The 60948-nt window shown below is 38.9% G+C and overlaps 1 protein-coding gene across 1 annotated transcript; it reads left to right on the forward strand.

Annotated features, from left to right (window-relative positions):
* The first annotated feature begins 5915 nt into the window (after nucleotides 1-5915).
* On the forward strand, nucleotides 5916-60599 carry LOC121372393 (transmembrane protein 151B-like). The gene is made up of 2 exons (XM_041498696.1): nucleotides 5916-6195; nucleotides 57825-60599. Exons 1-2 carry the CDS (start codon nucleotides 6163-6165, stop codon nucleotides 59565-59567), a joined length of 1776 nt encoding a protein of 591 aa, XP_041354630.1. The 5' UTR covers nucleotides 5916-6162; the 3' UTR covers nucleotides 59568-60599.
* The last annotated feature ends 349 nt before the right edge of the window (nucleotides 60600-60948 follow it).

Below are 60948 nucleotides of genomic sequence, written 5' to 3' on the forward strand. Positions count from 1 at the left end.
TGGCTGAACTGCACCGGTCGGCGTAACTTCGATTGCTCCATGTGTATGTAAACTAGAGGGACTTCTGCTACTGATAGTCTGGCTCGACTCGACGTTTATCTTCATTGCATTCCCACTGTGATAGTTGAATACATAATTAAAGCACGCTTTCACAAACTCGCTAGCTTTATTGCGTCTCGTGGGAGATAGTGCACTGCATTACTGCACATAGGTATTGACGATTCCTCAATACAAGACTTTCAAATTGGCGTCTGCAAATAAAGAGTTTGCCTACCTAAGGGACAATAAATACGTACGAGTAAATGCTGATGATATATGAGCAGTCGATATGTGCATCTATTCATTTTAATTTATTTTCATGTTTATATGAAATTAATGTTCAAGCACGATGTCATGGGCACACACCTGTGGTAGTTGGTTTATCCGTTCGTGACAGACGTTATGGTCAGTAGTAGTAGAAAGAGAGGAAGAGAAGAGAGAGGGAAGATAGAAATGTTTTATTTAACGACGTACTCAATTTTTTTTTTTCTACGGTTATATGTTGTCAGAAGAGAGAGATATATAGAAAACGAAGAGAGAGAGGAGAGAGAGAGAGAGAGAGAGAGGAGAGAGAGAGAGAAGAGAGAGAGAGAGAGAGAGAGAGAGAGGGAGAGAGAGGGAGGGAGAGGAGAGAGGAGAGAGAGGGAGACGGAGAGAGGGAGAGAGAGAGAGAGAGAGAGAGAGAGAGAGAGATCTGAGAGAGAGAGAGGGAGAGCGAGAGAGAGAGGGAGAGAGGGAGAAGGAGAGAGATAGAGACGAGAGAGAGAGAGAGAGAGAGAGAGAGAGAGAGAGGAGGAGAGGGAGAGAGAGAGAGGAGAGAGAGAGAGGAGAGGAGAGAGAGAGTGGGATTGGAGAGAGAGAGAGGATATATATATATATATATTATATATATATGAGGACGAGGGATAGAGAGGAGAGAGAGAGAGAGAGAGAGAGAGAGAAGAGAGAGAGAGAGAGAGAGAGAGATAGAGAGATAGAGAGAGAGAGAGAGAGAGAATGTATACATATACATATACATACATACCTATAAAAGGGAGTGATAGAGAGAGGCGAGAAAGAGGGATAGACGATTAAGAGGGGGAGAAATAGGAGTGAGTGAGGAAGACGGACAGACAGACGAGATTGTAATGACCTTAGATTCCATCACTCTCGCCGCCTGATGCCGGAAACAGGATACGAATCAGTCTTAACTCGATGGAATAACCAGCAAGACCGACAACATTGATACATCTAATAATTAACACCTATATACGTGTGTTCAGTTAATGCCAATATTATTATACAAGAAATATCTGATTGATTACAAGAGAGCAATATTATTCATGGCATAGTCTAAGTTTAGTTATGCAACATTACAACAATCAGAATCTGTATCTTGGGATGACCTCATCTTTCCCCAACGCTTGACATATGAGTGAGACTAGATATCGAGAAATGCACGTTAAGTACATCATAAATATTCCGAAAGCTGTTTTTGAATATTCCAGAAGCTGCGATTTATAACCTTTTGGAAGGATAAAATCGTCCAATTTACCATAACCAGGATTCCGACCAAAATCGACATCTGCTTCTATTAAGAGGAATACAATCTCATTGCTGCCGGTGTAACATGATTTCGACTAATACAGCTTTTACATACAAATACACATAGGCGTATAAGCGTGTTGGCTCCCATTTTTGTAGGGGGCAGACTGATGTTTGCCCGAATTAAACGGAAATGCCTGAATTTGATTCATATTGTCATTACTGCCAAACAGCTACATAGGCTTGCAAACGAAACACTATGCATTTTATCATGGATTACAATTAATATTGTGTGTAGAATGATAAAAATACACTGTGAAAAGGTTTCAGGCAAGCTCATTTTGCCCGAATATCGCTATCGCTTTTGTCAGAATGTGAGGATTTGTTCCAGCCCTGTTTTGTTGTTTTGAATATCAATTTCCGCATATCCACTGTGTTTCTGGTCGTCTTAATGTTTGTAGTAGCTGAAACTGGAATTTACCTCCCAATAACATCGTGCGTATTGTATACTGAACTTCACTGAAAACGCATTAGTCAGATTTGTTTTTCAAAAAAGAATATCAGAACATTTTTACTTTTAACTGATTTAGGATAACTGGATGTATTCTAATAGACAATAAATAATCCAAATATTGTATACAAGAGTTAGGATTATTGTGTGTTTTATATAGCACATGCGGTAGCAATAACAACTGAAAATTGGGTGGTGCGTTTTCGATGGAATTCAGTATATATTAAGAAGTAAACTGTAGTTTAGGCTACTACAACACACTGAATACATTTCACAATGATATTGATATGTAATTTTAATCATTAAAAAAACCTCTGCCAGCCGGAAACACGTGACAAGGGCAACAGAGTCAAGTTAAAGTTTGTTTTGTCTAACGGCACCACTAGATCACATTGATGTATTAATCATCGGCTTTTAGATGTCAAACATTTTTACCATTAGTAGCATCAGATTTTTTATATGCATCATCCCACAGACAGGATAGCACATACCACAGTCTTTGATATACCAGTTGTTGTGCACTGGCTGGAACGAGAAATAACCCAATGGGCCCAACGACGGGGATCGATCCCAAACCGACCGCCAGTCAAGATACTCTCTTTCAAATAATTGATTTAATGTCATCGTTTTCTACACAATCGACAGACAACCATTATATTATGCAGTCACTATTATACAAACTGTCGAAAACTATGCACAATGTCTAGACGTTTTGCTAACATATTAATAAAGGAAAGGAATGTAGAGTTTGGTTTGCAACACCTCAACATATTATTTATTCGACGGCTATTGGGTACTGATATAGCATGTCAGAGAAGATGCTCTAGCTGTCTTCTAATTAGTAGCAAGGGCTCTTTTATATGCACTTTCACAGTAGAGCAAAAACCTTGGTATTTGATTTACCAATGGTAGATCACTGGGAGTAACAAGAAACTATTTCTGGGCCACACGCTGCTTTCCGTTAATGGCAGAGCACTCACTTGAGGTGTGATGGTTCGGCACTCACTTGAGGCATGACGGTTCCAAGGATCGATCGTCCTGTGTGGACATTTTGTTTATACATTTTGTACTTATTGTTGTGCTTATATCCAATTAAGGTTTAAGCATTCTGTCCTGGGCACGTACCTCACCTAGATAGGTTGTCTGTCCATGACAGTGGGTTAATGGTTAGTTATTATTAGTGGTTACCGGCCTCGGTGGGGTCGTGGTTAAGCCATCGGACATAAGGCTGGTAGGTACAGGGTTCGCAGCCCGGTATCGGCTCCCACCCAGAGCGAGTTTTAACAATTCAATGGGTAGATGTAAGACCACTACACCCTCTTCACTCTCATTAACCACTAACAACTAATAACTAACCCACTGTCCTAGACAGACAGCCCAAATAGCGGAGGTGTGTGCCTAGGAGAGCATGCTTGAACTGGCTAGTGACAGAGAAGTCGGTGAGGTGGTCTTACACCTATCCATTGTATCGTTAAACTCGCTCTGCGTGGGAGCCGGTACCTATCAGCTTTATGTCCGATGGCTTAACCACGACACCGCTGAGTCCTGCCTCTACACTGGTATATTGGACACCAAACATCTGTAGTTAACGATGTGCTACTTTACATTGAACATTGAAATCAAGTTAACACGTTTTTATTGGCTTACGCTTTACAACTCATCAGCATATATGCAATATGTACAGAGTAATAGGGGAAATGCTTTTTTTACACATAACATTAAAAATGACAGCTAAATTAACTCACATTAAAGGTGCTATGTCAAAGTTGTAAAAATGGCGTTTCCCGCTAAAAAAATATTTATTACTATTTCTTTGAAATATAAAGTTTATACCTTCAGCTATATGCCTATAAAAATACAACCAAATAATACAATTTACTAGTACAAAAACAATTATTTTAGAGGGGAATCTTGAGTGTGTCACACGCATTAACTAGTGACGTCACTGTTTTATGCGTAGACATTCAACACACTAAGTTTACCCTTAATTCTTTGCGGTCAATTGACAAAGAAACAAAGATGGTGGTCATGCTATTTTTAGCCACAAATTATTCGGGAATCCCCTCTTGTCGTTCAGTACAAGACTTAAAAATTATTATTCTAGAGTTGATTATGGAAAGATTATGCGTGGGATTGATTAATTTGTAAAAAATATCGAAATAAGGTAGTTTCAACTTTGACATAGGACCTTTAAGTCAGAATCATCTATTGGTTAATCTCACCTTTTTTGCATGTTACATGAAATCAAATATATGTGTTTTATAGCCATTCCAAAACAGCGTTCGGCGATCGAAATCCAATTTTTATGGTCCTAACACTGTGTTTGTTTAACCATAAAACATTCACTTCAAACGGAATGTTCATGTCGGTTGGGACGAAAATAACACATCTTTTTATGGGATGGTAACCAGTTGATCTGGTTTTCTAAATAATGGAACTTGTAACGGTAAAGATATTAACTAACAAATGCTGATCAATACATGTTTATTTTTACTGGTCCATCATCCATGTTACTGTTTGGTTACATAATCAGTTATCGGATCTCTTCGCCTGTGCGTCATATGTTTGGTAGCGTGAACATCCGGAGACAGTTGGAAAGAATAGCTATGGTAATGCATGAGTTGGACGTCAAAACATATTCCAAATAATAATTAACTGGAAGAAAATGTTGCTGCTGAATATACAGACTGCAACATAAATGATGACAAAGTGCAAAAAAATTAAATTAAAATATAATTTTCATGGTATTGAGTACCTATGACGACTAAATAATTCCTTGTGGCATTTTAATTAAACATTCCTTATATTTCCTCAAATACTGAATTCAACCAGACTGAGCGAAAAAACAACGTTTTCTAGACTGATCTGTGCGTTTTATGTTAAAGCAACTTACCATTTCGGGGACCAGTCAAACAGTTTGCGAACGTTAGCGTCGTTTACACTCGGTGAACACAAGACTGAATTTTAACTACATGTGTACAAAGAAATTGGTGATATAAATGTTAGGGATTACTTAGCACTAGGTATTACTTAGCATTACTTTGATATTCAAAAGTTGTATTTGTTCTGGTCGTATTACTTAATATATGTCTCTCTTTTTTTAAATCTCGAACATAAGCAATATACTGACGTGATAAATACATGTCATACAGGAACTACAACGTTTCTGTCTGCAAGAATTTAATTAGCCATCTTAGCCTCAATGGCTTATTCAATGTAGACTGGTATCTGACACTGAGTACCGTTATTGGCTACAGTCTACGACACGCGACGCGGTCACTGGCTAGACTAACGCGCGGACGTCGCGAGAAAACAGTTGGCTTAGTGAATCCTTAAATGGCACCGACGTCCCTGATTAAGTAATTTAGACAAATCCCATTCTGATGCTATGAGTATCTCCGGAGTCGCCTATGGTTCAATCTAATAAGACAGGTTCTTAGTTACTTCTCACCTCTATTACGGGCCGGTCTAAAAGTCGCCCAGCAAGATTTGTTCCGTACAAGGCAAACACGCTTTTTACGGCCGGCAGACCTTTGTGTGTTTGGTCGCGTTACGGTTTGAAATCTTTTTTAAAACTGCTTACGCGACTGGAAACCTCCTTCAAGCTCAATCAAGTGACGGCGCCGTGTCAATGACTAACACAGCAATACGTCAATCGATATGATCGATTTTTATCGTTTATATTACTAACATAAATAATCTTGTCAACATGAGTTCCGTGCCACTGCCAGAATTGGGAGAACATTGGCCAATGAAAAGTCTGCTTAATGGTGGCTTCACTGGCGCGGTAATTAATGATCAAAAATGATTCGGCGTCCTCGTCTGTGCAAGAAAGGGTAAATTATGGCATAATCAAAATAACGTGTCCGCTCACTTGATGGGTGAATTACAAAATTACTATGGGATGCTGATGTCAAAGTTGCTGACCTTTCACCAGGATCAAACTAGTTCCGGTGCAATCACCAGTGTTAGCAGACGACGATTGGGTTTTGCCCGCGCGACGTAGCAGTCTGACTGTGGTATTGATCGAGAACATCACATTCAAAATGCGGGAAACCGTTATCATGGCTTGACAATAATGGAGCAGCATGTATATGGAGGAGGGAGAGCAAGAAGAAGAGGTAAGCCATACATTTATATTAGTCATTAGTAGAACACACCATTTGCACGCACCTCGCCGTCACTTCCAACAAATAACTGGTTTCTTTGATGCTGAAAATCCCTTCCACGACTCTGGGTACCTTCTTAGTAAGTAATAAGAGGGTATACCTCTTCCGGTCGAGTACATGTCCCAGCTTTATAGAAACATACATATTCTAGCCTTCTGTCTCTCTGCAAGTGTATTTTAGTGTTAATAATAACTTAAGAATATTTAGTAAACCAATATTTGTAAATCACTAATGTCACAGAAAATGTTTTGCATTTTAGTATTTTGACTCATTCCAACTACATTGTACCGATAGTTGTTTAATATTTAAACGCTAACGGTCTTGGAGATTCGCTGTTGTTGTTGTCAAGGTTGTTGGCTGATATACTGGGTTTTTTATGATTACGAAATGGATGAGGGTTTTTTTTACATGAATTATTAAAGTGATTCGGTTTCGCACTAGTGTTTCCTTTTAAAGAATTAAATCAGATGTAAAACACAAAGTTAAAGGGACTGTTTGTTGCCATTGTAAGATGTTTCCGACTAATAACGATTACAGTAACACTTTCTATGAGTTTAATTTTGATTAGAACGTTAGTTTAACTATATATGATCGGCCGAATCTTTGTAGTAGCTTAAAAAACATTTATTTCATAATATATACTAGTATTTTTCGTATGTATGAAATTATTGGACGATAAAATCTAGTTTGAATTACTACAAAAATTAAAATGAACATGTTGAATATACAGACACTGATATTGTAAACATGAAAATACACTGCATGTGTGTAAAAGAAGATGTTTAAAAGGCTCTACTATTCGGAAATATGTTACAATAGTAGACATCGATATTCTGAATAAGAAAATGCATTGCATGTGTAACAGAAGTCGTTAAAAAGGCTCTACTAGTCGGAAACATATTTTAATAGCAGACACCGAAATTCCAAATAAGAAAATACACTGCATGTGTAAAAAAAAAAAAAAAGTCGTTAAAAAGGCTCTATTAGTCGAGAACATGTTACAATAGCAGCAAACTCGGTACAGTGTTTTTAAAGTAACAGCATTCTTCATTAAGCTGCATGTCTGTGTGATTGCACGTATTGATTATATAAGAAAAAAAGATAAAAGCCAATTCTTAAATAAAGATACTCGATATGACGCATCACTGGAAAAAAATGGCACGATCAATATCCCATTTAGAACTCATTCATGCGTTTTCATCGTTACGATAAAACCTTCTAATCTGATACACTGCATGCACCAAATTGGACATATTTCAGTTCTTCAAACTTACTTAGCAGCCATATATTGCAAATATACCATGTAAAGACAGCATTTGCGAAAATTACATGTTACGGTACAGTACAATGAAGTTGTTTTTTTTACAATGTCTATTATATGACAGATTTCTATTAATTTTAACATGTGAGATGTAGCTAGCTTCGAATTTGAATTTGAACTTTATAAAACGAAAGGCAACAACCAATATCAACTACTGACTAGTCTTGTACAACACATATAGACTACCAAATGTGCAATATTCGCGAAATACCTGATAGCATCTGAAATATTTCACTGACAAACAGCTACAGTTTTACTATTTCTTCTACATAGTCTGTGGTCCAAACTGTAAATCTGTTTTTATTCCTAATCCGATTTCGTTGTAAGAGCCATGTTCGTGACAATCATTACATTACATAAATTGATACAAAAATAGAATGTTAAAAGATTTTGTCGTTTGAAAACATGGCAGCTATTTTCTTTAATCTAATAGAAGTCGAAAAAAGGCAGAATTTCTCAACTCGGAACGAAATCAGTTAAATAAGTTACAGACGCAGTTAAGAGCAATTTGTGGGCGACCAAATTATTTTATTTTGCATGTAACACATAACAATAAGATCAAAAGGAAAAGCTCGTTATGGAAAAAAAACCTAAAGTTGAAGATGATTTATTTTGTATGCTTAAATGTTAAAAATGTACAATAGACTTAATAATAAAAATGGAGAACCTATTATCGTAACCCTATCCTCAAAATATCCAGGCAAGTCCACTCTTAGGCCTAACATCTGGATATCCAGTGACCTATCTAGGGATAACTTTAAAGATGTGTATATGCTTGTAATAAAGGTACTTTGACATGTCGTAATAAGAACTATCGACGTCTGTCACTATTTGAGAGAAGGCGAAACCCGCGACCCGTTTTTCTCACGTCACTGTATCGACGGACCGTCCTAATGGACGGAAATCTGGGAGTAATTGCTGTTGTAATTTTCCTCCAGCGCCTTCTTAATGACCGTGCAGCCCAGAGCATATCTGAAAATTACCTTGGATCCTGACAGCACCACGTACAACAATCTTTACGGTGTTTGAAATCGCGTGTATTTTTCTCAAATAATTACTGTATTTTACTGACGGCTGCAAGCACATGTTCCTCTGTTTATTTCTTGGATTTAGTTTGTGAGATCTGTTACTTTTTAGCACTGGAGAAATACCTTACAAGGGTTTTTAATTCGTGGCATTGGTGTCTATAGGACTAAAGAAAGACATATAAGGAATCTAGTAATCCTTTTAATTAAAGTGTCGTTACAAATAATTAGAAGCTTGTTTTTCAAATGGCTGTCGTGGGCTTTCTTTTATGCCATAGGTTGGCGTTCGTTTTGGAGTGTGAATATTCATAAGCGATAACATTCAAACTGACCAATCACTTGTTATTCAGAATTTTATTCGCTAAACTTTTCACTGCCGTAATAATATATTTAATACCCTGAGTGTGTTATTACCATATTCACCATTTATCATGCCAATTGCCATAATTCAGTATTTATCACACCAATAGCCAATAATTCAGTATTTTTCAAGTTAAATTGTCCCGCTGTAGTAATTCAGTATCTTTCATGCTAAACTGACAAATTGCCGCAATTCGGTATTTGGCTTAACTAAATCAGTATTTATCGTGACAAATACTGTAGCTGTCGTAATTTATTATAAGCCTTATGCATCAGTGTTAGCCACTAAGCAATATGCAACATTAATAACGTGACAAAAATACACATGAATATATTTACCACAGAAATTTGCTAAAACCGTATCCGTTTTTGCACGTTTATTAATTGTTTATCTAAAAGTTAAAACTGTTTTATTGTCACATGACGTAGTTGTTTAAATACCTCCTGCACTGATTTGTTGTTTTCATTGCTGATAATAATCATTCAACAGTAAAAGAATTACAAGTTACCGCCCATTAACCTGTGTTACTAACGGAGAAACAATTGATAATGATACTTTCGTTCTCTGATCTACGAACGTGACATCGACCCTCTGAGACCGGCCTCGGTGGCGTCGTGGCAGGCCATCGGTCTACAGGCTGGTAGGTACTGGGTTCGGATCCCAGTCGAGGCATGGGATTTTTAATCCAGATACCGACTCCAAACCCTGAGTGAGTGCTCCGCAAGGCTCAATGGGTAGGTGTAAACCACTTGCACCGACCAGTGATCCATAACTGGTTCAACAAAGGCCATGGTTTGTGCTATCCTGCCTGTGGGGAGCGCAAATAAAAGATCCCTTGCTGCCTGTCGTAAAAAAGAGTAGCCTATGTGGCGACAGCGGGTTTCCTCTAAAAAAAATGTGTGTGGTCCTTAACCATATGTCTGACGCCATATAACCGTAAATAAAATGTGTTGAGTGCGTCGTTAAATAAAACACTTCTTTCTTTCGACCCTCTGAGGTGCGGGACATCGCACAGTGATAACGGTCTGTCTAGGATTTATCCTCGTCAGTGGGCCCATTTGCCTTTTTTCTTGTTCCAACCATGACCACGTCTGGTATATCAATGGCCATGGTATATCCCGTCCTGCTTATGGGATAGTTCATATAAAAGACCCCTTGCTACTAATGGAAAAATGTAGCGGGTTTTCTCTCCAAGACTATACATGTATGTCGAATTACCAAATGTTTGACATCCAATAGCCGTTGATTAATAAATCAATGTGCTCTAGTGGTGTCGTTAAAAAAACCTTTACGTTTTAGAGCAATAAGCAAATATATGTGGTAAATGATTATTTTATGTCATGTTTAGTATTTCATCTTCAATTTGATCCCTATGTATTTAAAAAAAAACCATGCACATAATTATATTATTGGTGACCACATAATTATATTATTGATGACCACATAAGTATATTATTGGTGACCACATAATTATATTATTGGTGACCTAAAACGTATCATTCATATTTGGTTATTCCTTTTTAAAACTATTGATGACACTATTATCCATTAACACACTAAACATCAAATGTAGTACGATACTGTGATGACAATTATATACAAGTGAATAGTAATAACGAAAGTGGTTTAGTTTTCCAGGAATTGCCACATGGGCTTAACATTAATTCCCTGACACACTTCAGTTCATGATAATGCTGCAAGCTATCTTCGTGCTTGCATTTAATTAAGGTTCTAGTATGCTGTACGTGACAAATGAGTAGCAAGAACTCTTTTAAATGCATCTTTAAAACTAAGGTTGTCGGTCTAATGCGAAGAAAACAAATCCGCTTCCACTATATAGTTCACTCGTACCAACTGACACCAACAGGTCTTTCATAAGCACGTACCCCTAAGAGGAGATCACATACAGCCTAAGAGGATATTACGTACCCCCTAAGAGGATATCACGTACCCCCTAAGAGGATAGCACGTACACCCTAAGAGGATAACACGTACACCCTAAGAGGATAACACGTACACCCTAAGAGGATAGCACGTACCCCCTAAGATGATATCACGTACCACCTAAGAGGATAGCACGTACACCCTAAGATGATATCACGTACCCCTAAGATGATATCACGTACCACCTAAGAGGATAGCACGCGCCTCCTAAGAGGATAGCACGTACACCCTAAGAGGATATCACGAACACCCTAAGAGGATATCACGAACACCCTAAGAGGATAGCACGTACACCCTAAGAGGATATCACGAACACCCTAAGAGGATATCACGTACATCCTCAGAGGATAGCACGTACCCCCTAAGAGGATAACACGTACATCCTAAGAGGATATCACGTACACCCTAAGACGATATCACGTACATCCTAAGACGATATCACGAACACCCTAAGAGGATATCACGAACACCCTAAGAGGATAGCACGTACACCCTAAGAGGATATCACGAACACCCTAAGAGGATATCACGTACATACTAAGAGGATAGCACGTACCCCCTAAGAGGATAACACGTACCCCCTAAGAGGATAACACGTACACCCTAAGAGGATAGCACGTACCACCTAAGAGGATAGCACGTACACCCTAAGAGGATATCACGAACACCCTAAGAGGATATCACGTACATCCTAAGACGATATCACGTACATCCTAAGAGGATAGCACGTACACCCTAAGAGGATATCACGAACACCCTAAGAGGATATCACGTACACCCTAAGACGATATCACGTACATCCTAAGACGATATCACGAACACCCTAAGAGGATAGCACGTACACCCTAAGAGGATATCACGAACACCCTAAGAGGATAGCACGTACACCCTAAGAGGATATCACGTACATCCTAAGACGATATCACGAACACCCTAAGAGGATATCACGTACACGATATCACGAACACCCTAAGAGGATATCACGTACACCCTAAGACGATATCACGTACACCCTAAGACGATATCACGAACACCCTAAGAGGATAGCACGTACACCCTAAGACGATATCACGTACTCCGCCAGAGAATAGCACGTACACCTAAGAGAATATTGTGTACCCCCTAAGAGGATAGCACGTACACTCTAAGAGGATAGCACGTACCCCTAAGAGGACAGCACGTACACCCTAAGAGGATAGCACGTATCCCCTAAGATGATATCACGTACCACCTAAGAGGATAGCACGTACACCCTAAGAGGATAACACGTACACGCTAAGAGGATAGCACGTGCCACCTAAGAGGATAGCATGTACACCCTAAAAGGATAACACGTACATCCTAAGAGGATAGCACGTACACCCTAAGAGGATATCACGTACATCCTAAGATGATAGCACGTACTCCGCCAGAGGATAGCACGTACACCTAAGAGAATATTGTGTACCCCCTAAGAGGATAGCACGTACACTCTAAGAGGATAGCACGTACCCCTAAGAGGATAGCACGTACACCCTAAGAGGATAGCACGTATCCCCTAAGATGATATCACGTACTACCTAAGAGGATAGCACGTACACCCTAAGAGGATAGCACGTACACCCTAAGAGGATATCACGAACACCCTAAGAGGATATCACGTACATACTAAGAGGATAGCACGTACCCCCTAAGAGGATAACACGTACCCCCTAAGAGGATAACACGTACACCCTAAGAGGATAGCACGTACCACATAAGAGGATAGCACGTACACCCTAAGAGGATATCACGAACACCCTAAGAGGATATCACGTACATCCTAAGACGATATCACGTACATCCTAAGAGGATAGCACGTACACCCTAAGAGGATATCACGAACACCCTAAGAGGATATCACGTACACCCTAAGACGACATCACGTACATTCTAAGACGATATCACGAACACCCTAAGAGGATAGCACGTACACCCTAAGAGGATATCACGAACACCCTAAGAGGATAGCACGCACACCCTAAGACGATATCACGTACATCCTAAGAGGATAGCACGTACACCCTAAGAGGATATCACGAACACCCTAAGAGGATATCACGTACACCCTAAGAGGATATCACGTACACCCTAAGACGATATCACGAACACCCTAAGAGGATAGCACGTACACCCTAAGACGATATCACGAACACCCTAAGAGGATAGCACGTACACCCTAAGACGATATCACGTACTCCGCCAGAGAATAGCACGTACACCTAAGAGAATATTGTGTACCCCCTAAGAGGATAGCACGTACACTCTAAGAGGATAGCACGTACCCCTAAGAGGATAGCACGTACACCCTAAGAGGATAGCACGTATCCCCTAAGATGATATCACGTACCACCTAAGAGGATAGCATGTACACCCTAAAAGGATAACACGTACATCCTAAGAGGATAGCACGTACACCCTAAGAGGATATCACGTACATCCTAAGATGATAGCACGTACTCCGCCAGAGGATAGCACGTACACCTAAGAGAATATTGTGTACCCCCTAAGAGGATAGCACGTACACTCTAAGAGGATAGCACGTACCCCTAAGAGGATAGCACGTACACCCTAAGAGGATAGCACGTATCCCCTAAGATGATATCACGTACTACCTAAGAGGATAGCACGTACACCCTAAGAGGATAGCACGTACACCCTAAGAGGATATCACGAACACCCTAAGAGGATATCACGTACATACTAAGAGGATAGCACGTACATCCTAAGAGGATAGCACGTACACCCTAAGAGGATATCACGTACATCCTAAGATGATAGCACGTACTCCGCCAGAGGATAGCACGTACACCTAAGAGAATATTGTGTACCCCCTAAGAGGATAGCACGTACACTCTAAGAGGATAGCACGTACCCCTAAGAGGATAGCACGTACACCCTAAGAGGATAGCACGTATCCCCTAAGATGATATCACGTACTACCTAAGAGGATAGCACGTACACCCTAAGAGGATAGCACGTACCCCCTAAGAGGATAACACGTACACCCTAAGAGGATAGCACGTACCACCTAAGAGGATAGCACGTACACCCTAAGAGGATATCACGAACACCCTAAGAGGATATCACGTACATCCTAAGACGATATCACGTACATCCTAAGAGGATAGCACGTACACCCTAAGAGGATATCACGAACACCCTAAGAGGATATCACGTACACCCTAAGACGATATCACGTACATCCTAAGACGATATCACGAACACCCTAAGAGGATAGCACGTACACCCTAAGAGGATATCACGAACACCCTAAGAGGATAGCACGCACACCCTAAGACGATATCACGTACATCCTAAGAGGATAGCACGTACACCCTAAGAGGATATCACGAACACCCTAAGAGGATATCACGTACACCCTAAGAGGATATCACGTACACCCTAAGACGATATCACGTACACCCTAAGACGATATCACGAACACCCTAAGAGGATAGCACGTACACCCTAAGACGATATCACGTACATCCTAAGAGGATATCACGTACACCCTAAGACGATATCACGTACTCCGCCAGAGGATAGCACGTACACCTAAGAGAATATTGTGTACCCCCTAAGAGGATAGCACGTACACTCTAAGAGGATAGCACGTACCCCTAAGAGGATAGCACGTACACCCTAAGAGGATAGCACGTATCCCCTAAGATGATATCACGTACCACCTAAGAGGATAGCACGTACACCCTAAGAGGATAACACGTACACCCTAAGAGGATAGCACGTGCCACCTAAGAGGATAGCACGTAGACCCTAAAAGGATAACACGTACATCCTAAGAGGATAGCACGTACACCCTAAGAGGATATCACGTACATCCTAAGAGGATAGCACGTACTCCGCCAGAGGATAGCACGTACACCTAAGAGAATATTGTGTACCCCCTAAGAGGATAGCACGTACACTCTAAGAGGATAGCACGTACACTCTAAGAGGATAGCACGTACCCCTAAGAGGGTAGCACGTACACCCTAAGAGGATAGCACGTATCCCCTAAGATGATATCACGTACCACCTAAGAGGATAGCACGTACACCCTAAGAGGATAGCACGTACACCCTAAGAGGATATCACGAACACCCTAAGAGGATATCACGTACATACTAAGAGGATAGCACGTACCCCCTAAGAGGATAACACGTACCCCCTAAGAGGATAACACGTACACCCTAAGAGGATAGCACGTACCACCTAAGAGGATAGCACGTACACCCTAAGAGGATATCACGAACACCCTAAGAGGATATCACGTACATCCTAAGACGATATCACGTACATCCTAAGAGGATAGCACGTACACCCTAAGAGGATATCACGAACACCCTAAGAGGATATCACGTACACCCTAAGACGATATCACGTACATCCTAAGACGATGTCACGAACACCCTAAGAGGATAGCACGTACACCCTAAGACGATATCACGAACACCCTAAGAGGATAGCACGTACACCCTAAGACGATATCACGTACATCCTAAGAGGATATCACGTACACCCTAAGACGATATCACATACTCCGCCAGAGGATAGCACGTACACCTAAGAGAATATTGTGTACCCCCTAAGAGGATAGCACGTACACTCTAAGAGGATAGCAGGTACCCCTAAGAGGATAGCACGTACACCCTAAGAGGATAGCATGTATCCCCTAAGATGATATCACGTACCACCTAAGAGGATAGCACGTACACCCTAAGAGGATAACACGTACACCCTAAGAGGATAGCACGTGCCACCTAAGAGGATAGCACGTACACCCTAAAAGGATAACACGTACATCCTAAGAGGATAGCACGTACACCCTAAGAGGATATCACGTACATCCTAAGAGGATAGCACGTACTCCGCCAGAGGATAGCATGTACACCTAAGAGAATATTGTGTACCCCCTAAGAGGATAGCACTTACACTCTAAGAGGATATCACGTACCCCTAAGAGGATAGCACGTACACCCTAAGAGGATAGCACGTATCCCCTAAGATGATATCACGTACCACCTAAGAGGATAGCACGTACACCCTAAGAGGATAACACGTACACCCTAAGAGGATAGCACGTGCCACCTAAGAGGATAGCACGTACACCCTAAGAGGATAACACGTACACCCTAAGAGGATAACACGTACATCCTAAGAGGATAGCACGTACACCCTAAGAGGATAACACGTACACCCTAAGAGGATAGCACGTGCCACCTAAGAGGATAGCACGTACACCCTAAGAGGATAACACGTACCCCTAAGAGAATAGCACGTACACCTTAAGAGGATAGCACGTACACCCTAAGAGGATAACACGTACACCCTAAGAGGATAGCACGTACCCCCTAAGATGATATCACGTACCACCTAAGAGGATAGCACGTACACCCTAAGAGGATAACACGTACACCCTAAGAGGATAACACGTACATCCTAAGAGGATAGCACGTATACCCTAAGAGGATATCACGTACATCCTAAGAGGATAGCACGTACACCCTAAGAGGATATCACGTACTCCGCCAGAGGATAGCACGTACACCTAAGAGAATATTATGTACCCCCTAAGAGGATAGCATGTACACTCTAAGAGGATAGCACGTACCCCTAAGAGGATAGCACGTACACCCTAAGATGATAGCACATACCCCTAAGATGATATCACGTACCCCTAAGATGATATCACGTACCCCTAAGAGGATAGCACGTACCCCCTAAGAGTATATCACATACCCCCTAAGATGATAGCACGTACACCCTAAGAGGATATCACATACCCCCTCAGAGGATAGCGCGTACACCCTAAGAGGATATCACGTACACTCTAAGAGGATATCACGTACCCCTAAGAGGATATCACGTACATTCTAAGAGGATAGCACGTACCCCCTAAGAGGACAGTACACACCCCTAAGAGAATATCACGTACCCCCTAAGAGGACAGTACACACCCCTAAGAGAATATCACGTACCCCCTAAGAGGATAGCACGTACCACTGCATTTGGTATACCAGTCGTTTCCAAAAGTATACCCGTGGATCTAAGTACTAACTGAGTCCAACGTCTGTTAATTTCGATATTAACTACAGCCTGTGTTTTCATGTGGTATAGATGTAGCTATTTCATGTCGCTCTCTTCTAGTTATAATGAAAAACACAAATGGCACGGGGGTGGAGAGGGAGGACATAGCCTAATAGTAAATTGCTCGCCTGATTCGCGATTGATTTGGGACCGTTCCCTGTCTATTTCTCGTTCCAACCAGTGTACCACGACTTTTATATTAATAGCCGTGGGGTATGCTACCATGTCTGTGGGACGGTGCATATAAAAGATCTCTTGCTACTAATGGAAAAAAAAAAGTTCTTTATTACATAATTTTTGTCAGATTTACTAAATGTTTGACATTTAATAGCTGACGATTAATGAATAAATGTGCTCTAGCGATGTCGTTAAACAAAAAACAAACTCTCACTAAGGAGCACGTATATATGATTCTATTTTCTCTTAATGCTGTTATGATCAAGGATATATAACAAAAACTATGCGTGCTTCAGCACACACACATATACACACACATCTTTCATCGGATGTTTCTTTATCTCGTCTAATTCAGTTACTGTCTGTTGTCATGGTTACTTGCGATTCACTTCAAGTTCTGCAACATGTAGATCTATTATACCCGGTACCTGACAACTACTCGGATGTGGTGTCAGTGATTGTTTGGAAAGCATCTCCGTGGTGAAGCCGTGGGATCGCAAATTACAATACACTCTTACGTCCATTATTTATAAGCCACCAACATAGTCTACTGGTAGCCGGGTAATTCACGGGACGTATCACATGCAATCAAATTACCTTTTTAGGGGGAAAAAACCACAGTGGAACTGGAAAACCTCCACAGTGGAACTGGAAAAAAAACTATCTCTGTACATTATACTCCAAGGTGTATTTAGACAAAGGTAAAAACAAATAGGTTGATGAGTTACATTAATGTAAGTACTGCAGTGCTATCTCATTGTTGTTGTTTATATCCGAGGATCGATCGCGCTGTATTTGACACGCATATCATTTCTGCCAGGTCGTTCTGCCCAAAGCAGTAGTTAATATATTCAGGCTGGTGAACATAAAATATGTAGAAGGTCGCAGATCGTAGATTGTCACAGTATTTAACAGAACAATCTATTCAAAACACAGCGGCAACACACTTTCAACATAAACAAGTAATTTCTGGAAAGTATTGACCTTTGACCGGCTCTGTTTCCGTCGTCTATTAGTCAGAAAAAGAGACATCGCCCGTCGGACTGGTAGTTGCATTTTTTAACTCGTCCGTCAGAATTTTACTCACATTTGGCTAGCGGACAGTACTTTCTGCACCTCTGAGACCCCAGTATCTACTATCGTTAATCACTACACCGGCCGGTGTTTGTCTGCGTTTATCTGCAACAGTATGCGTCGGTTGGTGATGTGTCACCGATTTTATGGCAACCAGGCTGTGAGCGAGGGTTTCATTTTCGTTTATTATCGTACTTCTATCCGATTAAGGTTCAAGCACGTCGTTCTGGACACACAACTGAACTATCTGAGCTTTTTGTCCAGGATAATGCCTTAATATTTAGTTGTTATTTTATGAAAACCAGGCTGTGAGAGAGGGTTTCATTTTCGTTTATCATAGCTGGAATATCTTAGCTTTCTATCCAGGATAATGCGTTAATATTTAGTTGTTAGTGATTAGTGAGAGAGAAGTTGGTTTAGTGGTCTTACATCTCCACACTGAGCTGTTAAACTCCACTCTGGGTGTGAGCCAATACTTGGGTGTCAACTCAGTATCTACCAACCTTACACACTACCCGATCGAGACTGGTTTGACAGGGTAAATAGACCGGGAGCCAGGTGAGATTTGTAGAGGGACCCCAACTGACTACAGAAACCCAATTCTTAATTAAATATAGTGCGGGAGTAAATAGGGGGCGCTACTGAAATTACCCCCAAAATGGGATTTAATTGTTGTGAAAGTTCCATCCAAAATTCCTTTGCTACTTATTAGATGACATCTCACTGAGCCCAAATCCACAACTTAAGAACAAATATTTTGCGGGAAAGCCTACTTAAGAAAGCCTCTAATTAGTGCTAATTAGGGATTTAATTGTTGTGAAAGTTCCATCCGAAATTTCTTTGCTATTTGGTAGAGGACATGTCAATGAGCCCAAATTCACTGCTTAAGAAAAAATATTTTGTGGGAAAGGCTACTTAAGAAAGACTCTAATTAGTGCTAATTAGGGATTTAATTGTTGTGAAAGTTCCATCCTTGGAACCAAATGTAAAATGTAGAGTATGCTCACCCAATTCAGAATTATCAATTTAAGAAAAAAAAAAAAGAAATGTTTTATTTAACGACGCATTCAACACATTTTATTTACGGTTATATGGCGTCAGACATATGGTTAAGGACCACATAGATTTTGATAGGAAACCCGCTGTCGCCACTACATGGGCTACTCTTCCGATTAGCAGCAAGGGATCTTTTATTTGCGCTTCCCACAGGCAGGATAGCACAAACCATGGCTTTTGTTGAACCAGTTATGGATCACTGGTCGGTGCAAGTGGTTTACACCTACCCATTGAGTCTTGTAGAGCACTCAATCAGGGTTTGGAGTCGGTATCTGGATTAAAAATCCCATGCCTCGACTGGGATCCGAACCTAGTACCTACCAGCCTGTAGACCGATGTCCTACCACGACGCCACCGAGGCCGGTGCACTTAAGAAGAAGTCAAATGCTAATTAGTGCTAATTAGGGATTTAATTGTTGTAAAAGTTCCATCCTGAATTCCTTTGCTATTTGGTAGAGGACATGTCACTGAGCCCAAATCCACTGCTTAAGAAAAAATATTTTGCGTGAAAGGCTACTTAAGAAAGACTCAAATTAGTGCTAATTAGGGATTTAATTGTTGTGAAAGTTCCATCCTTGAAACCAAATTAAAATGTAGAGTATGCTCACCCGATTCAGAATTACCAATTTAAGACAAATATATTGCGGGAAAGACAAAATAATGACTTATAGCATCAATGTGAAAGGGTTTTTTTTGTTTTCTTTAGAACATGGACATGTAGTATATCAATGGATAGCTTTTGGTGAGTATTGTACAGATAAGTCAATATTATGTATGAATATGGTATACAAAGTCATAAAACATGTTAATAGCCATTTTTACTTAAATATAGTTTTAAAAAGTCTCTATTTTTCCTTCTAAAAAAACTATGCGGATTTAGTTTATATTACCCGGTATACAATTTATATATGCCTAAATTATCTCTATTTCTTAGGTAAATTAATAGAATATACGACATTTTGTATTATAGTGAGCATACTATATTACCTGCCCTTAAATATTATGTGTGCATTTCAATTAAAAGGTTTCACTCAATATTAACATCATCATCCAATTCATCATCATCAAGGACAAACGTGTGTCTTTGATGATAGAAACATACCATTTTGCATTTCAGGACATATCTTCGGAAATATTTTTGAAATAGCAACATTGGAGATTTATTCGGTGATTGTTGTGCAGCCATTTTCAAAATGGTAATTTTGGCTGCCATGGAAGCCAGTGTAGGTGTCAGAATTGAACATACGAGTATTTATTGCTATATACACACTTAATAACACAGATTTACATATGTAAGTCCGTTACACATCTTGTAGTTTACTGCTTAATGACAATTTCATGTTGTTGTTTTTTCGTTAAATAGCTAACATAGTTTATACTAGACTAGTATTTCAAGGGCAACATCAGAATTAATGCCACCAAACACTATTTATTGAAAAACACCTCTTGGTCAATACCGGTGCACTTTAGAAACAATCTATGGGGAACCAAATGTGAACTGATCAACACCACACAATTCATCGGGAACATACAAATCCTGATCTAAATTAAGAGCCGTAACCAACAGTGTTTGAATGCAGAAGAAGAAGAAGAAGAAGAAGAAGAAGAAGAAGAGAAGGGTTATGTCCATCATATCTCTTTGGGGAAAGTGACTTACATATTTAATTATGTTGCGAACATCACATGATTCATATTACACTGGTTAGTACATATGCCCAATGCACATATTGCAGGCATGAACCTCGTAGGTCATATGAGTCAATGTACCAGGAATAATTTTTGAATGGTATGGTTTTGACGAAATGAGATTATTTCGTGGCTATATTCCACGATAACCATCAGCCAGGGAGTACCACCCCTGAGAGGAATGTGCCTATCATTTCTCTTGTATTCCTGTTTTTGTAACGCTGCCTATCATCACTCAATGTGTGTAGTGAAAATGGAAGTTCTCATTCTGAATCCCAACCAAATATTCATAATTATCCTGGACCACCCTTTGTATGCCAATGATAAACTTATTGAATGTATATGTCTATTAAGTCATAGTGAATATCACTTAATTGTGTTTCTCAGATGCCTTTATATGAAGATGGCAGCATTCAAAGTGGTAGCAAATCTATATTCTTGATGGTAGTGAATTAGTGGATGTCCTAGTATATATAGGCTGGAGTTGCCTCTTCAGGATCGACAGATTCCTTTCCCAAAAGTCACTAATGTGACGCATCCCCACCCTCCTACAGTAGAAGACATGTATGATTTATACTTCATCGGTCAAAGACTGCTGCAATCATAGAATCATGAACCCTGTTCCAATTTTGTTTTTCAGTTCTGCAGTTGGAAATAAAAATAATGCTCTTTCTTTAAACATTTGAAAAGCAAATTTCATTTTGCATACAAGTATTTTATTATTATTGGTTTCTTGAAACAACACAAACTAGGTGACTTTCAATGCATTTGCAAGATTTGGCAACACTTAATGAATAAAATGTTGATGTATATGCTGAATTTTGGCAGGGTGCTTCACAATAAAAAAAACACACCATGATAACCATTCTTTGCTGTTGCTATTGACCAGGAACATGAGGAGAATAATGCTTCTATGAAAGGTGGTAGCAGAGCTGGAGTCATCTATGAAGATTGGTCAAAAGTTGAAATATTTCAGACACCATGAATAGACCAAATACACACAGAAGACATTTCTGAGAAATATCAGATTGGGACATATGGAAAATATATTTAAAGAAAGCAGCAAATAGATGAGGCATTGAAGTCTAAGCTTTCAATGCTATGATGAACAGACTTATTAAGATGGGCAATGACAAGTATGGTATATTTATGAAGGAATGGTTTGTTTCTTAGATCGTTTCGAGATGAATAAGTTTTTCTTCAAATGACTTCTAGTTTATAATAAATCCAAAGAACAACAGCATCTGTCTTGAAGGAAGACTGTTCCAGGCTTTATTACATTTCTTGTCAAATACAGACACATTTTGCTTTAAGTAGATGATGTTGTCAGTGAAGGACATTCTAAAATCCAAATACACACAATGGACAGTTTTCTTGGTTCTGCGTTGGAGTAACATAGAGCTAGAAAGTTTGTTTTGTTCAATGACTGGCTAGTGGATGTCAAACATTTGGTCATATAATCTAAGAGGAAACCACTATAAGTTTTCGTTTTGGGTACCAGGCGCGGGGCACTGGCTGAGGCAGGAAAAACCAGTCGGAGCTTGGGTTCACCTAAGGGATTCAATCCTTTGACTCAAGCATGTCAGGCGAACGCTGTACTTACTGAGTTAGATCTTGCCCCCAAGGAGAGGTAGAAGTCAGTGTGGACAATTCTACTGTAGGCCATTAATGCATGTCAAAAATTACATTTATGTCGCTGCAAGAAATGGTGTTGAAATGATTTAAGGCTTTTCTATTATGCAGAGACATGTCAGTATGTTACACAAGCAGATCCTGGTGGTACAGGGGTTGTAACCACATTTATGACATACTAGTATTTGCTGTATTGTGACAGGCTGCATGTTCGAAAACTATGTGTTATTAACTCTTTAAAAAAAATCTTTAATATATTTTGCCTTGCAACAAGGGGTCATCTATAAAGAAGTACATTTGCCCAAAAAGGGGGGGGGGGAGAGGGTCGGGCATTACATGGGGAGGGGTACATACGTCAAAATGTATTATTTTATTGGTGTCAGATGGATGCAGTCCATGCTCTTAATTGTGTCCGATGTACTTTTCAGCGTAGATAATTAATTTACACCTGAACACGCGTAATGATCAAATATACAAAAGGTGTGCATGGAGCAGGGGTGATATAAAAATCCCCGATTTTGAAAACAAAACCCACTTTATAGATGGTCTCCAATTAGCAGTCTGAAAAAAACATTTTACAGTGACAAGATGGCGCACATCGCTCAGCAAACAAAATGGCTATTAACATGTTTTATGACTCTGTATACCATATTGATACATAATATTCACTTATCTGTACAATACTCACCAAAAGCTATCCATTGATATACTACATGTCTATGTTCTAAAGGAAAAAAACCCACCTTTCACATTGATGCTGTAAGTCATTATCTTGTCTTTCCCGCAATATATATATTTTTTAATTGGTAATTCTGAATCGGGTGAGCATACTCTACATTTCACATTTGGTTCCAAGGATGGAACTTTCACAACAATTAAATCCCTAATTAGCACTAATTAGCATTTGACCTCTTCTAAAGTGCATTTTCCCGCATTATTTTTGTTTCTCTTAAATTGGTAATTCTGAATCGGGTGAGCATACTCTACATTTTACATTTGTTTTCAAGGATGGAACTTTCACAACAATTAAATCCCTAATTAGCACTAATTAGCATTTGACCTCTTCTAACGTGCACTTTCCCGCATTATTTTTTCTCTTGAATTGGTAATTCTGAATCGGGTGAGCATACTCTACATTTTACATTTGGTTCCAAGGATGGAACTTTCACAACAATTAAATCCCTAATTAGCACTAATTAGAGTCTTTTGATAAGTAGCCTTTCCCGCAAAATATTTTTCTGAAGCAGTGGATTTGGGCTCAGTGACATGTCCACTACCAAACAGCAAAGGAATTTCGGATGGAACTTACACAACAATTAAATCCCTAATTAGCACTATTTAGCATTTGACTTCTTCTTAAGTACACTTTCCCGCAATATTTTTTTCTTAAATTGGTAATTCTGAATCGGGTGAGCATACTCTACATTTTACATTTGGTTCCAAGGATGGAACTTTCACAACAATTAAATCCCTAATTAGCACTAATTAGAGTCTTTCTTAAGTAGCCTTTCCCGCAAAATATTGGTTCTTAAGTTGTGGATTTGGGCTCAGTGAGATGTCCTCTAATAAGTAGCAAAGGAATTTTGGATGGAACTTTCACAACAATTAAATCCCATTTTGGGGGTAATTTCAGTAGCGCCCCCTATTTACTCCCGCACTATATTTACTTAAGAATTGGGTTTCTGTAGTCAGTTGGGGTCCCTCTACACCTCAACCACCTCAAACCTTTTGGAACTCTCGCAACAATTAAATCTCAACTGGCTCCCGGTCTAAAACCCCATGCCTCCACATATACCGTTCCCGAAAAATCTTGGTTCCGCTCCTCTATATGACCAAAAACTGAAATTTAATTAACTTTAGCACAGCCATTAGCATGATGCAATTTGGGTGTTTTTTTAACGTAGGCCTACTCTAGCTTAATAAAAATGATAACATAATAAGAACCGACATAATGTTATTTGTGTCATTTAAAAAAATCTATAGCTGAACGCCGCTGAGCCAAACAATTTAATTGTGTGTGTTATTCTTTCCAAGCCACTCTTTAACTGCATCAACTCGTCGTCAGGTTCCAGTCAATGTAATCAGCGACCCACCTGGCTGTGACGTTACCGCTAATGTCTTCAACAACATTACATCAAGACGGTACATGACGCGAAACATTCAACAGAGTTTTAATGCGTTGGTGAATGTTGTTGATGCGGTTGTTGTTGATGCGGTTGCTGTTTCTGCTGCTGCTGCTGCTGCTGCTGTTGTTGTTGCTGCTACTTGTGTTGCTGCTGCTGCTGCTGCTGCTGCTGCTGTTGTTGTTGCTGCTACTTGTGTTGCTGCTGCTGCTGCTGCTGCTGCTGCTGCTATTGTTGTTGCTACTGCTGCGTTGTTGCTGTTGCCGTCGTTGTGGTATTTTTATTGGTAGGATGTGTATTTTGTGTGCTGCGGTGTCGTGAAACATTCATTTATTCAATATAATTACGTTACTTCTTGGATCCTTACACAATCCAGACAGTTTTTCTAACTCTTGGTAATTTTTCGTTAAATAACATTTTGTTGGGGCAAACGTTAATGGGGGTTGGATGGCATTGAGTAATTAAAAGCAAAGAACTGGGAGAATGCAGGTTTAACAACGTGTAGCACGTATTTATACTATTAAAAACAACACATCTCGTATTATAACTTTTGAAACTTCCATTGTCAGCATGTTTAAAGTTATTATTATTGTGTATTCAAGCATTACAGGGTCTGTTTAAGATATTGATGTTTTCAACCAACCACTACAACACATCTGGTAAAAAGTTCATCTTCTTGTGAGTTTATTGAAATGAGCTATAGGTTTGCCGGAAGGTTTACCAGGGCAATCTCATGTTATGCAAATAAACTTTGTTATATGCTACGCCATTCACATAATGTGTAAAGCTGTTCTGCGGTTTGGATTTCTGTAAATAACCAAATTTATCAAATTCTTAAATTAACATTAAATTTCATATAATAATTTGTATATCAAATCTTCTGGGATTCTTTGTTTTTGATACCTCAGGAACAGCCAAAATTTGGCGGGGTTTTTTGGTTAATGATTTGTGTTCCTTTGTGAATTTGACTAATCCAAAATCAATGGGGTGGATGGTGAAAGTCACACAAATTGATCTTCTTAACCCAAGTAATTCCAAATTACTTATGGGTGGCAGGTGTTTGATAAAATGACATTTTTCTCATGTAATGATTTCTGAATCAATCAGTCCATCGGGGCGGGACGTAGCCCAGTGGTAAAGCGTTCGCTTGATGCGCGGTCGGTCCAGGATCGATCCCCGTCGGTGGACCCATTGGGCTATTTCTCGTTCCAGCCAGTGCTCCACAACTGGTGTAACAAAGGCCGTGGTATATACTATCCTGTCTGTGGGATGGTGCATATAAAAGATCCCTTGCGACAGCGGGTTTCCTCTCTCAATATCTGTGTGGTCCTTAACCATATGTCTGACGCCATATAACCGTAAATAAAATGCGTTGAGTGCGTCGTTAAATAACTCATTTCTTTCTTTCTTTTAATCAGTCCATCAATCAGCTATTTGATTCGTGCTTATATCCAATGGTTCAAGCACGACAGTTTTGGGCACATCCTCCGAGATTCCTCCGTGGATGTGTCCAAGACAGGAGGAGGGGGCTGATTTCTAAAATAGCTGTAGCTAAAAAATATATAAAGTCATAAAAAACACAACTACGTCTTCGTGTAAAAATACGATCTGTGATGAACTTGCAATGATTTGCATGTTGTTTCCTAACATATGATAGGTTTATTTCGACCGCAGAGCGCTGGTTACAAACATGATGAGGTGTCGTTAAGCAAACTTGCCTTTCTTCCCTGTACTTTAAGTAAAACACTACAGAAACATTAGACAGACTTCAGAAATATAATACAAAGTACTGGCTTTGTTAAAGACTAAAACGGCTTGTTGAGACAGACCAGGTGCCTAATGATACGCTTGTCTTTAAGCTTTATCATCCTGTTCTGGAATCCAAATCCGGTTTCAGTCGCACATGATTTGAACAGTAGTAGCAATTGGTGTAAGTTCAGACAGCCATTTGTCGCTAACGCTTTCCAGATTGGGTTTTTTTATGCTATAAGGTAAACGGGATGACCTCTCCGGGAACCATTCAAAGTAGTTTGAAAACGTGTAGCGAAAAACAGCTGGCTGAACTTAGGGCTGGTTACACAAAGGACAGACTACAATAATTGAAACAATTTTATTTTGAGACAAAGTCGCTGAACTTAGGGCTGGTTACATAAAGGACAGACTGCAATAATTGAAACAATTTTATCTTGAGACAAAGTCGCGTTGTAATTATTATTACGTTTTGAGAAATATTCCTGTGCAGAAATCATAGTTTTCATACTTGATTATCCATAAACATTAATTAATTTTGACAATCATGGACATATATTATCCTATTAATTTCTATAACGCAAACAGTTATCGAATTTCACATTAAATGCTTTCCCGTATAACTTTATTTATCTTGACTGTCACACGATTGTAGGTTGCACTGTACCAACTCAGATAGTTCCGTGTCAAAGTTCAAATATTTACGGAGTAAAAACAGCTGCTGCTCTCATTGGTATTAATATGTAACACTGAACATTGTCCATATTATATGGACAATGTTCAATATATTATACTACCGTATTATTTATTGCCAATAAATTAATACATTTTTATTTAGTGCGACCCCTTATTTTATTGTATATACAGTAGATTAAAGGTGATGTGCTCTATTTTTATTGGTGTACTGCCTGGATGTGTTCGTACGCTGCTTTTAACAATTTTATTAGAAAACTGTTAACATTATCGGAAACGGGAATGCATTTGATCCAAGATAACCCGTAAGGATAATCTTAACGAGTGCATGATTGTGGCGAGAAAATTGCAAATGCTAACGAGTTAAGGATACTTGTTAAGCGTCATGTTCAGCCTCCATAGTAACGAAATAACAGCAGCGTCACGTCGCCGTGTCTGTTTCACGGGAGAGTTTCACGCTTTAACAACCCACGTGTCTCTTGTGTGTGGAGCCGCGTCGCGTGGTCGCGTTAGTTAGGCGCTGACATGTTTGATAAATTGCGAGAAAATTCTTTATCAGACTAAATACCCATAGAGGAATCTGGTTTCATTCAATGCGGTCAATTTCCGATTAATAACGTAACAACCGAGTAGTTTCTTTAAAAAAAAAAAAAAAAACGAACACGCATTCCGTTTTCTTAAAATGTAATTTAGTTGATTGTTGGCAAGTTTACACGTCACTAGTCAGTCTCATTTCCAATCCGAAACGGAACCGGAACTGGAACATAAGCACAAATACTGGAGGAAAAAATCCTTTAGAATCAATGCTTAAAAGTACATATTGATTGTCATGCTTTAGTTCTGTTCGATTATCACATACAAATTTAATGTACCTGATTTATATCGTGTGGTGATGTTTGAAACCAGTCTTAATTTATTGAAGCGTTTACGACTGTGTTATATTAGAAGGTCCACCAATCGATTATATATTAAAATTGCCAGGTTTTCATAGATCTGTAATATAGTATATGATCACAGCTGTGTCATTTACAGCAGTGTAGTTTAGAAATTATCAGAATTAAAAGCATATATCTTGTCAATAAATTGTTTCATAATTTTGTTATCAGATCTGGTCAGTTACACATACTTGGTAGATTTACTCCAAATCCTTTATGAAACCAGGACCGTAGAACACTGTTATAATTGCGGTTGATAAAGGATGGAATGGTTTATTTAATGACGCGTTGATCTCTTTTTAATTACGGTTATATGTCATCAGATATATGGTTAAGGACCTCAGTAATAATGTGAGAGAATACCCGCTGCCGCCAAGAAATAGGCTACTCTTTCCGATTAGCAGCAACGGATCTTTTATATCAGAATCTCTTAGACTGGATCGTATATGCCTTTGTTACACCAGTTGTGACGGGAATCGGTCCAAAACGACAGCGCATCAGGCGAGCGCTTTACCACTGGGCTACGTCCCGCCCCTTTAATTGAGGATTAGGGACAATATTCAAACAGAAACCGTTAGAGACAACATTGTTTTTTTACAGGCATAAAAATTGTGCTTGTTTTTGCTACACGCCTCTTCTAAATGTGTGCATTATTTTTATTTTTTTTGTAAAGATATTTTTATCGGCTTTTTTCATTACAAAAGGGCACGTTGAGAATAATCACTTCTTCCTGTGTAGGACTACGTTTTGTACGCTCGAGAAAATTTCCTTTAAGTGTTATTCATTTTTTTAAAGTTCCATAAAAGTGAATACCATTTAGAAATAACATATCTTTAAAGTAAATATGATGACATTTTTAGCTCCGAGTTAAAATCATTAGTGATCTTCAGCACCAGTTATGTAATATGCTATTATTAATGGCGTTATTCGTGTGGGTTTTTTTTGGCTAAACAAACACACTAGTGACTATATTCACTGCTATTTCTGTTACATAAAAACACTATTCTGCGCGTCCTATAACGCTGAAATCTGATATATGTGATTACCGTGAGCTATCAGCTATGTAATCAAATATGACAAACTGGGGGAAATAATGGAATAATCGAATTGCCTTGTTTTGTTTTGTCCTTCGTGATGCCGCCAGCAAAAACATCAACGTGGACGCCAATACTTAATGATCACACAGATATGGCAGGCATGCCATTTGCATTTAGGCATTAAGAACGGGGTTTAGTTCCATCTGCATGGTCTTGTTTCAGAGTTAACCATTCCCAGTCTGGAGCTCCACGCGGTAAGACGTATTTGTTTCGCTTGTGCACACTCCACGTGCTTTCGTGTGCTCGACTTGGGGGTCCTTCATTTCGTAGTTTTTGTCAGCGAAATAAAGTTTTCTACTGGGATGTATGCGGCCATTGGAACTGATTGAACGCTGGAACGCTTCTCGTTTCGACAGCCTGCACCACCAGGTTGGATTCTTTTTTGGCGAGATTCCTCGCCTCCACGTCATTTCTCCGTCTGACTGTCCACTTGTTTTTTCCGTGACTCGTATGACGGCCATTCTGCAGAACGCCACGGTTGTTCGCGTTTAGTCTCTACATGTCCGAGCCTGTCCTAGCAGCACTGGAAGATTGACCGCCCCACTCTAAGAAGAAATAGGAAGCGGGGTCGGCCCCTACTACTCTTTTTCTAGACTTTATCTTGCTTTATAGTGATACCATCTCGTATCCTCCTGAGTCGGGACCGTCCGCACCACTATACCAACCCATGACGACTGGACTATACCCTAGTCTGATACTCTCTCTCTCTCGTTCAGACGGATCCAGCTTCTCAAGATCTGTATTTCAGCACAGCACTACACCTTCAACGTCTATCGACTGTCAATCTAGGGGTTTTCTTGACGGGATGCAACCCATCTCGTCCCTTTAAGCTGTGCACCCAAACGGCATTAACGAGGCCACTCGCGTGGACATATCGATCGGACTTTAAACTTTTAGATCTGCGTTCAAAATTTTATGTCGAAATTACTTCTTTTTAAAAAAATATTATTAAATAGTCCGATCCTCTCTTCTTTCTCTTATTTAATTTTGGACTGTCCTTCTAAAATGCTCCAAATTATATAAATATTCGGCCGAGCAGTCAATTCTTTTTTAATTTTGGCTTGTAACCTTTTTATTTTTATTTTTTATTTAATCTATTAACTTTTTTACTAATTGCTATTTTCACACAAATTCTGCCCATTTTCACACCCACCCTCCCTCCATCCCGAGTCAGGCCACCGATCTTATCGGAGGTCGGACTTGGGATGGGCGTGTTCGAAACCCTAGTGGTATATGGGCACGTTAAACTAGTTATTATCATTATCATTATCAGAGTTAACTTTTTTTCAGTTCATTTTTTATTTTATTTTGGTGCCTACGTCCAACTAATGCTAGGTTCAGACTGTTAACTGTCACGGCGAAGTTGGCCAAGTCGGAGGTTGCGTTGTAATTTCCCCAACTGTCAAATTACGATGGGTGCGCTGAGATTAACAAGTGATCAGTCTTCGAAGTTATATACGACGAAAATCGAGTTGTAAGAGCGCTCAGACTAGAAATTGGACAGTCGTAGAAGTCGTGAGAGCACAAAGTCGTGGTAGTCGGTAGTCAGAGCCTAACATTAGATTCAAGCGAGCTGTCCAGGACATGCGTCTCAGCTGTTAGGGTTATTTGTCCGGTACGGACGATAATGGTTTGTAACTGATTGTTAATGTCGTGGTTTTACCGCCTTTTTAACAGTTTCCGATCCTTCTGGTCGCTTCTCCTATTTTGATATGCACTGTCAGCAGCCATATTTGTACCTGCCCGATGCTGCATAATGCAAGGATCGTGTTGCACGCATGTTCAGTCGACTACCGGACACACATCGTGCGAAAAATATGGCGTTCAAAGATCAATCCGAAACAAATACACAGACTCGACAATCTTTTGTGATCACACGACTTAACACAGAAGTGGCTATATATACGGCGGACGTGTATATAGCAACGGCTAATGAGGACTGGCTGTATACACTGCTGTCGTATTTTTGGAGAAAAACCCAGTTTAAACATTGTTCGTCATAACAATATACCAACTCTCTTGATAAGATTGTGAGACATATTATTTGCATTAATTCATCTTAATTACAATCCTTCATAGCAATTTACAGTTTTAAATGTTTTCTACAAAAAGCACTTTCTTGTTTTGTCTTTGTAAGAAGAGAAGCAAAATTGAATGATAAGTAAACTAGCTAGGTAACACACGCTCAAGGTTAGTCATAACGAGACAATAAAACATTTTTATAAATATTACATCAAACATCTTCCATAGCAAGATAATAGCATACATTTGACATACCATTTTCATGAAGGCTACACAAAATTTTGTCTTCTATAACAAGATAATACCACCGCCGTGACACATTATTTGCTTAAGTGCATTTCGTTAGTGTGATATAGCGCTTTATCAAAGCGCCTTTGAATTTGCGTCTTTAAATATTCTATGCTATAATCATGTAATAATAGCTTTATGTGACCTGTTGGCTTAAGCGCACTTGCAGACGCATCAACGTACGTTTAAATAAATAACAGAGATGAAAGAATTAACCTCGAGAAAATAACCTGATTGTTATAATAAAGCTGTCATGAGACCAATTTCGCCTGGGCACGTGTTTGGTAAGTTTGGATTTAGCTAACGCGATCGCAAACGTAATCGCATACTGTGCGGAAGTGCATTTGTCGTCCACTTTACGGCACTGTTTGATCGTCCCATCAGTTATTGCTGCCTTCTCGAACTATCGGTATTGTTTGAAAAATCAATGACGAGTCAAAACAATATAATGGAAAAAAAAAAAAGGAATGGCGTGTATCGTATGAACGTTTCAATCACGGTCAATCACGAAACATGTATTACAAAGAGCTGGGTGAATATAAGTGGTTACGGTGTCATCGTGGGAGGTCAAGGGTCATAAGATCGATTTTCCTCAGTAGATCATGGGTCATGTGCCGTTGTAGTCATTGGAATTCAGGGGCGGAACGTAACCTAATGGTAAAGCATTCGCCTGATGCGCGGTCGGTCTAGGATCTATCCCTGTCGGTTATGAGGCTATTTCTCGTCCCATCCAGTGCACCACGACTGATATATCAAAGCCATGGTGTGTGCTATACTGTTTGTGGGATGGTGCATATAAAATATTCCTTGACACTAATGGAAAACATATAGTGAGTTTCGTCTCTAAGAAATACCAAAAATATTGACATCCAATAGCCAATGATTAATAAATCAAAGTGCTCTAGTGGTATCGTTAGACAAAAATAAACTTTAACTTTGTTTATGAATCGTCGATGTTATTGTTTTTGTTTAATTTATGTGGTTACAGTAGAACTAATTTTAAAAATAGTTGTGCGACTGGAAACCAGTCTAGTTTTTGGGCGGGATTTAGCTCCGTCGGTTGAGTGCTCGCTTGAGGTGCTTGCGTCGCAGGATCGAATCACCTCGGTGGATCCATTCAACTGATTGGTATTTTTATCGTTCCAACCAGTGCATCACAACTGGTCAAAGGCCGTGGTATGTGTTTTCCTGTCTGTGGGAAAGTGCAGATAAAAGATACCAAAAATACGAAAATGTAGCGAGTTTCCTCTGATAACTACGTGTCAGAATGACCAAATGTTTGACATCCAATAGCCGATGGTTAATTACTCAATGTGCTCCAGTGATGTCGTTAAAGAAAGCAAACTTCAAGAGTCTAGTTTTGTTTTGCATTTTCGTGATGGATTCGTGCACCCAACAAAAGTTCTGTTACTGGTGACACCGTTAATCAATTTACCTACATGTGGTTAGTGTGAGTCGCTATAACTGAATTAACTTTCAGAGTAAATTGTCATAGATTATCGTCGATATTATTATTTTTGTTTCATTTAAGTGGTTACAGTAGAACTCAATTTTTGTTTTTACAGTTTATATAATTTTGCGACTGGAAACCAGTCTAGTTTTTTTGTTCTGCATTCTCGTGATGGATTCCTCTTACACCGTGCACCCAGCAAATGATCCGGTCCCGGTGACACCGTTAATCAATTTACCTACATATGGTTAGTGTGAGTCGCTATAACTGGATTAACTTTCAGAGTAAATTGTGATAGATTATACTTATACACTTCACCTCTTGCTTTCATATTCTTTAGGGAAATCTGGGAACCGTCAGTTATTGATGATAAATTAGAACAATAGCAATTGACCGACCTGAGTTATTACGGTAATGTTACGTGCAGTGCCTTTGCCATACGCGTACGAGACAGGGGGACTGCCCCCCCCCCCCCCCCCACCTCCCCACCAGTGCTGGAGCAAATCCTCAAATTAGGGCAAAAACGATAGAGATATTCGGGCAAAATCGGGTAGCCTGTATTTGCATAATACTACCCTTTCATTTCATTTCAACTTATTATAGTGCTTATATCCAATTAAGCTTCATGCACGCTGTCCTGGACACACCTCGGCTATCTGGGCTGTGTGTTAGTGGTTAGTGAGAGAAAAGAGGACGTAGTGGTCTGACCCATTGAGTCGTTAAAACTCGCTCTGTGAACCCAGTTGTTACCAGCCTTATATCCGATGGCTTAACCACGACACCATCGAGGCCGGTATCATACTACCCATAATAGTAGTTGTAGTCCACAGTAAAATGCCTAGTGATTCGTTTGCAAGCCTGTATAGCTGTTTGGCGGTAATGCTAATATGAATCAAATCTTGTTATCCAGATTCGGGCACTTTCGTTTAATTCGGGCAAAAATACCCCACCCATCTACAAAAATGAGAGCCCGTACGCCTATGGCCTGTGGTGGTAAGAAATATGACTAGGGACCGCGGTACCGACTGGTAAAATTGTATTAACTTGTCCATTACAGTCGTGATTAAAACAGGTGTTTCTCATCACTACTGGGAATTATTTCAGTCTGCGATGTAGGCCTACGGTTACAAACAATCATTTGTACACTTAATATATATGAGTTCGATTTGCTGTTTCTATCTCAAAACCTTTTTTATTTTTTTACTGAAGGATATTAAATGTGCAGAAATACTTCCGTAATTTCCCCCTCAGTGTTTCATTAGTTTTATTTTTCTTTAAACATAATTAATGCAATATATTTTGTATGAATTATTATCATTGAATATAATATAATGGGGTTATTTAATATAAAGTTATCTTTATCTCTAAACATATTTAAAACAAAAACATGTATCTCGAATGTTTCGCTTTGTAAATTACAGAAAAGCTAATGTAAAAAGTGTTCAGGATTACGAGTATTCGCAAGTGCTTGCGGTCGATTCAGTATGATGCATTCACGTCGAAGAATATAATTCGCGAGTGCTCATCCTCCTGAACAGTGGCATGTTCAGGAGAGCTAGCGTTCGCGAACAATTTTACTGATACCATTTTGTTACGTCGCATCACATTCCTTTAACGTTAGGTGTAAAAATCAGTCTAGAGAGCGAACGCGAGCACTAGCCATACTGAACATTCATTAGACCTCGTGTCTGTGTTTGGTAGAAATGTCATGAGACTAAGTTATTATAACAGCTTGCCAGTTAATAAACTGATACATCTGGAACTAGATGACTGATCTTCATATTTCGATGCAATAATTACTCGATTGCATTGTGTTACGTGCCATTAGTTTTGGCAAATAAAACTTATACATCACACATGGGAACCATTTGTATTTTCTTTGAACTCCATGTTACAGAGGTTATGTTCTGGGTTTGTATAACTTTTCGTGTTCAGGAAGTTGTGCATTTGCAGTCATCATTACACTAGTTTTGGAGTCTATTTTTAAATGAATGTGATAAGATGAAAACCTGTCAAATTGTTTCTGTCTACAGTTGTTACAAGCTAGATTCAGCTGCGAGATGACGTACTATGTTAGTAATACATACCAACAAGTGCATGAAATATCAAATGCCATTGAATGTGGTATCTTGCTTTAGGCAAAGTACATATAAAATTACGTTGTTTTTATCGGTAATGAGAATACATACCTGGAATTCCCTATTGTCGCTCCCTGGCAAACAGATCAAGCGGCAGTATTCTTGAACGGAAATAGAAGCATCATCATCATGGTCAGCATCATCATTTCAAGTTTTCAGCCATACAAGCCTTAAGAGCGTTGTTACGGCCAATTTGTCGTTTTTAAGGCTGGTATATCATGGGTTCGATCCTCAGAACCCGCTCCAACCCAGGGTGAGGTTAATAGATGAAGACAAATTACAGCATATTACAATTTAAATATTCTCTAGTTAATTATGTTTCCTTTTGTGTTGTTTAATTCCACAGTCATCTCATAATATTGAGAACTCAGTATCGAGAACTCATTATCGAGAACTCATTGTCGAGAACTCATTGTTGAGAACTCATTATCGAGAACTCATTATTGAGAACTCATTGTTGAGAACTCATTATCGAGAACTCATTGTCGAGAACTCATTGTTGAGAACTCATTATTGAGAACTCATTATTGAGATGTATTTATGCTTTGGTATCAGTGTTTTTGTATTACTTAATGCAGTAAACTATACATGCAAATATTACGTGCAGAATCTATTAATCTGCTACCATTGATTAAACATAAATATAAAAATAGCATAATATTGTACGTGAAACTATGGTAATGGACCTTTAGGATGGTTGTCGCCATGTTATTTTACTTATGGGCAAATACTTATATTTTTATAAGAATTCCGATAATTGCTAATCGAAGCTTGTAGATTTGTATTCAGTCGTGTTGTAAAACATCATTAAAAAATATTAATGACAAAAATGCTTTCAAAGTACGTGATATATCAAACGTTGCAATATTTAATGGTTTGTTTTATAGTTATTTTTTATGTGGGAAAGTGCAAGACTAAGGAATTACAATATGGTTTTTTTGCTTTTGATTCTTACCGTAAATAGTATTTTGTGTTTATCTTACACGTGAAGAAAGTGTCTCAAAGCAAGATATCATCAGTATTAGTATATATATATATTAATACTGAGGGTATTGTTAGATTTCATCAGTAAAATAGTAGTTCGTATACTAGTTCTATTGTCTACTAAAGTTTGGGAATCCTTGTATCACAGATTGGTATTTTTGACACAACTGTTGTTTTTTTAAGTCAAAGAATATTTGAACCTATATGTATAGACCAAAATATCATCCTCGAGTATTTTTGACGCAGACTTATCACACACATGGTTTGCCAATCTTTTGTACAATGAAATAAAAATCTTGAGGATTTGTAGCAAATCGGTAGTAATTAAATTATATGTCACTTAGGTCTATGGTATGTATTTGTGCTTAAAATCATAAACAGACTCTAAATCTGAATTAATTCATTTGGCCTAAAGTGGTTCTTCGTTATAGTTATTATTTCTGGGGGGAATGGAAAGCAAATACATATTCATTATTAAAATACAAATCAATAAACATACAATAAACCCCAAATACCCTAAAACATAGTTTATTGCTATCTTATTATGGACACGAGCAGTAAAAGAAATTAATAGAATACTTTCCAAGATTCTCCGGGATATTTATTAAAGAAAGAAAAAACCTTTCGAACATTTAACATCGCTAAATTGCAATCGAAGGCCACTAGTAATCGAAAAGACCTGATGAATTCTTGTGAATTGACAAAGTGTAGCCATCGTCACGAAATGAGAGTCCAGGCTTAGGAACTGAGGGCGATCATCAGTACTTAGATTTATTATTTTACAAGATAGGGTGCATACTACCAAATCAAATCTCACTGACGACAATAGTATCATGTGTGGCGAAAACTCCTAACTGCAGCGTATCAATCGACATAAACACCATGGATATAAATACTATCACCCCTCACCCTTAAAGTGAATTAGAAACAATGGGGGGGGGGGGGTGTCAAGCTGCTTATTTCAGCGATAACTATGACTACCCTAGTTACGCACAAAAGTTAAGTACTTTTTTACAGGTACCCCATACATGTTTCAAGCACCATGCTACTTGACACAGTGGTACTAGATGAAATAAAATTGTATACAGTTTTTGCCCAGATGAAACTTTTTTTTCAACCAACACATTCACATTTATCACCAATCACAGGACTTGTGGTGTTAACCTCTCTATCAAAAATTGTACCTCCAACTTTGAACTAGTCGGAAGTTATTTGGTTTAGTACTATCTAAAATGACTATCACGGCAGTCGTAAAGAGTTATATGTGTAATAATATCAATGTGAAGATTTCGCTAACAAACATTGTAACACATAATAATGGCCTGAAAGCTGCAAAACATTTATTGACTCGTTAACTAATCGACACGGAATCAGTGGAGCTTAAAACTGAAGATTATTTTATATATAACACGTTTTAATGTAAAATATGTTCTTTTATTATTATTATTATTATTATTATTATTATTATTATTATTATTTTGTTCTATTCTATTATGTTCCATTCCATTATTATTTTATTTTATTTTATAAAATACTACTTTTCTGCTAATAGAAAATAAGTACAGGGATAGCGTTTTACTCAAATGACTGTTTGTTGTTTTTGTTTTTCCAATTCTGTATACAATCTCACAATAAGCTCAATATCTAACATACGTTGATTAAACAATATGAGAAATGTATCAACGAGTAATGTGTCCCCAAATACCCACAAATACGTTTTAAAACAATTATTGCAATTCGGCATTTTATTGCAAAACAAAACCCTACAAAGTTAATAGTGTGTGCAATGTTGTTTTTTCTCTATTATACGGGACAAATGAATATGCTGTAACTCTTAATTTGGAGCATACATGAACATGCTTGATTTAATTTAAGTTGACAATGATAAAGTGTTTCAATCTTACGATTTGAACAACAGCATACGTTACAATACGGAAATCGATATTTTGTGTTGTTTTTGCTTTTGTTTCAGAGTCAAAATATTAGCGATATTGTCTGTCGTGGTATTTCGATTTCATCAACTGCAGGGTAGGCTATTTTTAGCTGTTGAACTTCAAATAGTAGCCAGAGAAAGTATGCCATATGTATGTTTCATCCTTACAATTTTATTACATCCATGCTTAATAATGCTTAATACAGGCTTTTGAGTACAAATATCAAACACCTTTCTTTCTTTTTTTGACGGTGTAAGAAGGATGAAATCTCCAGCAAAGGATCTCCTCGGGAGTAGCTGTCCTCCTACTGACGAGGCACTAGATAGAGATTCATGGAATCAACCACTATTTAGCCATTTGCCCAGTCGACTTTGCATTATACAGAGATACGACCTTGATCACGTATTACGGTTTTGTCATTCAGATTTCGATCGCTCTCAACACAGAACTACATTGGGATTAATATATTTCTGATGATGTAGATTGTCTGGGAATAACTGCACCATCAAACAAAACATTCTAAAATAATTATAACAAATAAAATATTTTTGTTATAGTAATTCGCTTTTTGATTTGTAAAAATTAAATTAATTTATTATAATTATTTTAGAATCTTTAATTTTTAATATATTTTTTTTGGTAAATTTATCATGGCACTCAATTATATATTCCAATACTGGAAACGTTTTATTAAATTCCCTACACAAAGCGCAACTTACTATGCGAAATAAAACAAAACAACCATCGAAGAGAATATAATCTTTGAAGGCCGTAAAATGTGAAATCGGTGAATATTCTAACCTTACATTCTCGGTACTCTCGCAAAACAACATTTACAAAATGAAAAATAAAGTTTTCATTGATTTTACTGTCTGTTTTTGTTCAAATGGAACTGCATTCAAGACGTGCATAAAGTCGTTTACTGATTTACTTGGTTAAACAAGTCAGTCGTGCGTTTTCTGGTTGAAACAAATCTGACAGCGACATCGGGGTTTGTGCAGTACAGAAACTAGAAGAAAATCCCCAAATGTAGTTTATATATTTATATGGACCTGTATCTGTATCTATTGCATATCGGAAAATGATAAAAATTGATTCAACTACATGTATCACTTAATCGTCTGCGAAAGGCAGAGTCCGTAAATTAAAGGCAAGTTATTGAATTTTTAATAGCAATATTTGGCAGATTGACGCCAAAAGAAACTTTAAGAGGTCTTGGTGCAAAAGTTGAATTTGGAGAGCAATTAATCATCCTAACCAAACGGAAAGCTAGTCAGCAGTTAAAAGCAGGTTTTAACTCAATACACTCTTCACTAAATCAAACCCTTTGCTTTAATACTTTAGAATTTAGACTCAAGGCTTTGCTAATGTCTCGCCCATACGTAACTGAGACTTGGTAAGTCTTGAGTTTGTATTTTAATGTTTTGCAAGCACGGGCCTCGGGTATAGGTTGTGGATGTGATTGCAAGGATTGGATCTGGCAAGACGTTTGTCAAAGTCATGGTAATGATATATACAAAACAATATACTAGTATATCGTTCTCATATCCAGTTATTAAGTTTGAGGAACACTGGTCTGTTTATATAATCCAGGAGATGCCCAGACAAGAGAAGTAAAACCTAACCAGACAAAAAACTGAGACTGATATCGTGTTCTGTTTCTGTTCCACAATGACGTGTTATGAATTAAAGACAATCTTTCACTTGATCAAATCAGTCTAACGTAAAACATGACTTTTCTTCAAATTAACACTTTTAAATAATGTCTATGGACATTAAACTCATCATTTCATTTAACCTTCTGGATCACAATGTCAAGTCGGTAGACTGACGAAAATCAAAAGGTTTTATAATTATCGTCGATATATTGATAGTCGTGGTAGTTTCTATTATATCTGTTGGAAAGTCATTTACAGTCATTTACAGTATTCTTTGTTATTCGGTAATAGAAATAGAGTAGGCTATGTGGCGATAGTGGATTTCCTTCTCACACAAATCGGTTAAACATTCTTCTTGCCGAAGGTTCAAGCAAAATAGTTGCGTGCCTGGATTAACGTGGCTGAACCTTTCTTGGATATAGGTATCACAGATAAATCTGAACTTATATCCTCGTATCTCTACACAATGCACAGTCAAACGGGCATTTGACAAAATACTGGTTGCTTTCATGAATATCTATCACGTGTCTCCTCTATAGGAGGACAGCCACTCCCGAGGAGATCCTTTACTCTTGCACCGCCACAGTGTGTGTGGGGTGGTGTTAGGTTTAGGGTTATTAACCTCCATTGAGGATAATCGACCCAGGGACTACCTGTGTTAGTTTTCAGTTCTTTTCCAACAGATCTACGGTCAAATAAAATAAATTTCTGGTCTCTGGTCGGCGCGCGCGTCGATTTGGACTTTTGCGTGTCAAGATTTTCTTTTTCTATTTCCCGCGGTATGATGTCGATTTTTGTAGGAGTAACCTGTGGGTTGTGTACACACACACACACACACACACACACACCCTCCGTGTACTGTTTAGGAAAATATTCAGGGTACCAAGGCAAACGAGGTGGCTCCATGCCATTGAGGATGGACCAAGGCAGATGAAGAGGACGTAAAAATGTAAATATAGCCACCTTTTCTGCGCAATCTATGCTTTTTTCTTTCTTTTTTTTTTTTCTTTCTTTTTTCGCCTTTAATAGGAAATGTCCCACTAGCTAATGATCAGTGGCAGCACTATGTATGAACACTACTACTCAAGCATCATTGTCATTATTCTGTAGACATGGATTGAAAATTATCTTAACAATGATCCGGTCTTATAGTCCAGCGCAGGGGGCAGGACGTAGCCCAGTGCTACAGAGATCGCTCGATGCGTGGTCGGTGTGGGATCGATCCCCGTCGGTGGGCCCATTGGGTTATTTCTCGTTCCAGCCAGTAAACCACGACTGGTATTTCAAAGGCCATTGTATGTACTACCCTGTCTGTGGGATGGTGCATATAAAAGATCCCTTGCTGCTTATCGAAAAGAGTAACCCATGAAGTGGCGACAGCGGGTTTCCTCCCTCAATATATGTATGGTCCTTAACCATATGCCTGACGCTATATAACCGTAAATAAAATGTGCTGAGTGCGTCGTTAAATAAAACATTTCCTTCCTATAGTCAAGCGCTTTGCCTCCGGAGCTAATAGGGAAATTCCAACTAACTAATGATCAGTGACATCACTATATACCAACACTACTACACAAACGTCTTTTATACCATCCTCTAGACATGGATTCAACATTATCTGGCTATCAGTGACCTGGTCTTGGTGAATATTACCGAATCAGTACAGCCTGTGTTGTGATTGTTCGTGAACTGCTCCCAGTACTCGTCCTCAGTGGTATCAAGCCCCTTTATGGCCTCTTTCATGGCCTATTTATGGCCGACATGAAGGAAAAAGCATTTGATTGACCATTTTTATGTCTTTAATAAAAAAAGTAGTTCAATTAAACTCACAAGCTAGCTATTTTTTATTATTTGTTATTTGATGTTCTTTCTTTTTCTTTTTTTTTAAAAATGCGTTTGTTGCATTATACATTCAAAGTAACCGGCCTCGGTGGCGTCGTGGCAGGCCATCGGTCTACAGGCTGGTAGGTACTGGGTTCGGATCCCAGTCGAGGCATGGGATTTTTAATCGAGATACCGACTCCAAACCCTGAGTGAGTGCACCGCAAGGCTCAATGGGTAGGTGTAAACCACGTGCACCGACCAGTGATCCATAACTGGTTCAACAAAGGCCATGGTTTGTGCTATCCTGCCTGTGGGAAGCGCAAATAAAAGATCCCTTGCTGCCTGTCGTAAAAAGAGTAGCCTGTGTGGCGACAGCGGGTTTCCTCTAAAAACAGTGTCAGAATGACCATATGTTTGACGTCCAATAGCCGATGATAAGATAAAAAATCAATGTGCTCTAGCGGCGTCGTTAAATAAAACAAACTTTACTTTCCATTCAAAGTCTTTTATAATCAAGATCGTGACTTTCAGTTGGACATTACATTGCATAATTTCATTCTTGTTTATGTATATTCTTTTAAAAGAAATCGGACATGTTTTGTGTGTGTATTGATTGATTATTTTAGATATGCGTACTTGCATCTTTCATACTCTCTCTCTCTCTCTCTCTCTCTCTCTCTCTCTCTCTCTCTCTCTCTCTCTCTCTCTCTCTCTCTCTCTCTCTCTCTGTCTGTCTGTCTATTTCTCTCTCACTTTCTCTCTCTCTCTCCTTCACTCTCCATTTTTGGGTCTACCGACAAATATCAATGCCACACATGGACGCTTTTCAAGCGGGCGTTGTACCACCAATTACCAGTATATCCCGCTTTACAAGAAGGCAAATTCTATCGACGCCACTTATCAATAAAAAGATATGACTCTATGACAGAAGCACCAAGCTATGTCATAAAAGAGCAATCTCATCAAGTAAATGTCTTCTCATAAACGACAGAGCAGTAGCGTTTCTTTAGCCTGTTACCCATAAACCTCGGTGTAACTCAGATCAACCAATTTCCGCAATGAATGTTTAAGAAATGGCTCGTGTGACACGACTCAGAAAGAAGTCCTACTTGATTAAGTTCAATTCTTGGCGGTGAAAAGGATGGTTTGGTAACATCTGTGACATTATCTCTGATCTCAAAGCTGATTGCCTGCATCTATCTGGTTAATGGGTTACATCAGGCACGTGGCTTGTGATGCGGACGTCTCTTGCTTGATGAATGGTACGAGGTTTTTTATTTTCAAATATGGACTCGTTCCCAGTTAAAGGGACTATGTCGAGTTTGCTGCCATTAGACGACATTTCTTACTAATAAGGCCTTTTTTACGACGAAAATTACACTTTAATTAAATGTTCTAGTTTAGAACAGCAGTGTCTCTATACCTAATGCTTGTAGTATGAGTATTTTATAGAGTATAGTAAATACCACGAGCTGTAATATGTGAGCACTTGACGATTTGTTGGAATGAAAAATAACTTAACGAGTGTCCGAGGGACTTGACTAGAACTAGTGTCATCCCCACCAAGATAACTCCATAAAGTAACTTTTTTTGTTTCTAAATGCTTCTCTCTGTTTTTTTCTTTCTTTATTATTTTGGATACTAGGCTAAGAAGATCTTAACGGGCCACATTTACGAAGCCTGTTTTTCCTAAATGCAGGTGGTTAAGCATTATCAATGTATGTAGTTACACGCGTGTGAGACCTAAACAGGCTATTATTCGGCCCAATATCTCTCTCTCTCTCTCTCTCTCTCTCTCTCTCTCTCTCTCTCTCTCTCTCTCTCTCTCTCTCTCTCTCTCTGTGTGTGTGTGTGTGTGTGTGTGTGTGTGTGTGTGTGTGAAAGAGAGAGGTATATATATATATAGAGAGAGAGAGGCAGAGAGAGACAGAGTAAGAGGGAAACACAGAGAGAGATAGTCATGTAGAGAGACAGAGACAGACAGAGAGCGAGAGGAAAATGTGTGTGTGTGTGTGTGTGTGTGTGTGTGTGTGTGTGTGTGTGTGCTATTTTATTGATGTCTTGTTGCGTTATTTATTGTAGGGATTTTTTTAACTTGATGTTTTTATTAGTGCTTCCTCTTTGGTTTATACGTGATACGACCCTGTAGGTGATCAGTTCAACGATCTCTCTAACACCAGGTGAACGCCCCACCGCCGAGCCTCGTCCCGTACTTCTACAACCCGATCGAAGTCATCATGGTGCTTTTGGCAAATAACCATCATCTCATATCGCCAGTAATGAATATGTTATAACGCCTGTAACGTACATGTCACGGAAACAAGCGCCCCTGCTGCAAAATTGATGCTATACGTTCAGTGGAAATAAGCCGTTATTAACCATTCATTAAATGTTTATCCGTCGCATACGGCAACAATCTCAGCTCGATGCATCAATCAAAACTCAATTGTAATGGACGATCCAATGAATAATGTATTCGCTGTAAGGGATATAATTGTCTCTGTAAATTGGAATGGATGTTATTGTGGAAATCAGTTTATTTCTGCTATACATATCCAGTCCCTTCACCGTTACTGTTGTTGAATCAAAGGGAAAGTCGGGTTAAGTCGGATATAAAGGTTTAGAATAATTAATATTTGAGATGCTTAACTGATGTTAAACCAAAGCACCTCTTTTTAAAATAACACATTAGTTGTCCGTATGTCATATGAAATAAATATTTATATATTCAAAACAAACATAAAATTTGTTTGAATTTTATAATTCGGTATATGGGCATAGTATTGATTTCGATTTATTTAAAACGACTCCCAACTCGGATTTCAAAACTATCAAAACTCAAACGTAATCAGAGCCAAAAACGCTAAAGGAAGGAAGGACATGTTTTATTCAACGACGCACTCAAAACATTTTATTTACGGTTATATGGCGTCGGACATATGGTTAAGGACCACAGATATTGAGGGAGGAAACCCGCTGCCGCCACGCAACGGGCTACTCTTTCCGATTAGCAGCAAGGTATCTTTTATATGCATCATCCCATAGGCAGGATAGCGCATACCACAACCTTTGATGTACTAGTCGTGGTGCACTGGCTGCAGCAAAAAAATAGCCCAATGGGCCCACTGACGGGGACCGATCCCAAACCGACCGCACATTAAGCGAGCGCTTTACCACTGAGCCCCTCCAAAAACGCTAAAAAGAATTCTATAATGGTTAGCATGGCATCACCTTGGAAACAAACAAATTTCTATTCAAGAATGTCTGAGATACAGTGATACGGTGTCTTAATGGTTAATATATCAGCTTTTAAGGTGATAGGTACTGGGTTCGGATTCTGGTACCTGATCTCACCTACAGTTAGTTTGAAGGGCTATATTGGATGTGTAAGATCGCTATACCCACGTCTCGCTCAACGACTACAATATATTATTAAACCCTCTCCTCAACAGCCGAGGTGTTTTCCAACGACAGCGTGATTGAACCTTAATTGATATGTGCACTGATTTATTAATCATCGGCTATTGGATGTCAAACATTTGGTAATTTTGACATATAATCTTAGGAAACCCGCTACATTTTTCCATTAGTGGCGAGGTATCTTTCATATGCACCATTCCAGAGATAGGATAGCACATACCACGGTTTTTGATATATCAGTCTTGGTGCACCGAAATAGCCCAATGGGCCCACGGACGGGGGTCGATCCTCGACTGGCCGAGCATCAAGCGGATGCTTTATCACTGGGCTATGTCCCGACCCTTATATGCGCACGAAAGACAAAAATAGAGAAGAAAATATCGAAGGTGATATATGACAGTAGAAAAAGAAATCTGTATTCTCTCCACAGCAACCAACACGATAAGTGACCTGTAGTTATTCACCTCATCAACTGTGTGATGAGATGGCAATATTTAATCTGGAGACGTCTTTCAAAAGCTGTTGCTTCTTCCCATTAATAAAACATATGACAGTTCTCTGGTGTGATTCGCTTTCTCTGTGGGAGCTGTTGCCACGCATATCGTTATGCAAGGCAACTAAATAATGCAGATCTCGGATGACTCCGTAACACAGAGAATTCTTCCAAATTCTGTTAACGTTCACTCATGGCGTCCGCGGAGCAGGATTTAGGTCATATTATCAGTCTACGAGGCGAAAAGTCCCTTGGATCAATCTCCTTCTATACTGTCATTGAGTTTTATTAGCGACGCGTGTTACCTCTGGGCTCCTACGCCGCTTCAGACTGTTCACTCTTTATTTAATAATAATATTACATCTCATGAAAATGTATAGAATACCTTCTGTTTTTTTCAAGCAGGACTAGCAAGAAAGTGTTATCCCTTGACGCCATAAATCATTTCAAGGCCACCATTATTCTGAGACATCGTTACGCGTTCATTTTGGCATTAAGAAAAGTGTATTAACATGTGCGACATTGCGGTTTGCTTACACGTTGGTCACTGTGTGGTTGGCTTACGCATTTAATTTGAGAAAATATCCAAGTTTTCGTTTATATGTTTAGTAGCTGTAATGATATACGACGTAGATTTAACGTGGCAGGTCTAATGCCCCTTGTAGCCGGAAAATATAGGAGAGGATTAAAGATTCACAGAACAGGATTTCTACTTAATTAAACCACTCTGCATTTACGTAAACTCTCTGAGAAAGGTATTAACCAGTGTTTGCCTTGAATGTCAAAATGCTTTGTTTCTATGAACCAGAATTCAAAGCATATTGATGCCGAGTTGTAGTGTATACGTACAGAATAATTTTACCACTTGGAGAGTCCATTGGTCTACACATTGAGCTAAAATGGGAATTCCTACTAGCTACTCTTTATAGAAACAGTACTGTAAGTAATGAAATTTGGTAGGAATATGTAGAATACCTACAGATGGCCCTAGTTATTATTAGTATGAAAACGTGTGTTTTTATGATGATACCTTGCTTTTAAATGGATGAAGTAGCCTAGTGGATGAAGTGTGAAACGTGTTAAACACATAACTGCCCTAATTATGAAACGTTTTTCCTTTCTTTTTGTCCCATTCTTTGTCTTGCCTTTTCTATCTTTGCCTTTGCTTGCCTTTTTTCTTTTTTGCCTTAACTCTTCCTTTCTCTTTCTTCCTTGCCTTTTCTTGCCTTGTCTTCTCTTGCCCTTTGCTTGCCTTTTTCTTTTTTTTTGCCTTAACTTTTCCTTTCTCTTTCTTCCTTGCCGTCACTTGCCTTTTTGTGATTTGCCTATATGTCCCTTTTCTTGCCTTGCCTTCTCTTGCTTTTTCTTGCCTTCACCTGCTTTTTTTTTCTACCTTTCCTTCACTCTTGTTTTCTTGTCTTCACTTCCCTCATTCTTCCATTGCCCTGCCTTGCCCTCACTTGCCTTTACTTCCCTTTTCGTGTCTTGTATTTTCTTGTTTTACCTCTTCTTGACTTGCCTTCATTTGCCCTTTCTTGCCTCGCCTGTTCTTGCCTTGCCTTCACAAGCTATATCTTGCCTTGCCTTTCCTTTTCCCAAGATGCGTCATTCCTGGTGTCTAGATGTCTTAAAGATCAGACTAACCGCCGACAAGCGTGATTGTCATCTAACGGTGCGTGTGCCGGTTGGTTCAAGTTAATTATTAGTTGATAACAACTGGCGAATTATGGCTTCGTCTCTCATAACAGGGAACTGTTGGGACTCAAGCTGTAGATGTCTGCTGTTGATAAAATCTACATAAGACTGTTTATTTCAAATTAATTTACGAAAAGATCAAAACAATGTATCGGAAGGACCGTACTAGCAGATCGGGGATGGGCGTGGGGGTAGGTGGTAATTACGCGCTCCAGACAATAGTACAAATTATTATTTTTAGTTTAAAAGTACCCTTTTGGTCTAGCTAGAAAATACCCTACATTACAGTGCCCTGTATTATTTTTATTGCAATCCTATAGTTATTTTAGGCTAAGGACGGATCTACTCAGGTGATTCAGTACATACATCCCACGCTTGTGGTCAATAGTTCGATTCCTCGCGGCGACTGTTTTTAGTTGACTTTTGTGAACTTTTTCGGAATCTGTCATTTAAGGTTAATGGTCAGCGAAACATAAAATCAACGAGATGACGTCGAGGTAATTTAGAATCAATGTGTAAATATCGATGTGGTGTAAAATCAAGGTCTTCGTGCCGAGGTAAGGTAAAATTAATGTAGAACCAATGTGTTAATGATAAATCAATGTGTTGTTGAGATACTGAATTGTCACTGAGCTGGTGTTTGCGCCGCGTAAAACAAAAACCATGATGCCGATGTAATGATCTATCAAAGTTCTCGTGTTAAAGTAACATAAACTTAATGTGCTGCTATTGACGAAAACTAAAATGCTTTTACGTAAGGAACGTTTAAGTTAATCGAAACTGAAGCAATTAATGTAACAGTATTTTCTAACAGTAAAATCGATTCGAATTTTAAGGTAGATTTTTTTCTAATATAAACAAAACGTTTGCCTCTGAATTGTTTTAAAATTGATTGTGGTCTTTTAGATTCTGTGTATGATCTAAGCAAATACATAACTAGTGAATTTCTTTCTGAAAGAATGGCAACCTTTTTACTGAGACACAGAGAGATAGCGATAAAAAAAGGCAAATGTTCAGTATTACTTAAGTGCAAAAGTGTTTGGAAATAATATATCCACAAATAATATGCTGCAAATTATGGACGTCCACTAACGTGAAATGTGTTTAGTGCATCAGACGTCTGAAAATAAACTTGGCAGAAAAGCCAGACGGAGAAACCAACAGTATTGGAGAGTTGTCATTTGAAGAACCCAACGAAATGTATTGATGTGTTATAAGTGTCTGGATTCAAAGAACTTCCCCGGGGTGTTGATTAAGGTAATTGTTGACCGCTTTAAATCTGTAACTAACAATTTATTACCGCGTCTGAACAGCATTCTAGATCATAGATTTGTGTGTCAATCTTAATAAAACAGAATGATCCACTTAAGGGCTAGTTTTCTTGTGTGATTTATCATCGATTGCCGGCGCCCACACATTGTGGCAATGCCGCATGATCTTTTCAAAGCTCAGTCCAAAGATTGGCACAATCAGCTTGGATTTCGGCTTGCTGTATCTTATTGATTAATTAACTGCTGTATGTCTGACGCAAATCCTGTCAACAAAAAACGAGAGTTTTGTCATGGTTTTATGATTACTTCTGAAGACGCATTGTCTGTATCTCTCAAGGTTTTATTGTAAACGGGAGCAGCTAGTTCGCTTTCAAAACGGTTATCAGAACCAACATTGTAGACGAAAATGGATCTTTTGTTTGGATTTTCTTTGAAATGAATTAAGATTTAAAAACTATTGAATTTCAATATTACTAATAAACCAAATCGACAAAAGGATAATAACGGTTGTTTGCAACTCGGCCATAAACATTTCATTTGCTATCTAGTTTTCAAAAGTACATTTATGCATATGATAGAGACTGTTACTGTAAGTTAGATGAAAATATTGCAACATTTAAAAATAATACATTTCTATGGTAATTTCCCCCTCCTTTATAATTTTCTGCTCCTCCATATATTATTTTAGCCTCCACACATAGCCTTATATACCAAATGATGTGTGTGCGCGCGTGTGTGTGTGCGTGCGTTTACGTGTGCGTGTGCGTGATGGATATATAAACATACGTGAAAAGCATATTATGTTTTTCTGTTTATGGAAGTCAGGATAACGATATGAGCAACCATTTTAAAGATAACCGAATAGTAATAAGCATGACCCAAAAAGAGCTTATGTAGTCCAAAGAGAGGTGAGAATTAAACGCGAACTGGAATCCACGGATAAATCCCGGCCGTGTTTAAATTTAATTTTATCTTCTCATCATCTCTACCGGCTTTATAAGCACAATTCTAAATATTCCATGTTCGCATTCGCAAATTCGCATTTTCTATTCCGTTCACTCTAGACTTCGGCAGCATTCGCACGAATGCTTGATCTATCTGTGTTTCTTTAATCATGTTCAGGACGCTCCGGGACAATCGAGGTTTTGATAACACCTGTTGCTCATCAAGACTCGCTGTGTGCTCGCTACCAAATTGGTCATACAAAAATCAATCATTGATTTATTCGTGCTCTATTTGTTCATAGACACGGACACTTCATAGCTTTGCGCTTGTCGCACTTTGCGGTAATTAATGTCTGGGCATTTGAGTCTGCTCAAACAATTTCCCGAAAGGCTGGGGCGCGTTCGTTTCATATGGGAGATAACCATCATGGCGATTAATTTGGTTCCTGTGGCTTGACGACTTCCTATTGAAATGACACATTCACGGGTCTGGTAATGCGGTATGGACATAATACAACTTCCGGTAACCTATCCGTGCACTCTAACAGATTCAGTCGTGACAAGGTCATGTTTCCGCATCTTAAATGTGGCAGGTTCGAGTCCTCTCCTTTTGTTGACCTCAGCTGAATGGTAGCTCAGTGGTAAAGCGCTCGCTTGAGGTGCGACCTGTTGCAGGATCGATCGTCCTCAGTTCCAATCAGCACCGCACGACTGGTATATCAAAGACCGTTGTATATAAGGTCCTGTCTATGGAAAAGTGCATATGATGCTTTATTGGTAGTTTATGTGACGACAGTAGGTTTCTTCTTGCCATTGGGCTATTTCTCGTTCGAGCTAGAGCACTATGACTGGCCGTGGTATGTGCTATCGTGTCTGTACGATGGTGTATAGAAAAGATCCCTTACTACTAATGGAACAATGTAGCGGCTTTCTTCTCTAAGACTATTTGTCAAAATTACTAAATGTGTGACATCCGATAGCCGACTATTAATAAATCAATGTGCTATAGTGGTGTCATTAAACAAAACAAACTTTAAACAAACGTTTGTTTCTACTTCTTCTCTTTGTATTTTCCCTCTCATTCTCTGTCTGTCTGTCTGTCTGTCTGTCTGTCTGTCTCTCTCTCTCTCTCTCTCTCTCTCTCTCTCTCTCTCTCTCTCTCTCTCTCTCTCTCTCTCTCTCTCTCTCTCTCTCTCCACCAAATGTTATGTAAGACACGAAGTCTCGTGAAGCAAACCATCCTTTCATTTCCATTTGTTGATCTTCGAATTTGGTTATATTCAGATTTCGTCTTAACAAGCTACAGATAATAAATGTAATCACAATACAAAATTAAGCTTTCGAGATTGTATAGTCTGAATTTTTTTTCAGTAATTGTTATTAAAATATTTCCTTCAAAACAAAGTAATCCAGCTGATAGTGTTGCCTTCTTTGTCAGAATATTTGTGTGGAATATATCATCAAACAGCAGATCCTTTGAAGTCATTTCAAACAAATATAAAAAGTAGTCTAAGAGGATTTATTAAGTTCTTTAGAAAACAAATCCTCTAATCAGATTGTCAAGATGGTATCTTGATCAGTTGTCGGTCTTCACATCTGAGTCACTTACATCCAATGATTATTACGGTATATTTAAGGTGAACATTTTTCCATTTCTTTCAACTAGGTAACAATATCATCTTGTCATACTTCCAAGTAAGACGGATAAAAGAGGAGGGGGCCTGAGGCTAACTTAATTGTGGATAGTCTCCCGTCCTTACGTTACAAGTCTGTGGATCACTACAGTAAGGTGTTGTTGGGTGGGGTTTTTTTGTAGGTTTTTTTTTGGGGGGGGGGGTGTTGGTTTTGTTGTTGTTGTTGGGGTTTTTTTTGGAAGGGGGGGGGGGTAATTTGTTTTTCATCCAGTCTTCTTTGACTAGTATTTTAGAGTGACAAACCCTAGTTATTAAGCACTACGACGTATTTTTTACTATTAGTTGTTTTTGATAATGAAAATTAGATATTACTTGTATTTCCGTACATCCAAATTGTGTCCAGTCATCCTGGCGTTTATAATTTCACGAAATGTTGTTGTTGTTTTTTTTGTGTTTTTTTGGTCATTCTAAAAGCTCTTAAACAAAACTGTTATGGAGACAAGCTCAAGTCTGTTTTCAGAGGGTATTTCCCCGTTTCAACGTCACAGACTCGTTTCACTCCAGCGTAACTTTATCCAGACGTGTCATCGATTTGTGAATTAATCAAACATAGAGTCCATGGTTGAAACTAGGGTGGGTGACTTTAAGAGAGTCAGTATGCGTTATTCTATAGATGGGGGAAACCATAAAACAGCCCTAAAAAGTGACTTGAAAAAGAGTTCTGGCCACTTTCTTTCTCGTTTCACACTCCCGACAAATTGTCAAAATTACCATGTGTCTAATAGCGTAGCCGCCGATTAAAAAAACCCACCGTGCTGTGTGTGTGTGTTTGTGCGTGTGTGTGTGTGTGCGTGTGTGTCTTTAAAAGAAACATCCCTTTCTTTCACGTCTGAACGAACTAGCTGTTGCAGACGTGTGGCGGCATGTATCATAATTACACAGCCAATTACTAATGTAGCAAGTTGAAAGATCATTCGGTGATCGTTTCCCATTGAACTCAGTCACCTTGATTTATTGGGCGTAAATCCTATTTGATACAAAGCCAATATCTCGTTGACTCGGATAATACGGCAAAATTGCTTGTTGGTAGAAGCCTTACCGCATTCCTTCTGCCACAGTAAGCTTAACAATACGTCGATGTCAAAGTGATTTAATACGTAATGCGACACGACTGGCAATCAACCACATTGGCTGGGTTATCTGAGGACACACGTTTTCTTCATTAATGTTAGACTCTTATGAGTCCCTTGGGCCAGACTGTCCAGTACGTTGATGCATTTCTGTTTATCCACTGAAATAGCTATAGAATGCAGCATAAGGATGGCAAGATGTCTTACTATAGTATAGGCTTTATACTATAGTCCGATCTAACCGTTTTTCAACTGTCATCTGGGTCCTGGCTCAAACGATTAGGGACTGGAGTTCCTGGATGTTCAATGTGTTTACTTATGAGTACTATGTCCAGTCAAATGCGCAATGCTGTATTGTGGGTTGCTATATGCAGACTTTTTAATTAAGTAGAGTGATTAATTGCTCTCCTAACTTAAGTTATAGAGTCATTTCAGATAATACCATATTTATATCATATACATCCATATGCTAAGGGAGCTAAAATTACTTTCCTTAAGTCTCAGGGGAGTGATGGGGTGTGAGAGTGATAACACACACATATACTCAAACACATACACATACACACGCACGCGCGCACGCACGCACACACACACATATATATATATATATATATATATATATATATATATATATATATATATATATATATATATACATACATACATACATACACACACACACACACACACACACACACACACACACATATATATATATATATATATATATATATATATATATATATATATATATATATATATATATATATACACAACGCATGTTGTGGTAATATTAATGAAGATAGTGTTGTAATAGTGAGAGAATAGTAATGCTGCAGAAAGATTCCTCAATAACGTAGTCATGGCCATAACTCATCCCTCAAGCAGTTCTCTACGTGCTGGCTTTCGAAATGATGTTAAAGTTATTGTCATCATGATGAGGTAGCAATGTACGTGTTGTTTTGCATCCCTGTGTAACATTATTGCTTCGCTCAATCATTGCTAACTATAGATAATTCACTTTCTCTTCTGGATGATGTTGAAAAGAACTAGATACTACGCAACGAATGGGTTATTTTATAGATATTGATCAACTAAAATAGATTTTAACTAACTGAATTCAGAATTCCACAACACATGCATTACTCATCTGTATTGATTTGACAAATGAAGTCGTTTTCTTTCAAAGGAACACTCACTTTCATTAGGCGAACTGCCAGAACATTTCATTAACGTTGGCATTGCCAGAGCTACTTTAATTTAGACTAAGAGTGAAAATGCCAAAACAGTTATTTCAAATGTTGGGTCGGTTTTATTGATGTCGCTAATTAAAGGATCTAAGCCTTCGTTAGCTTCCAAAACATTACATGCCTGCAGCTATAGCAAATAAAAAAACATTTCGAAGTAACAGTTATCCTGATTTTTTTCAAATATTGTAACAACTATTCTAAAAAGTATCACATTGCGATGCTAGAAGGCACAAAAAATATATGCCTGTCGGGTCCTTTGGTATCCTTTTGTGGCAAATAAAGTCAGATTATTTCATTTTGATCTGACTGCTATTGAAAACGCCTGTCTCTCACTACTGTATATGTTTGTCAGGACTGGATACCAGATTCTGTGAGGGAAACGTGAATGGGAAGGGGAATGTGTGTTTAATGGACTAGTGATACGAAATGTGACAACAGACACAATATTAGTAGGAAGCAGTTCACTGTCAAAAAGGGGACGATGGTGGTGGTTGGTCATTTCCATAAAAAATACACCTCTATTTGACTGTATCAGAACCCCATACAACCCCATATACTCGTTATTGGAACAGCCCTAACCGAAAGGGCGACAAGTCTCTTTCCTCTTTGATGTTATCTGCAATCCTCTCGAGCAGTCGAGTTAATGTAATAGTTTTTTTTTCAATGAGATTCCTGGAAATGAAAATAGTGTCTTTTTGAAGCAGTTCGTCCATACAATATCCCGCCACAGTGGAGTGCTTGAACGGCTTGTAAATTCGATAACATCTTCGCAGGGGCTTGGCGGATATGTTAGGCTGGACAAGTGGGCTAGAATTTGATTCCAATCACGGCTGAATATACATGCTAGTGGATGGGCGATTATTAGCAACGCGTCAAGTGCTTGTTTATACTTCGACCACAAGTCGGTGCAGTACAGTCATTACACTTTCATTGTGATTTTTACTTCTGGATTTTAGCAGGCTGAAAATAGATCATTGGCTAAATGAGAGAAAAAACCCCGCTCGACTCGTAATAGAAGTATTAGAGATGTAGAAGTATTAGATATAAAGGCATGATAAGTTTGTTTTATAGGGGACGCAAGTGAAACTCCGAATGAGTAAAAGTGAATTATTATAAAATTAGGGATACAGGCAGATCCAGAAATTCTCGGGGTGGGGCTGGTGCATAACATGGCTCGACTCTAAGGGAATTACTTCTTGTAACAATACAAGTACAAATACTATTTCCTTCAAAATTGCCTGAACAAAATATTGCTAATTTATCGAAAAATGCATGAAAAATAATATTGCTAATCAAAAATAGCATAAAAAGTAATGCTTATCCAATAAAGTAGCCCACAATGGTTAAGTATTTTTATTTTATTTTCTGGACCAGAATCTACAATTACTAATTTATTGATATTGTTTTTAAATTGTAACACAGAGTTGTTTTTCTTTGAATGTTTGATGAAGGAACAGAAGTCACAAGTTGGTGATGTAGTTTCTTATTTTATTTTCCAGGAAACATGAAACATGATTAACAAGTTAACAACATAGTGGTACAAATAACATATACGTCTAAGCTCTTAGGTGAACGATATAGCTGACACTACGACTGAGACCCTAAAGGGAATGACAGCAGCGCTGTCCTCCTTGGATCCCCGCTTCGGTCTCTCTGTGGGTCGGTTTCTTTCGGGGGGGGGGGGGGGGGGGGGGGGGGGGTTCATGGGTAAATTATCCTTATTTATCACACACATACTAAGCACGTGGTCCAGGTAATAAAATATAGTTGTCACGGTGGACTCGTTAAGACGCCTGCAATACCCGTGACAATTAAACTGCATGGCGTCTTTGGTTGCTTGTAACATATTTAATTAGCGCTTGACACTAATTGATCTGATTGGCAGGTTGCGTACTACGATGATGCCACGGCAGACGTCAGATTACCAATTAACTAATTTTAATTAATGCACTTGTAAAAAAATTAACTATATAATCTGTCTTGTTATAAAGTTGAAGTTTTAGCCCTGTGACAATGGTATTGATAAATAATAGTCGCAGCGTGTTAACGTGTCATTAATTATATATCCATTTCCTAAACTGTTCCTCCGCCAGCATTTACGAACGTGGAACGTGTCAAAGATGACAGAATTCTAAAACACATATTAAATTCAAATACCTTGTCTTCACCCGCACTGAACAAAATGAAACGCTTTGTTATCTGTTTGTGGGTTCGTTTGGTCTGTTTCTGCATAGTTCACTTTTGTAATTGAATAAAGATTTCCTTTCGTTCTTGCGGTATCACGAACTCCTGGGAATTAAAATGGTTTAACCTACTGACTCATTTGGCATAACTCAGTGTCTTTGTTAAAGGATTTCTTTTGGATATTTCATTTTAAACGAAAAGTCGCTAAGAATTCATCGTTGAGTTTCAATAACGTCATGATAAACTGTTGACTGCTTAACCACATGACGTTTTCTGTCATGTTTTTTTAAACTGGTTTTTTAATACAATTCATTACTTCACTACATATATATTATTTTAAACTATTTTTAGGTTTACATCTGTGTTGTTAAGAAGCTATATAATTAATTGCTCCATCCACCCATAAAGAATGCTAGATGTACATGATTGGCTGTTGAATTAACGTTTATAAGGAACAGTCAAAACGTTTCGTAGAACTTAGATACCATAGCTTGGTACACGATCATATGCTTGAGGTTTCTGAAGATTGTTATTTTAAACAACCGTCCTACCAATAGCACTATTCTTTCTGTTTGTGTGTTTAAAAAAAATGTTGCTTAATGGTAATCTACCCTACTGAAACCATGCATTTGACTAGAATGTAAGCAGATGAAAAAGCTACTAAAATCTATAAGTGTATGGTTGGTGTATATGGTGATGGATCACCCAGTTACTCGACAATTGCAAAATGGTATGCTTAAGACCACCCGATGTCAAGGCAAGGCTTTGACAACTGTTTTGTTGGATGCCAGAGGAGTTCTAATGCTTGCCAACATGCAGTCAAAACCTACCATCACAACATTGAGACATGCAATCAAGGAAAAAACATGACAGCTGTTGACAGCTGGGGTGTTTTGTTTTGGGTTTTTCGCATGCTCCATGACAATGATCCCGTGACCAAGTCCAGTAAGTGTGGCTCTGAGTAGCTTAATCACGCTCTATACACACCAGATCTGACCCCGGGTGATTATTATCTGTTCCAGAATTTTAAAGCCTTCCTTTGAAGGTGATGCAATGATGCATTCTGTCACAGAAAGGTGGTTGATAGGCCAGCTATAAGAGTTCTGTTTTGCTGCCATCAGTAGCTTGAAGGATAAATGAGTCAGATGCATTGATGTCAAGGATGATTATATTGAAAAGTAATGTAGAAACGTTTGGTCTGTCGTCGTTTCAATACCTAGTTTTACGAACGTTTTGACTGTCCGTCGTATTTTATAACTAGTTGTTTCAAAGCGTATGTAACAAGCGAAAGTGAGTTTGATACTAAACAACAATTTGTTAGATACATGTTATCTGATGAACATGAGCGTTGTTTCTACTTCTTACATATTCTCAAAACTTACACGTATTTTCTGAAACGTATTTATGGCCCTTGCGCTTGCTTGGTTAGTTTATATTTTCTTATGTAGAAATCGGTTTCAGTCGTCTTTATTTGGCTGTGATGTCTAAGTCATCTCCACGACGAAACCAATAAAGTTGTTTTAAATCGATCCCTAACGTATGCTGGATATTGCCCTGTGATATAAATACTACAGTATGTATGCCACCAAATTAAACGACATAGACGAAAATAGTAACATAATTATGCAGCAAAACTGCTACAAACAGCATTTCATTCATCACAAATACAATGGATATACATACTTTCGCCCTCACCCTTAAATTAAATCAGAATTTTTTTTTTTTTAATTTTAAATGCCGTCCTATATACATTTCAAGCACAATAATGCTTTGTACACTGACACTATTTCAAATTAAATTACAAGAATGTATTGGCTCGACGAAACAATATTGCATGACAAGAAAACACCAATGGCAGGACTGGTAGCGTTAACAGTTGAATGAAACGTTGGGTGAATTTCCAACTGATCCGCTGAAATATTCGGTATACTGTTTCCTTTAGTGTTATTTCCAGAAGAGGGGATGACGTAACTCCATCTTAAAGTCTCATATAGATTGGATGCGGCGCGTGCGTGCGGTTCGACTAAACAATGGAAATACATTAGTTTCAATGAGAGCGTCTAGACTGGATACGTGCGTGCGTTTACTTGCGGACAGCCGAAATGAAATAATCGTATATGGTTTATTTGCTCAAAACGCCTGTAGCAGACGCACTGGACGCAACAGTCGGAACGCACACACGCGTTGTATCCAGTCAATGAACTTTTAAGACTGTTTTAAAGAAGTGTATACAGTGTATTTTTAGACATAAAGTAACTGTTCTTATTGACTATATTTTCAGCAAAAAGCCGTCAAGCAGTCGCTATGTGGTTCTCTCCGCCATGACGCCCACTGGAAGTGCCTCATTCTCACCGTGCTCATCTACAGCTGCCTCGGTGCTGTCGCCTGGTGCCGCCTGACCATCGTCAACAGGCAGATGGTCGACTACTATATCACCCTGACGCCGCTCAACCGCTCCAACCCGTGCAACGACGGCTACATCTACATCCCCGTGGCCTTCGTCATCATGCTGTACCTCGTGTACCTGGTGGAGTGCTGGCACAGTCACACGCGCATCGAGCTGCAGTACAAGGTGGACATCAATTCCGTGTACGACCGGGTGGCCGTCATGAAGGAGGCGCTGCCCATCATCTGGTGGAAGGCCATATGCTACCACTACGTGCGGCGCACCCGCCAGGTCACCAGGTACCGTAACGGGGACGCGTTCACGTCCAGCCAGATCTATTACGAAAGGGTGAACTCTTGCACGGCGGGATCCGCGTTCAACTTCACCAACTGTGGCATTAAGGACAGGTCGAAGAAGCTGTGTTCCTTGGAGAAATATCCGGCCACCAAGATAAGGTTCACGAAGGGCTTTTCGTTCCTCACGATCGAGGCGGAGTGTGAGTTCGAGGACCAGCGCGCACAGTTCTTCCAGGAATACGAAACCAGAGACGACTACATGGAAGGTAGGGAAGGGATGGATCTGTTGAATGTTCACTTTAAGGAATACATGATAGCCTTCGCCGATCCCGATCATCTGCCGTGGTACGTGTCGAACATGATATTCTGGGTGGCCTCTTTCCTCCTTCTCTCGTGGCCTTTACGTGTGATTATAGAATACAAGACAGCCCACCTTCATTATCATGTTCACAAGTGCTTTGGGACAAACTATGTGAATGCAGCCGTCGTACCTGCAGCTATATCTCGCGCCACTACGATGAACAGCACAGATTTCGAGATGAACATCCGGAACAATAATATACTGGTTCCCAGTTATTCCGAAGCGCTGTTGTTTGACCCAACCATTCAGCGGTACACGCCCGATGCAAACGGTTTCATCACCACCAGGGTACCGCCGCGTAGCCTGACGTTTTCAGCTCTTCCGCCATCAAATAGTAGTGGTTTTATTCGAGCCTTCTTCTCTCGAGATTTCCTGTCGAGCATGAGATTTCGTACGTACAACAGTTGCACCGCCATTGGCGATGACGACAGGAATGCCCTCACTGGACAGGATGACGAGGATTTCGTGCGATCTGGATCTTTTCGTCGAAAGCAGAAACAGAAGAAACAAAAACGTCCTTCAAGCACCATTCACCTCAATACGTTTACCAGGGCCGTAACCGTGCTCACGTCCCCGGACAGAACAGAGGAACGGACGACCAACTTCTTTCCATCGTCACTACCCGCCGTGAACATTCAGCCCGAGAACAGGCGGAGTAGTTACCTGTGTAATGCCAGTTCTAGTTTTTCACATGGGTCTCGAGCTGACAGTGTTACCAGTCCGGATACGCCAAGCGAACACATCATATTCGAACTTGGAGAGGAAACTGATCACGCAGACATGCACACTTCCGGAAGTGACGTCACGCAGCCTCCACCCTATGAAGACGCTCTGAATATGCAAAGACTTTTGGAGGAAACGCCCGAAATGAATAATCCGATTCCACACGAGCAATTAACTAATGAAAATCAAACTATTTTATCACCTGACCAAGCTCAGCGATATTATCGCACAATTGAATGTATGGAAACTGCATTGTGAAGCAATTTACCGATGAGTTATATTTATCCAGTACTGGGACTGTTATAGTAATATTTAATAGCTCGTAATATACACGTCATCTCTCTGTCCTGGACAGACAGCCCAGTAAATTGAAGTGCGTACCAGGAGAGTGTTCTTGGACCTTACTCTGATATGAGCAAGAAAATCAAGTAATAATACATTTGACACAAGATTGTTACATAAACATTTTGATTACCAAGTTCTTTCATTTGAATATACACGTAACAGTTGGTTAATTTGTATTTTACCTAATGTGTGCAATAACCTGCGTTATGTGTGCAATAACCTGAGTTGTGTATGCGTCTCCAAGTGGTCCTGTGATTTTTTGTTTTATTCCAAAGATGATCTCGTCGTACATAAATGTACAAACAAGAGGAAACTGTGTTAAATATCATTTATAATTATTATAGTTATTGAAGATCTACTCGGCTTCAAAGATCATCTATAGGAATCTTCTATTTGTCTAGTACAAGTTATGGAGTTGTACTAATTTTTAAATAATTAAAATTAATAACACCAGTATAACTTGAACATTTAATTATGCAATTAGCATAATATATTCTACAGTTGGAGATAATAGATAAAGACCAATATAAATTGAAACATGAACATTGACCATAATTTTGTCATTACAGCAATTCTAATGATTTTTCACACTAGACTTTTTCACACAGTCTATTTTAAAAGGCAGGACATTAAATAAGATTGTGACAGACATTTATAGATCGGAACTAGATGTATACATGCTGCTGTGTTTCCATTGTGTTGTCAATATTTAACCAACACTCTTTAGCTTAGCAGTCTGACTGGCATGTTGATAGCGCCATAGACGTGGCAATACTTTTCTCTCTCTTTTTACCTGGATTGGCCTCAATTTAACAATGACCAGATAGTATTGCCTCTGGGTTGTTCTAAATGAAGTTGAATAGAGTCTGCCACTGTGCTTTAGCTGTTGTAACACCAAACTAAATGTTACCGTATATGAGTTGCAATAAAACGTGTATTTTTCTATGTTATAGTTTCAGAAAGTTTATTATTAAGATGTTGCATTCAGACTAGAGTTTTTATGTACAACATTTTGGAGAATTTGTTAAATAAAGAGCGAGATGATGGGCGTTCATAGCCGTCGGAAGATGCCAGCAACTGGAGGTAAGGTTAGGTATTAATTAGCCTTCCAACGGGGATGGAAGGGGCTAGTGTATTATCTTTTAGAGTTCAGGGGCCAGTGTACTTCTGACCACCCACTTCCGACGTCTATGACAATCGTTTAACGACATCTCAGCAATTTTAACTTACGGATATTGGGATTTGAACGGAGAGAGAGAGAGAGAGAGAGAGAGAGAGAGAGAGAGAGAGAGAG

This window comes from Gigantopelta aegis, chromosome 4 (genome assembly GCF_016097555.1).
Source record: "Gigantopelta aegis isolate Gae_Host chromosome 4, Gae_host_genome, whole genome shotgun sequence".
NCBI classification, from domain to species: domain Eukaryota; kingdom Metazoa; phylum Mollusca; class Gastropoda; order Neomphalida; family Peltospiridae; genus Gigantopelta; species Gigantopelta aegis.

Coding starts and splice junctions, on each gene's coding strand:
- LOC121372393 (XM_041498696.1), top strand. CDS start 6,163: ATGTATATGGAGGAGGGAGAGCAAGAAGAAGAG. Junction 6,196..57,824: donor AGGGAGAGCAAGAAGAAGAG/GTAAGCCATACA, acceptor CTATATTTTCAG/CAAAAAGCCGTCAAGCAGTC.